At 36.8% G+C, this 72,089-nt stretch overlaps 1 protein-coding gene across 1 annotated transcript; it reads right to left on the bottom strand.

Moving 5' to 3' along the window:
- Window positions 1-37,795: 37,795 nt before the first annotated feature.
- Window positions 37,796-48,885, bottom strand: NMBR (neuromedin B receptor; the record flags this gene model as incomplete). Its single annotated transcript, XM_080700544.1, has 3 exons — window positions 37,796-38,197; window positions 40,771-41,119; window positions 48,461-48,885. The coding sequence occupies 3 exons, from the start codon at window positions 48,883-48,885 to the stop codon at window positions 37,796-37,798; spliced, it is 1,176 nt and encodes a 391-aa protein (XP_080556670.1).
- Between the last annotated feature and the right edge of the window lie 23,204 nt (window positions 48,886-72,089).

Genomic DNA, 72,089 nt, shown 5'->3' on the forward strand with positions numbered 1-72,089 from the left:
CCCTAATTTTTTGATTTGCTTTACTCATTCATCTTTTCCATCTAAAGTTAGGTTTTTTTATGGCCCACTTTAAAAATTCATTTATTTTCATTGGTAGATTAAGTCCATTAATAGATGTTTAAATGCAGATGTTATAAACATTGTACTCCAGACACATGTCTACTGCACTGTTTGGATATGCTCTTAGAGAAAATTTCTTTTAGGATTGAAACATTACTTATTTGCCATCTATTCCTGGCTACCTCTTCAACTCTCCAAGTAATTCTTCCTCAAAAAACTCACATCTTCTTTTCAGTAAGAAGCTCCATAATAGTTTTTTTTTAATTTAGGTAAGCTTCATTAATCACATAACAAAATGAATTTTTGTGTGATTTATGAAACCTTGCTCAATGTTGCCTGGGCCTCTACCTCTCTAGTGCCAGGCTCAAGGATTCAGTCTTACATTTCCATTTTTCTTGGAGATATATTGAATTTTCTGGGTTCCAATAAAAACATCTCTTTAAAAATTTCAACCAAATCGTGATTCTCAAATATGAAGTCTATCTTATTCTCAAAAAATTATCCAATATATCAACAGATTACGTGCCTTTTCTCATTCCATTCCCCTTATTAGAATGCCATCTTCATGAATGAAGAACTTCCTTGTCCTTTAACATCTGCCTCCAACTTGAAACATTTTCTTGCCCTTGATATTTTTCTTATCCTCTACAGAATAAAAATGATCTAGAATGTACCACTGCATTTGCATTAAAATTCTTCCCTGCAATGTGAATTACTTCCATATGTGAGCAAAAAAAATTTCCTCAATTAAAGTGATCTGAGAAAAATTGAAGGGCTTTTGTAATTCTATACATGCACAGTTGTCAGCACCACTCAACTGCAGAGAATAGAACTCATTACGACTGTGTTTATGGTTATTGGTACCTTAGTGTAAAATGCCTATTCAGCTTACTGGCTTTAGAACAGTTAGAACATTAAAAAATGTATTGGAGGAAGAGTAATTTTGAAAGAAATTATAATGGTAAGAATTAGTGAAGAGCCGAAGATTCATATTCACCGGGAAGCAAAGGGAAAGCAGGAGGGAGAGAGGGAGCAAATGAAGAATGACAGGAGAGAGAAAAAAAATTTATAGGGAAACTCTCCCTTTCCAAGGTTAAAACTGTTAACCGCACATGTGTGTGTGTGTGTGTGTGTGTGTGTGTGTGTGTGTGTGTGTGTGTGTGTTACGGGTGAATGAACCCAGGGGCATTCTATCTCTACCTCTGAGCTACAACCCCGGACCTATTTTTTTATTGTCTGTCTTTCTGGTCTGTCTGTCTATGTGTTATCTTCTATCTATCATCTATCTATTCACTTATTTATTTATTATCTTATTCAAAAAGGGTCTCAATAAGTTGCAGAATGCCTCATTATGTTGCTGCTTTATGTTGCTAAGGCTGTTCTCAACCCTGCAACCCTTTTGTTTCAGCCTTCTAAATACTGGGATTAGCTGGGCGTGGTGGCGCATGCTTGTAATCCCTGCACTTGGGAGGCTGAGACAGGAGGATCACACAGGTTCAAAGCCAGCCTCAGGTACTTAGTGAGGCTCTCAGCAACTTAGTGAGACCCTGTTTCCAAATAAAATATAAAAATAGGTCTGGGAGTATAGCCCGGAAGTAGAAAGCCTCTGGGTTCCACCCCTAGTACCACCCAAAATAAATAAATAAATAATAAATAAATAAATAAATAAATAAATACTGGGATTACAGGCATGCACCATAAAGCCTAATACTTGTGAATTTTTAAATGTGCAACAAAGCAAAAAGAATTTCAAATGAAATAGCAACATATCCACTTCCTAAATTCATCTATTAAAATTTGACTTATTTTGAACCACTTCTCTGCTTCTCTATCCATCGATTAATCTTTCTTATTATTTATGCATTTTAAAGTAATTTAGAATCTGTACACATCTGCTTACACTCAAAATACATATTACAAACAAGAGTTCAATTTTTTACAGTTTCTTTTCTTCTGATGTAAAATTTACTGTGTAAGATACCATTATGTCACAGATAACTTGGAATAGCTCTGTGCTTATCTCTGATACCAATATAAGAACAAGAGTGCTAAGAAAAGATTAACAACATGCTACTTAAAGTTCAAATATTAAACTTTATCCATCTTATTTATTGATTACTTATACCTTGTGTGATTGGCTTCACATCCTGTCTTGGCTACATACCTAGTGGAAAATAAAAGACTCCACTAGGAATTTTTTCTCATGATCTCCTGAAAGTAGTATTTCACATGCACATTTTGGTGACTCATAATCCACCACTTCAATTCTGCCAGATATGTGGCATCTGTTTCTTTAGTGGCAGAGGTAGCCTATCCAGTAATTGTTATGTGTCATCATTCTAAACCTCTTCCCCGATCTAAATAACCATCCCTTGCAGCAAATCACTTGCTACCACTAGTCTCGGGAAGCCCCTTGCTGAAGTTTTCATATAGACTCAATGCTTCTGGTGCAATGTGTTGAAGTCAATAAGAACACATTTTCCATTCATGTCTTTCACCCCACCCTCTTCATCTTAATTGATCACTTACCATGCACTGGCTACAACTTTTGGCGTTTGAGGTAAGTGGGCAAAACTAGCAATGAATTTATTCATTCTCCTTCACAATTTAATGAATAGAAGATTCATTTTTATTGTATCTTTATAAAATACAAATAACTTTAGCATACAGCTTTTTTTTAGTATATTGAGAATGTTCACCTTTTAAAGAGAACATTTTACATATTTTCTTTGACATCCCTGAATTGCCAACATCAATGTTCTTGTGATTTAGAAACATTATTAAGTAAAATAAGGTCCACTTGAATATAAACACTGGGATAGAATGACAATCAGTCAGAGTGGGTAGCATATGCAGTATGGATACAAGATTAATGTTCTAGCTGGGATGGACTGGGATAATATGAGCTGTCAGAAGAAAATAAAATTACAATTTATAAAAAGTTATTTATGGAATTTCCCATGTAATGCTTTTGGATCATGGTGGATCATAGATAACTGAAAACACAGAAAGAAAAATTGCGGAAAGCTGTTGGGAGGATATTGTTGATAAGATTGTCCTGCAACAGGACTTTAGTGTGTTATATGGAAACACACAGCATGTGCTTTTATATTTGGTCTCTTAGACTTAGCATTTTGATTTTAGGATCCATTCATGTTCTAAGCATCAGTACAGTGTCTCTTTATATTTCTGAGTAATATTCTAAGCATGTTAATAGGCCACAGATAGCTAGTCCAGTTTATTGATGGATACTATAGCTTTTTCCAGGCTAGAATAATTTAGAAAAGAGCTGACTGAACACAGTTATAAAATTTTATTTGCTTTCATTTCTTTTGTGGTAAATACCAAATATGGAAAGTGCTGAGCTGACAGATAAATATATTCTTAGTTTTATAAGAAATTACCAATACTTTCCCAAAGTGAGTGCTGCATTTATATTCTTGGCAGCAATGTGTGGGAGTACTCATCACTCTGTATTTTTTGCCAAAATGTGATGTCATCAGTATTTCTAATTTTGAGTGGATATTTAATGATATTTTAATAGTTTTAATTCATATTTCCTAAAGACTAGTGGTATCAAGAACTGTAATATATGCTTGAAGGACATATGTAAACTTTCTTTTGCGAAGTATTATTTAAAATATTTTGCTTAATTTTAATTGGAATATTTTTATTTTCATTATTGAGTTATATGGTTCACTATAAATTCTGAATGTCAATTTTCCTGCTGTTACTTTGTTTCTGTTAGGTAATTTGGGGGATTTGTATTTTACTGATATTTTTATTAAGATAATTTTATTAACACACATCCTGTTGTTTCACCATTCATTTGTCCTAAATGTTTAAAAAATTAGTCTTTTGGTGAACACAAGTATTTAAATATAAGAATATTTTATTAATTTAAACTATATAAAAATGAAAAATATTAAAATAGTGATGTTTTATACTATAATATTTTAGGGTGGCTTGATACCCAGTGATAAATAACACATGTTTCTGTAGTCTAAATTTTTTTGGTGTGGTACTGGGGTTCCTGGAAACCCTTCTACCTCCGGACTACACTCCCAGACCTATTTTATATTTTATTTGGAAACAGGGTCTCTTAAGCCAGGCGACTGGCTTCGAACCAGTGCCATCCTCCTGTCTCTGCCTCCCAAGCGCAGGGATTACAAGTGTGCGCCACCACGCCCGGCTAGTCTAAAATTTTTAAAAAGGAGGTTAATCGAAAAGAATTTTGAACTCTGTTACACTCACTCTAAAAGAGTACTGGACTGATATAAAATAGTCAGTCACTAGAATAAATTAAAGTCATGACATTCTTATATCTCCCCCTATTCATATGAACATAAAAGAATGAAAATCCTTCTTAAAACCTTTCAAGATTTGAGCTTCACATTATAATACAATGCTTTTTTAAGTGTTGACTCTTGATAATTTGCTTGACATAGCCGACAACACATCTTCAATGTGAAAAATCAGTTGACTAAAATTATGTGAACCACAAGAATAAACTTGAGGCCAGAGTTATATAATTATGGTTGTCCTGGTTATAAAATAAAACAATCAATTAAAAAGATTTTAAGAGTGTCTTTTCTCATTCACTCCAGGGGATAATACTTAATAATATGATATTCTCTTACTGAAAGTATTAACTAATGTCAATGAGGATTGTGGGTTTTTCCTATGAGAAGACAATTACAAGGTATAAAACTATACATGACTTACTTAAATTTAATACAAAGAGATTAACATAATAAAAAACATTTTGTCAAGAAATTATTATTATTATTTTGTGTCTTAAGGCTCTATGTTTTTGGAAAAAGAGAAAAATCTTTAGAATAGTAATTTATTGAGGAGAATGAAAAAGCATATTCTCCAGAATTATTTTCTCTCTTAATTTCAGAATCACAAAAATTTACAATCTGACGATGAAGTAATATATTATGATAATAATTAAGTAAAGAATTAAAAATATTTTTATTCAGGCTAGACTGGGTCTTTTGACATTTTTTTAATTTTTCATCCTAAAAACATATGCTAGAATCCACATGTATTTATTAGTTAAAGTAAGATGAGAACTGAGAAATGGCCATTGGATTTGTCAACCTGAGCGAAGGTCACTGGTCGCAGGGACCATTTTAATGGTGGTATAGAAGGAATAGATATAAAGATAGGATCAAAGTCATCAAAATACAGACAATTCATTGTTTAGACTGGTGTAAATGTGAACTGAGAAATGGAGAAAATAATTGTAGAAGAAAAACAGGTCAAGAGAATGAATTCTTTTTTTTTTCTTTTATGTGATACTGGTGATTATCAAACCCAGGGACATTCTATCTCTGAGCTACACTTGCAGTCCTATTTTCTCTCCTTCTTCTTCATTTTTTTTTAAACAGGGTGTCACTAAGTTGCAGAGGGCCTTGATAAGTTGATGAGACTGGCAGCGAACCTGTCTCATCCTTCTAAGTATGGAATTACAAACCTGTACCATCCTTACCAGCTAAGAAAATAAAAAAATTTTTTTTCCAGTGGTGATGCCTTTACATGGAATCTTTTTTTTTTTATTAATTTATTTTTTAAATTGGTGCATTGTAGTCATATATCAATCACATTGGAATACAAGACTTGAGAGGATATACAAGCACACATCATCCACTTAGCCCTCCTCCAGCCCCCATCCCATTCTCTCCCCCTCCCTCCATCCCACGCTTCTTTGGTGATTTACTTTGATACATTTGTTTATGTACCTCCTGCGTTTTAAAGAGGCTCCGTCCTCCAGCATTACATACCCTCTGATTGGTCACATTAGTTGCTTCACTATAGGGCCCTTTCTATAGCTCAACCTCTTCCTGTTGCCCTTTTCCTCCTAGTTATTGCTGATTAAGAGAAGCGTCTGATTTATATTTTCTGCGATATTTCTCTGTGCATGCTGCGTTGCAAGTACCAATCCCACTCTTGATGGTCCCAGTAGTGGCCTGGCTACTCAGTGGAATGATCCAGACCTCGCTGGCTCAAGCAGCGGCCTTGCCTCATGGGAGGACCCAGTTCTGGTCTTGCTGGCCCCTGAACCGGTCAAACCCCTAAGCTGGCTTTGGTCCTGACCTTGGAGGCCGCAGGAGTGAACTTGCCTCACGCCAGACTCCGATGCTGGTCATTGGCCCCTGCACCGGTCTAACCCCTTGGCAGGATTCCAATCCCGGCCTCAGAGGCCCCAACACTGGTAATGCCTCACGGCAAGCTCCGATACCGGCCTCGCTGGCCCCAGCACCGGCCTAACCCCTCGGCAGGCTCTTATCCTGGCCTCGAGGCCCCAGTACCGGCCTTGCCTCGCGGCAGGCTCCGATGCCGGCCTCGCTGGCCCCAGCACCGGCCTAACCCCTCGGCAGGCTCTTATCCTGGCCTCGGAGGCCCCAGTACCGGCCTTGCCTCGCGGCAGGCTCCGATGCCGGCCTCGCTGGCCCCAGCACCGGCCTAACCCCTCGGCAGGCTCTTATCCTGGCCTCGGAGGCCCCAGTACCGGCCTTGCCTCACGGCAGGCTCCGATGCCGGCCTCGCTGGCCCCAGCACCGGCCTAACCCCTCGGCAGGCTCCGATCCTGGCCTCGAGGCCCCAGTACCGGCCTTGCCTCGAGGCAGGCTCCGATGCCGGCCTCGCTGGCCCCAGCACCGGCCTAACCCCTCGGCAGGCTCTTATCCTGGCCTCGGAGGCCCCAGCACCGGCCTTGCCTCACGGCAGGCTCCGATGCTGGCCTCACTGCCCCAGCAGCGGCCAAACCCCTCGGCAGGCTCTTATCCTGGCCTCGGAGGCCCCAGTACCGGCCTTGCCTCACGGCAGGCTGCGATGCCGGCCTCACTGGCCCCAGCAGCGGCCTAACCCCTCGGCAGGCTCCGATCCCGGCCTCAGAGGCCCCAGTACCGGCCTTGCCTCAAGGCAGGCTCCGATGCTGGCCTCGCTGGCCCCAGCACCGGCCTAACCCCTCGGCAGGCTCCGATCCCGGCCTCGGAGGCACCAGCACTGGTCATGCCTCAAGGCAGGCTCCGATGCCGGCCTCGCTGGCCCCAGCACCGGCCTAACCCCTCGGCAGGCTCTTATCCTGGCCTCGGAGGCCCCAGCACCGGCCTTGCCTCACGGCAGGCTCCGATGCTGGCCTCACTGCCCCAGCAGCGGCCAAACCCCTCGGCAGGCTCCGAGCCCGGCCTAGGAGGCCCCAGCACTGGTCATGCCTCAAGGCAGGCTCCGATGCCGGCCTCGCTGGCCCCAGCACCGGCCTAACCCCTCGGCAGGCTCTTATCCTGGCCTCGGAGGCCCCAGTACCGGCCTTGCCTCACGGCAGACTCCGATGCCGGCCTCGCTGGCCCCAGCACCGGCCTAACCCCTCGGCAGGCTCCGATCCCGGCCTCGGAGGCCCCAGCACTGGTCATGCCTCACGGCAGGCTCCGCTGCCGGCCTCGTTGGCCCCAGCACCGGCCTAACCCCTCGGCAAGCTCTTATCCTGGCCTTGGAGACCCCAGTACCAGCCTTGCCTCACGGCAGGCTCCGCTGCCGGCCTCGCTGGCCCCAGCACCGGCCTAACCCCTCAGCAGGCTCCGATCCCGGCCTCGGAGGCCCCAGCACTGGTCATGCCTCACGGCAGGCTCCGCTGCCAGCCTCGTTGGCCCCAGCACCGGCCTAACCCCTCGGCAAGCTCTTATCCTGGCCTTGGAGACCCCAGTACCGGCCTTGCCTCACGGCAGGCTCCGCTGCCGGCCTCGCTGGCCCCAGCACCGGCCTAACCCCTCGGCAGGCTCTTATCCTGGCCTCGGAGGCCCCAGTACCGGCCTTGCCTCACGGCAGGCTGCGATGCCGGCCTCACTGGCCCCAGCAGCGGCCTAACCCCTCGGCAGGCTCTGATCCCGGCCTCAGAGGCCCCAGTACCGGCCTTGCCTCAAGGCAGGCTCCGATGCTGGCCTCGCTGGCCCCAGCACCGGCCTAACCCCTCGGCAGGCTCCGATCCCGGCCTCGGAGGCACCAGCACTGGTCATGCCTCAAGGCAGGCTCCGATGCCGGCCTCGCTGGCCCCAGCACCGGCCTAACCCCTCAGCAGGCTCTTATCCTGGCCTCGGAGGCCCCAGTACCGGCCTTGCCTCACGGCAGGCTCCGATGCTGGCCTCGCTGGCCCCAGCACCGGCCTAACCCCTCGGCAGGCTCCGATCCCGGCCTCGGAGGCCCCAGCACTGGTCATGCCTCACGGCAGGCTCCGCTGCCGGCCTCGTTGGCCCCAGCACCGGCCTAACCCCTCGGCAAGCTCTTATCCTGGCCTTGGAGGCCCCAGTACCGGCCTTGCCTCACAGCAGGCTCCGCTGCCGGCCTCGCTGGCCCCAGCACCGGCCTAACCCCTCGGCAGGTTCTTATCCTGGCCTCGAGGCCCCAGTACCGGCTTTGCCTCGAGGCAGGCTCCGATGCCGGCCTCGCTGGCCCCAGCACCGGCCTAACCCCTCGGCAGGCTCTTATCCTGGCCTCGGAGGCCCCAGCACCGGCCTTGTCTCACGGCAGGCTCCGATGCCAGCCTCACTGCCCCAGCAGCGGCCAAACCCCTCGGCAGGCTCCGATCCCGGCCTAGGAGGCCCCAGCACTGGTCATGCCTCAAGGCAGGCTCCGATGCCGGCCTCGCTGGCCCCAGCACCGGCCTAACCCCTCAGCAGGCTCTTATCCTGGCCTCGGAGGCCCCAGTACCGGCCTTGCCTCAAGGCAGGCTCCGATGCCGGCCTTGCTGGCCCCAGCACCGGCCTAACCCCTCGGCAGGCTCTTATCCTGGCCTCGGAGGCCCAAGTACCGGCTTTGCATCATGGCAGGCTCTGATGCCAGCCTCTCTGGCCCCAACACCGGCCTAACCCCTCAGCAGGCTCCGGTCCCGTCCTCGGGGGCCCCAACACTGGCCTTGCCTCACGGCAGGCGCTGATGCAGGCCTCGCTGACCCCAGCACCAGCCTAACCCCTCAGCAAGTTCCGGACCCGACCTCGGAGGCCCTAGCACAAGCCTTGCATCATGGCAGGCTCCAATGCCGGCCTCGCTGGCCCCAGCATCGGTCTAACCCCTCTGCAGGTTCCAATTCCGGCCACGGAGGCCTCAGTAGTGGCCTTGCCTCACAGCAAGCTCCGATGTCGGCCACTGGCCCCGGCGCCCGCCTAACCCCTCAGCAGGTTCCGATCACTGTCTCTGTGGTTATTATTTCAAAGGTTCCAGTTGTAATGTATCAGATCTCTGCCTCCCCCGAATATTGGCCACTGGCATTGCCACTGCCTCCACCGTTTCAAATCCTTCCCAGGCTCTTTTTCCACTCTGAATGTTGTCCAGTGTTCCTAAGCATGCGTGATGGTAGCATTCGACATTTGGTGTAATTTCTCCAAAAAAATAAAGTTGGTAAGATCTGGTTTCTGCTTCTCCTGAATACAAGTCTCCACCACCATCGCGAAGAACTCTTTCAACACCGCATTTCTCCTTGGTCTCCGCTAAACTCTCTCCTTATATGTGATGTCTGAGATTCTTAACAATATAGAGAAATAGCAGTCCTCTTTCACGGCGAATTTTTCCATAAGTTCCAGTGCATTTAGATAAGTTTTGTCTGCATTCCAGTGTCCTGGCATCCATAACGGCTTTCTTACCACCTCTCCGATATTTTTCTTTATCTTTTTCTGTTCTGGGCCCAGTTTCTCCAGGGGTCTGGCGTGCTACTCGCAGTTCGGCCGGGACCCAGAGTCCCGCGATCCGGGCCCCAGCTGGCGTGCCCTGTGCTCGACCCCCGCCCAGAACCCAGCTTCTTAATGGGCCTGGTTTCTCCAGGGGTCTGGCGTGCTATGCGCAGTTCCGCCTGGGGCCCAGAGTCCCGCGACCCGGGCCCCATCTGGCGTGCCCAGCCCGCGACCCCCGCCCAGAACCCAGCGTCTTACTGGGTCTGGTTTCTCCAGGGGTCTGGCATGCTACGCGCAGTTTGGCCGGGGCCCAGAGTCCCGCGACCCGGGCCCCATCTGGCGTGCCCAGCCCGCGACCCCCGCCCAGAACCCAGCGTCTTACTGGGTCTGGTTTCTCCAGGGGTCTGGCGTGCTAAGCGCAGTCCGGCCCGGGGCCCAGGGTCCCGCGACCCGGGCCGGCTTTTGTGCGCCGCGCGCGACCCCTGCCCAGAACCCAGCGTCTTACTGGGCCTGGTTTCTCCAGGGGTCTGGCGTGCTATGCGCAGTTCTGCCTGGGGCCCAGAGTCCCGTGACCCGGGCCCCATCTGGCTTGCCCAGCCCGCGACCCCCGCCCAGAACCCAGCGTCTTACTGGGCCTTAAGAAAATAAATTTTGATGTAAAAAAATAACCACAAGGATGGGTATGGTGGCTCACACTTATAATCCCAATACTTGGGAGGCTCATGCAAGAGGATTGCAAGTTCTTAGCCAGCCTCAGCTTAGTGACACCCTTCGCAACTTAGTGAGATCCTGTTTCAAAATGAAGAATAAAATATAGAACTGGGGGTGTAGCTTGGAAGTAGTATGCCTCTGCATTCAATCCACAGTTCTATGAAAAAAATACCACACATATATAAACAGATGGAAATGGTGCAGGGAACAGAAAGAAAAGGTGACTACCCATCTAAGAACAGACTGATAATAAAAGACACCATGAAATATCTCTTTAAATATACACACATTTGCTTCCCTGCCTCCTTCTTTTCTTCAAGCTACACCATGTTCTTTGTTCTGTAGCCAAACAAAGCAGTGGTTTGTGCAAGCACCGCTGAGACCGTTTGTTGCTCCTGCCTATGGATATCTGGCTCCCCTGTCTGGATATCTGTCCCTCAGCTTGCTCTTCCTTAGCAAATGTGCCCCATTCTTTGTTAGACAATTCTAAAATATTTTCTTTTCACTTCCCAAGTGTGTCCTATACCAAATAGCAAATAGTATATATATATATATATATATATATATATATATATATATATATATGTGTGTGTGTGTGTGTGTGTGTGTGTGTGTGTGTGTGTGTATGTATATATATGATGTATGTATATAGATTACTGCATAGATACATATGATGTACATAGATACATATGTATCTATGCAGTAATGTATATATATATACATCATATGTATCTATGCAGATATATATATATATATATATATACATCATAGTTAGATTCAAAGTGATAAAAACACATATACCAACATGACTTGGTTTATTTCCCTCCATATACACCACTCCCCCTCCCCATACATATTAGTAAAATGGGTAGTGATATCTTCCTGTGTGAACATAACCTTATTTGAATGTTCCCTTCTCAACCTCTGTCAGGATGTTTAGTAAGAGATATTTAATTTAATTCCTAGCAGATAGTTTTACATTACTGGTTAAAAAAATATTGGGTTATAGCCCCACTACATTTAGATCCAAAATAAAGAACATTTATTTAGTTATTAAACTCTGAAACATACTGGGATATCTTGGGAAATATGCACTAGTTTCCCCATTTCTCCTAGATTCAACTTTTCCAGTATGAGATGATCTTCCTTATGAAGGAGGGAACATTCTCTTCTTCTTTCTAGCTTATCATCCTCCACACCCCTCCTTTCCTAACATATTTTTCTCTCACTTCTTTGAAAAGAAGTTCTTTTCTAAGTTATAAAAGAAGAAATCTTCCTGTGAAAAAGAGATACCTAGAAATAAAAAAAGAAATACTTAGAGAAGGAAGAAAATTACTCAAACTTCTATCGCTGTACTTAACATTCTCACTTCTTTGCTTTGTTATTGTGCAGATTATTCTACAACCAAGAAAAACTGCATCAAAGTTTCATTTAAAATGAAACAACTATTATTTTCTAATGGTAATAAAAATCCTACTATTGAAATTAAGTGTGAAACTCATGTTTCACATTCGATCACCATGTAGATAAATTTTAAGCATAGGTAGTTACTTATTTTTCAATATTGTAAACACACATTGTAAATTTTTTCCTATAAATATTTATCTACTCTTAGGCATGTTTTTTGGGGAAGATATACAGAAATAGAATTTCTGGGTAAAAGCATACACACACAGTCTCTAGATGATAGTAATAGTTTCCAATATACTTGGTTTTCAATGTACACATCTATTAGCACTTAGTAGAATATTTGTTGTTTTATATCTTTGATAGTTGCTTAAAATGGTACCACATGTATATGTTTTACCTACTCATTATCAGTAATCTATTTCAGATGTTAATTAACCATTTGCTTGTTTTTGTGACTAGTTTGCATACCTTGCCTAATTATCTGTGGCTTACTTGAGGGTATTTCTCCTCTGCAAAGTTGTTTAATGGCTTTATAAATAATTAAGAATACTAACAATCTGTCACATTTTACTTCAAATATATTTCCATATCTTTCCTTTAATTCAGGTTTTCTAACTTTATTCACTTAAAGTTTACTTACAGTATATATATATATATATATATATATATGTGTGTGTGTGTGTGTGTGTGTGTGTGTGTGTGTGTATGTCACTTTTAGAAATTTCATTCGGATTCATAATGCCTGCCTCCTTTCACATGTTAGAAAAATACCTCCTTAAATTTTCTGCTATTTTTAAATTTCATTTTATATGTTTAGGCTCTTTTATTCTTTTATAACTTTTATTTATATAAAAAGAAGTGAAGGGGAAGCAAAATAATTTCTTAAAACTATCTCATCAATACTTTTAGCAATTCATTTTGAATGATTCATATTTCACATGATTCATCAAGATTTGCTTATCATAGATTACCTCATAGAGGTTTGTTCTGGAAAACTATTTTATACCAATTATCTGCCAGTCTGTTCTTCACCACTACGTATTGTAGCTTAATCATTTAAACTATACATTATATTGTTCTAGCTTTATTTAGTTTTATTATTGTATTCTATGGCTAATCACTACATGCTTTTCTCCCATTTTAACACTTTCCAATTGTTTCACACCTGCTAGTTTTTCAGAAATCAGTGCAGTTTATTTTTGTTTGTTTTGTACAATGACTGAGAATTCTGGCTCTAAACTGGTCTGCGTAGGTACAGAAACCTAGTTCTATCACTTACTAGCTCTGTGACTTTGGGAAAGTTATGTTAATTTCTGAACCTCAGTTTTGCATCTGGAACATGGGTATAATAATAGAAGCTACCTCACAGAGCTGTTAGAGTGATATAACAAATGGTTAAATGTATCTAAAATACTAAGATAATACCTGGAAAAATAATATGCACTATTATATAGAAGCATTTGCTTTTAATAAACTGGTGACAACCAGGTTGCTAAGCGTTTTATGCATCTTAACATTGTATTTCTGTTTGATCTTAGTTCTCCTTTCTGACTTAAATTTAAATATGTCTAAATACTCAAGTTTAAATAATTTCACATTTGTTTGTGAGAAAAGAGTTCAACAGGGGGGAAAGTCTAAAACTTACTTTTTTTCCTTTTTTATGTATTTTCATAGACTTTGGCTCACCTCAAAGCTACTGATTCTCTTGACTTCTCAACCAAAATGATGAGTGGGGGACAAAAGGTAGTATAAGTATGCATGTTAAATTAATTCCTAAATAATTTTTACTGAAACATCGCAGCACTGGGTGCCTTCAGTTGTTATTTTTATTCAATCAATGAGGTAGGAAAATATGAATGACCCTTCATATCATAGTTTATCCAAAGATAAGATATTTACAGATAAAATTTTTTAGTTGGTTCCTTATAATGTAGTATGGGCTTTCAGCTGCTCAGGTATGTGAGATTTGCCAAAAAAGCAGGTTAAAATAAAAAATTTTCATAGATTCTGACTCTTTAGGTCTACACATTTAATAAGCACCTCTTTCCACAGTGATATAATACAAATGGTTCCAAATAACAGATTTTGAGAGTTATGACTCAAAAGAAATATGTAGCATTGCCTATATTTGTGGATGTTGTCTTATAAAAAAATGACAGCTACTTTGATTAATAAAGATGTTTTCAGATTACAGCATGAAGTGGAAAGAGTCCTAGATAAAAAGGAAATATAAACAAGCCCAGAGATGAGCTGGCACCAATCATCTCTGCCTAAAATCAATAGCTGCCTGTCTAGCAGGGTCTGGAGCTCCTTCTCATGTTGTGAAATCCCTGGTCCAGGGGGAAATTCTCCTCCTTTAGCTCCACCTCTGGTCTAGCTCCAGTTCTTCTTATTCACATCAACAAAAACCTTTGAAGACAATGGCCTATCAACAAGACGATATACAACTGAAATCTTCTGTTGCAAGGGAGACTTTCAACTCATTCCTGGCTCGAATCATACCATTCTTTAACAACCACAAAATCCTGGAAAAATCTGGATCATAAATTTGTAGCTTCTATGTCTCCATCTCCTGTGGCTAACTCTTTATACAAGTATGGCCAGTGGAAAAGGAATAAGGGGGAAAATCACTAGATTTTCCTATACTTACATAAAATATGTGGACACTATATTTCAAAATGTCCCCAATATGTATCCAATATCATACAATGATTCTACACTATTTGGGATTTTACCTCTAAAAATGTGACACCTGTGTACTCTTCCAGTTGATCAGCATAGATGTCCTCTTTTGAATGTTTTATCTCCCTCGCCCTGGTCTTTTTTCCTACCATCAGCTTTATACTGCAATGAATTCCATAGTCAGTGAGATACATGTATTTTGAAAACCATCCTAGAGATTAATGTTTCAGAAATTTTACAAAAAGTACAAATTTTGAGTAAGAATTATAATGGAAATGGATTCCCAGAAAAGTATTAATCATGTTTAACTCGTAAAAGTTTAAGTTTTTATAGAGAAAATGAGGTGGGTTTTTTTTTTATGGGGAGTAAGTACCACTTACTGAATGTTCTAATATTTGCTTGCAACTTTACAAACTATTCATTGTGTTCTATTTAAATCTTCATTATTAAGTGGCTTTTAAGGATAGTAGATTTTAACATGGTTATGTGGTCAGTCATAAAATAGTTTGTTATTAACATTTATCATATTCAACTCACTGAAGGTATGTAGCTTTAGTAAATTACTTGTAAGCTGAACTGACCAGCTTGCTTCATTTAATAAGCAACATAAACCTGTAGAAAAAAATCTTCAAAGAAATACAGAATGGTCAGAGCATACTCCATGAGAAGACAAGGAACCAATATTTGAGAAAAAAAAGTAGGAGTCAGTGAACAGTCAAAATTTTTGATGTGATTTAAAAAATCTCATCATTGGCTACTAATAAGAATGGCATAGAAATAGATTCTATCTTTGGTCATTTTCAAGACACTTGGATAATATTATTTATCCATGAAAATAATTTTCAAACAGATCAACTAAACCGTTGGAAACCAAAAATTGGCAACATTTAAGATTACCTGAGTATCATTTAAAAAGCACACTGTGATATTGAAATGGGTGTCTTTCCTTACAGAGGTTGTTGTCTATGAAGTACAGAGTGATACTTGCAGACAACATAAAGTCGAGGAGAGACTTTATTGTAAAGAAAACAAGAAAACTGGGAAGGGGAAAAGAGTCAGATCACCCTTTCAGTCAGTGGGGACCCTGGAATCTAGCAGCTGCCTTATGGACATTACTTGGAAGTAGCCACATGCTATAAATTGCAAACTACTTTCTCCCAAAGTTCACACAGTCCAGAGAAAAGAGGTGCAGGTCAGCCCGAGGGGCTTTGTCCTCCTTGATGTCCAGTGGTTGTTTTCTGTCACTGTCTGGGAGTTGCCTAGGGAGAGTCCCATCAAGTACATAATGCTTTCTTTCAAAACCAACACAACAGACAGAGAAAAACAGAGACAGAGTAAAGGTCTCAAAAGGGAAGAGTTCCCATTTAGGATGGTTTGTCTAGGGATTTATATGCTTCTTTGAGTTTCCTTTTCTAGTTGGGGTCCCAGGGCCAGTTTCCTGGGACTTAGAAAGTGTCCTTTTTGTGTCTCCTTTTCTCATTTGGGATGCTGTTTCTTGGGGTCTCCCGGGATTGCTCATAAGAAGGAATAGCTGGAGCTTTGTAAATATCTGATCATTCTCAGGAGACTTTTGATCTTGTTAGCATTCGATGTTCAGGAGGTCTGGTCCTTTCAGGAGTTTTTGAAGTTATTTAGCATCTGTTGACTCTCAGAAAATTAAGTGTTTTCACCATGGCCCTCAATCCCTATCTACCTCTTTCTTTCTGCCTCTTCAATGTTCACATCTGGAAAATTATTCATATAGGTGGGAACCTTCTTTTCAATGCTTTCTGCAGCCTAGACATTTATATATAAAGATGAAGCATCTCTTATCCAAAATGCTTGGGACTGGAAATGTTTTTGATGTTTTATTTTTTGGGACTGCTATAGTTAGATATAAAATGTCCCCAAAAGAACTCAATTATAATGTTTTTATCTGATGTTATTGAGTCATGAGGGTTATAATCCCAGAAGTGGATAAATCCACTGTAATATATTTATGTAGGTGGTGACCAAAGGCAGTTGGATGTGACTAGAGGTGGGTCCCTGGAGGTACTGCTTTGGAAATTATATAAGTGGTTCCTCCTCCCCCTGTGTGTTCTCTCTTCCTCCTCCTCCTCCTCCTCCTCCTCCTCCTCCTCCTCCTCCTCCTCCTCCTCCTCCTCCTCCTCCTCCTCTTCTTCTTCTTCTTCTTCTTCTTCTTCTTCTTCTCCTCCTCCTCCTTCTCCTCCTTCTCCTTCTCCTCCTCCTCCTCCTCCTCCTCCTCCTCCTCCTCCTCCTCCTCCTCCTCCTCCTCCTCCTCCTCCTTCTTCTTCTTCTTCTTCTTCTTCTTCTTCTTCTTCTTCTTCTTTCTCTCTCTCTCTTTCTCTCTTTCTCTCTCTCTCTCTCTCTCTCTCTCTCTCTCTCTCTCTCTCTCTCTCTCTCTCTCTCTCTCTCCCCCCCCCCTTTCTTCCTTGCTTCTGGCCTCCTTGATGTAATCACATTCATGTGCTCTCCCTGTGCCCATTTCCCACTGTCATGCCCTGAGATCTGCATTCCCTGGCTTCAAATGGGCTGAACCTGAAACCATAAGAAACTAAATCTTCTTCAGTTTTAGTTACATGATCATTTTGTTAGATTATAGCTACAAGAATGCTGATAAATATCAGGAGTGGGATTTTTTTTAATATTTGAATACACATCATGAGATACCTTGGGGATAGGGCCAGTCTAAATATAAAATTCATTTGTGTTTTATATAAGCTTATACATATAGCCTGAAAATTACTCTACATTTTAAATGTACCTGTGTTTTAACTGTGACTCATCACATGAGGTCAGGTGTAAATTCTTCCACTGTGGCATCACTTCAGCACTCAAAAGTTTCAGACTTTGAAGCAGTTTGGATTTCAGATTTCTACACTAGGGTTACCTAATGTATACAATAATCATTGACCCTCAGTTACTATAGGCCTCCGTCACTTCTGACCTCATCCCACAAACTAGTTTAATGCCCAGTGGATGCCATAATATTGTGAGACCACTATACTAGAACCCCAGAGGAACTTTAGATCTGACATAGAAAGTAGTTAGGCATCAACACCATTTGGTGACAATGCCACAGGACAACAGGAATAACCCTGGATTAAATTCAGGCTCTTCTGTTTTCTACATGTGCAATCTTGAACAAATTGCACCAGACTCAAAGCCCCAATTTTCTCATTGTGAAGCAATGATAATAACTCCAAATTCATAGGCTTAAACTGACCCTGTGTTTCAAGTGTGTCTGCTTGACCAACACTATACAGACAATAAGTATGCAGGATTGCAGTTGAACCCATATCTAAAGGTAGAAGATAGTCCAAAACCCTTCACTTAATGTCTACTCCCACTCACACCTGAGTGCTCACATTGCTGCCAAGGCAGACAGCACTGCTTCCCCAAGGCATATGAAGATTCAGTAAATGTCCTATTTGTTACACATCAGGAGTCCACAAAGCTCTGGCACATATCTGATATTCAATCCATTTAGTGTTACCAAAAGTAATTTAATAAATGTTACTGATTTGAATAAAAATAATAGCAAACATGATGTGCCAAATGCTGTTATATTACCTGTATTAATTTATTTAAGTCACACAATAAGCTAATGAAAAAGAGTTTATTTTTCTGTGCCTAAAGGCACAGAGAACAAAGAGACTAGTATCCCCTGTGTCTTAGAAATGCTTCTAAAATAATGAGAAGCCTGATTATGTGCAGCTGTTCTTCTTTGCATCCCCTTAACTCCAGTTTGTTTTAAGAATACAGGAATCATGCCAAATCCATGATGCAGAAGTTCATAGAAATGGTCCAGGTGGCTGCCTGCATACAAGAGGTACATAACAGCTAAAACTATATACTTTCACAGCTAAGGAAGAGGAAAGGTCGACCTAATTCAATAATAATAACATTAATCAAAATAACTTTTTTATAAATGGCTGGGAATTATAAATGACAAAGGAAATTATTTTTAACTTACTTTTTTCAGTTTGCATATACTCCAAGTCAAGAACTTTCTTTTTTTTTTTACATTGATGGCTACTATAGTCTTCTCTTAAATTCTATCAGATGGTTGGAAGTATTAAAGATCTCATTTTAAGATGTCAAAGAAAGACACAGAATAAAGACAGGCTCATGTTGAGAGCATTCAGTGGCATTTGGTGACATTTTCACCTTTGAAGTAGCTGTGATTCTTATTGTTTTCTTTTCCCACTAAACTTGCAGCTGTTATATAGATGTTTGCTGGGATTCAAAATTTGTGCTTTAAGGTATAAAATTTTGAAAATGTTATTGAATCATCTTTAAGCAATAAGCATCAGTTATTATATTTATACATTTTTAACTTGATTAAACAAATACTTCAAAAATAGAGATATGGCCTTGACTAGAATATGCAATGATTATAAAAATTTTTAATTTTGAAGGCTTATACCTATTAAAGTTTTCAGTATGATGAGACATTGGTTTTATATCCTCATAATACCCCTATTTCTTCATATCAAAGTCTTAGGCACATTTTTATCCTATTTTCAAAGGTATAAAGCTTTCTTTAAAAATATTCTTTTTAAATTGTAATACCCTAATACAAGTTATATAATTCTGTGGCTATGCTTTAAATGCTTGCATTTTTACCTAAATTAGATTCTTTTTCATAACATAATTAATTTGTAAGAGGGAATTGTTTCTGTATCTATTAACTTAGCTATTATTGCTAAAGATATTTAATATTCGTATAGTTTTAAGTCATTTTAGTAAGTTATAATTTAAAAGTTAAGAATGATTTTTTTGTGTGGCACTGATGATTGAACCCAGAGGCATTCTGCCTCTGAGCTAAATCCCTAGCCTGATTTTATTTCTTATTTGGAAACAGGGTCTCATTAAGTTGTCGAAGCTGACTTCGAACCTGCAATCCTTCTGCCTCAGCCTTCCAAGTACTGGGATTACAAGTGTGTGCCACCACACCAGCAAGAATAATTTTTCCTTTTTATTTTTATTGGTGCACTGTAATTATACATCATAGTGAAACTCAAAGTGATACAAACATACATACACAATTTGTATTTTTCTTTATAAATAATTATTTTAATTGCTTGGATTATTCTGTATCAATGTGATATATAAGTCTATAGTTAAAACTGAAAATAGGTCATAGCCCATCTTGTAATATTTGAACATGGCATTTTGTTTAAGATTATAAATTGCAAAAAGGATTAAACATTACTCTGATTAAATAAAAAAGAGAACATTAAAGATTAAAGGAAAAAATGTTTAAGTAGGGGAAGATAAAAAGGGAGATAGAGACCAGGCCCTTGATGTGCACAGAGAGTCACTGACAATAGAGCTTAGCAAAAGAAAAGAAGCCCAATTACAGAAACTAAAAGTATTTCTATATTACAAAAGCAAAAAGTTCAAGTTGGAGGGATATAAATAAACATTAAGATAGAGGTAAACAAAAGAATGAGTTTGGACATTCCATAACCATTCAAGGTCTTTGAACTTCATATTAAACCAATGGTTCTCAAATTTAAGTATGCTTTGGAAACAACTAAAGGGTTTATGAAAACAGATTGCTGGACCCATCTTCAGAGCTTTTGGTATACATTAGTCCTCAAGAAGGGACTAAGAGTTTTCATGTCTAGCAGACTCCCTAGAATTTCTGATGCTGATTTCAGTGATTATATTTGAAGAACCTCTTCCTTAAGGTGAATGCTGAAAAAATTTCAACAAGGGAGACACTTTTCTTTATTTAAAAAAAAGCTAATATTTGTTATAGAGTGGGAGATGAAGTTGAGGATCTCGGTAAGTAGTTGCTATAGTACAGGCAGGGCAGCAGAAAAGGGAAAGGCAGAATAGAGAGCTTTGGACAATCTTTCATTGTTCTCAGGGCCTGACCAGAGCATCTGTGTGGATAGTTGTGATATTTTCTGCAGTAGGCCTGGGGAAGGGTCCATGCTCAGGGGAGAAGAGTGTGGGACATGTGGAAGTTGATAGGTAACAGTGTTTTGGTAAGTCCAGGTGAGAAGGGGGCTATTAGTAGTGTTCACTACTTTACCTGTCCAATTTTGAACTACTGATGTACTGATGTAATGTCACAGAAGAGGGAAGAGATGTGCAGTAACCCCATGATGTAACTATAATGGTTTGGATTTAGAATGTCCCCATATTCCTCATAAAAACAAGGTAGCAATGTTAAAATCAGGACTTGGTTGCTATGGAAGGGTCTCTGTGGGATGTAGCCTTGGTATTATATCATGTCTTTCAACACCATCACCCCTCCCTTTCTCTCTGCTTCCTGCTGCAACAATATGAGAGTAGAACTTAGCACTCTTCCTCCTCTACTTTCACTACTATGGCCTGAGTTCCTCAGACCCGGCCTGGCATGGACAGAACCCCAAATCTCTCAAAACTATGAGCAAATAAATGTCTTTCTTTAAATTATATGGTCAGTTGTTTTGGATTAAAGCAGCAAGAATGTGGATGGAAGCAGTAGTATTTCCACCATACAGATTGTAAAAATTTCTGGAGCTCTGTGTGCTGCACAAGAATTATGGATAGAACTTAGGAACAGGTTATATTTCAGGTATCACTAAAGAATTCAGTTAGAGAAGCAATTCACAGGCAACAGTCCATTTCTGACAGCAGGTAACAGTCTAGGCAAGTCCTAGGCAACTAGTACAGTAAGAGTATGCCTTTCAAGAAATGTGGACGGGGTCAGTCCTGGAAAACCAGGCAGAGTACAGACGGGTAGAGCAGAGTTGTGTCATCTTATAGCAGATTCCTAGCAACTCAGCTGTGGTTCAAGGCTGGGGTTCTTGTTTCTCCAGAAAGCAATAGCTAGAAAAAAGCAGTGGCTTAGTATCACAAAATGAATATGTTAGATTGCCTAAAACAAGGGTTCCAATTGAGGCAAGAGTCCAAGTAGTTTAATAGAGCCACTTGATAGGGGAAAGTTTCCAGGAAAGTAAAATCCTATTTATGCAGACTGGTGTCCAAGGTCAGAAAAACACCGCCAGAAAGGGCAAAAATGTTGAGCTATATAAATACAGAGATAAACAAGGCTTTGAATCATAATGGACCCTTAGGCCTAAGACACTTATGAGAGGGTTATACATCCCAGATAAAGCGAAAGGGGGGTTTTAGAGTCTGGAAACACAGCAGGGTGTAATCATCACACAGCTCTCATTTGCACCAGTCCTACAGAGCATCGCCTCATGAATCATCACTGTTCACAGACAAATGATCTTTACTTCTAGACAGAAAAGAAAGGCACTTTCTTAAAATGCAGTTTTATATGTATCCTTTACATTCACTGGTTAATAGATTTCACATAAAATTAAAATGTAGTGAAATATATAAGCTTCATCAACTCCTAAATACAAAAGGAAAGCTTTAGTGCCCTAAGGTTAATGTGCTTTTTGAACCTATTGACTAGGGTGGTCAAAATGATCTATCTGCTTTGTAAATCACATAGCAGCTAATTCAACCAAAGCATTTGCAAAATTATCTGAATTCATATGATTTTGATAAAGAAAAAACAGGATTTTTTTCTAAATCTAGTAATGTTTTATATTATTTCTAAACTAAAATCTATTTGACGCCACTAAAACACATGAAAAATATTCTAGTCTATTTATTGTACTTAAATTATTTTAGCTCCCTATTTATACATTATTTGAACTTACAACAATGCAAATTAACAACTTACTTTAAAGCAATAGATTTAGAAGGTCAACTTAAATATATTTTTAAAAAAATAATAATAAATCTATCTGAAGATACTCATAAAGCCCAAAGGATTTTAGAATATCACAAGAAGAAAAAAATCTATTTTTCTTATCATTTTTCCTAGCATTCTTTGTTATGTTTACCTATGTTAGAGACTGTTTCTTTAAAGAGAGACAAAAAAATTCAGTCACTCCATTTGGTTTCCATAGCAACAAAAACTAATTTCTGGGTTTCTTCATGAGCTATGATCATGTTGTAACCAAAGAGGACTCATGGGTCTTGCAAAATTCATAACGTCCTGATCAAATAGGACTGCCATCTTCTGGCATTTGTTTGAAACGACAGATAATTGTAACAATTTTCCATTCCAACCACATACTTCCCCCTCATATTTCCACCTGCCCTGCTTTTCTGACTAATACAGTGTAATGACATGGCTCATGCTCAGACAGTTCTTGGGTGACCTCATCAAGTTGCAAATAAGCTATTTGTTCCCAAGGGAACAGGAAGAAGGGAGGATATCATCAAACAATTGTTTGTTCTAGAAAGTTAGAAGACAAATACACTGGGTGCTAAAATCGTTCTGTTCTTTCAAGAGGTTATTTAATCGCTTGTAATCAAAACAATTCAAAGTATAAAGCATGTGCTTCAAGAAGAAATTTCACCCATGATTAGTATGACAGAGTATTTTTTCTCTCCTAGGAAAGCAAATAAAACAAACTAATAGAAGGGAGCATAGAGGATCTGGAGACTTCCTCCCACCCTCGCAGCTGACAGTGAGTTATGAGGTATTGCAGAGTAAAACAGAGTTACCGTAAGGGCTGTCCAAATAACTTATGGCACTGAATCACAACACCATCTTCAGGAGATAATTCATGTCACCATCAAATGTTCAGTAGTATGGATTTCCTCCAAAATACCATATTTAGCAGCAATCCCATTGAAAGGTGAATTTAATGGCAAAGTGAATAATTTAATAGAATTGAACTGTACTCCAACATGAAAGAAGAGCTGATTAAAATGTATGCATAGATGATAAAGTCATTTAAATTAAATATTGGATGTGAGTGGCAAATAATAATCAGTACAAAAAGTTAAGATTCCTGCCAAATCAAAAGAGACTGAAGATAATATTATTGGAAAATGAATATATTTCAATACTTTCTTTTTATCATTACAGACATAAAAGTAAATTAAGTTTTAAGTGTAAAAGGTACATATTTATTCTATCAGAGTAATTTATTGTTGCAATATCTATTCATTACAAAGTGAGGCACATAATTACTTGAATAAATGAAAGGTTATGTGAAACCTTTAATTTATGTATTAAAACACACACATTAGGATGTCCTCAAATGTGAGATGGAATCTGCTCGTCAATGATTGATTAAGAAAATTACAGAACATTATAATATACAATAATAGCAGTAAATATAATTATTGATTCTATTTGAATATTACCACTATTTGCCTTATATCTCAGAAGGACATTAAAGGGCTGTAATCCCAGCATCATGCCTCTATAGGAAGAATTGAAATATTCTTGGCTGTGTCATCTGTGTGACATACTGTTCTATTATGAACCCCCAACTTTGATCCATTGCTAAGCGCATCTAGTCAGTTACTTTGCATGACTGTAGATATTTCTCTGAAATGGATAATGCTAGCATATTTCTCAGAATTCTGTTGACTTCAAATTTCTCCCTGTGAAATTTTGGAATCAGTCAGAGTGCCCTTGCTCTCATTCCGGATCAAGTAATTTTCCACCCCATAGATTCTCTCAATAAACTGGCTACTTGTAGCAGCCAGAAGTTGTATATACAGGCAAGCATTAAAGACTAAATAGCTAGTACAATTCTGTCTATGCTATCGAGTACTCTCTGAGCCCGATTTATGTCTGAATTATCTTTTGCAATGACCATCTTTCAATTTCCACTCTAACACCCTCATTCAAATCCTCACAGCTTTTTGTCTGCACTGATACAGTCAATAATCTTCAACTTGATTTTCTAACCGCCTCTCCCCTCTAAAAGACACCCTGCATGATATTTTCTTGTTTGTCACCTGAAGGAAAGCTCTGATTAAGTCATACCTTTGCTTAAAGTCAACAACTTGCAACACAAAATCCCGTCCTTGCATGCCTTTCAAACTGTGCAATCTGATACTAACTAGCCTTCCTAACTCTTGCTTCTGCCATTCTGTTTGAGAAATCCAAGCTTTAGCCTAGATAGAACCATTACCAATCCTGAAATTTGCCTACCTTTTGTGTATTTTTTGCACATATATCACCACATCCCAAGTTCCTGCTAAAGTGCTGACAGCTTTTCATGCCTCTTCTGATTACCCAGCATCAAGAAATCTTCAATTGTTTGTATGTTTTTATGGTTTCTAACACATTTCTGAAAATATTGTGATTTTTTTTTAGTTTGAATTTACTCAAATCAGCTACCAAATTAATTTCATTTTAATCCTTTTGATTCACAAGCTCAAACAAACATTTGTTGAATACCTTCTAAACCCCAGTTTCCATAACAGGCGATAGGGGTGGAGCTATTCACATGACCAAAAAGGTTCTGGCCCTCTCGGTATTCTCATTTTAGGGGAAAGCAAACCACGGGACTAGTGGTGTAGCTTTGTGGTGAAGCACAAGCTTAGTATGCATGAGTTCCTGAGTTTGATCATCAGCACCATGAACAAACAAGGTGATGATAGAGAAGGTAATAGATCAATAAGGAGACCAGATACCAAGCCCAAATTCTTTAAGGAACATAAGTAAGGAACATAAGTATGGGCTTTAAAAATGAGATGCCACAATTCTATTACTAGTAGTTTAGGTGTCATCCTACACCCAGACAAATCTTTGACAGACTGTAATTCTATTGAACTATGGTCGGTATTGAACTAATGCAATGAATCTGTAAAGAAACCAACAGACTCAAAATGGCTCATAAAATTTAGTTTAAATTACATTTACCATACAAGATTTGGGCATAACAAAAGAATGAAAACCTCCATTAGGCCTGCAAAGAATGGTTCTTGTAAATCCTGATGTGTTCTATGTCACCTTTATCCCAAGATTAACTATTTTGCCCCTTATTTTTTTTTTACCAATATCTATATCAGTCTCTTAAATTATATGTGTGCCTGATCTGGAAGAATATATGTTTACTCTGTATCACAGTGCAGAAGACAAACACAAGGTATAAGATAATGGTAAATACTTCAGAGTTGCATCAATTACAGTCTAATTCCTTTTCAGAAGTGTTTTCATTTATGTCATGTGAAAAAGAGGAGTATAAGATAATCCCTTGAGACATTGCAGAGTGAGTCCCTCCTTTATTTCTAGGTACTCTCTTTATCTCCAAATTCAGTACCATTAAATTATTTATTTATTCGGTCTGCAATTACTTAGTCAACACCAACTACACTAAACTATGTTTTATGAACTGTCTGAAGCCCTAGGATACAGTATATGTCAACACAAACAAGTCCCTGCTTTTATAGGATTTATATTCAAGATGAAGAAAGAAGACCATGCAAGTAAGACAATGAAGAAACAAGATAGGCACTATAAGAACATAACTCAGCCCTAAATGATATTAAAGAATAATGGAATGACACAGACATCCTCTCTAGCAAGAAGGAAGCAGCCGTGTCACTATTTAAGCAAGTTCTAGACACAAATCATAAAAGCTTTCATTTGGGAACCTGTTCATGTGTTAAAAGTACACAGAAGGTAGCTAATGAGGCTGAGTTGCCTTGAGTGAGAAAGAAAATGTGTTTGAGAAGGCAGTCAGGGGCTAGATTATTTTGTAAAATAAGCAAATAACTTTATTATCTTCCAAATATATTGAAAAGTAAGGATGTAGCAAAATCTAACTTAGATTCATCATGATTTTCACTTGCAGTGTTGAGCATGGATTTTGTTTGGGACTAGAATCAAAATGGGGATTGTTTTAAGAGTTTATTGCATTGATCTAAGCAAAAGAGAATGGTCACTTAGAGTATGTCATCATAGTTGAATGGAGAATGAGATATATCTGGCAAGTAGAGTCAACAAACTTGCTGATAGAATCGATAATAAGAAACAGAGAAAGATGAATTAAGGATGGCACAAATTTCCCTTCAGTGAAGACTGGAAGGTTCAACAATTAGCAATGCGTAGAAGAAAAGGGATCACACTTGAGACAAGAAGGTACTACAAACAAATCTTCATGATGACTGTGAAGTATCCAGCGTAGATATCCACAAAGCCAGGGAATTTGCAAGGCTGGACCAAAATTGCTTCCCTCTTCAAAGCTCTGCCCAGCAACCATGATCTTTCCTTCTTGTGAAACCAGCCTCAAAGCTAAAACTTGAAAATGATTGTTACTATAACTCAACAACTTCACCTCTCCCATCACCACCATCTTTCCCCCTCTTTTATTTTCTCCACCATTCATGCAAATCTTTTTTATTCACTCCCAAAGAATTAAACTTGTTTTTCCCAGAACATGAAAGCATATTTCAGCATGATTTCAGAACTCCACTTGATTTTATATTTGTCCCTAAACACACAAAATCGAGCAAAAGAGTTTATTCCTACTTTTGCTGTCTTAGCAATGACTGAACTCCCTTTCATCAGACTTCTTTCACTTATAAATCAACTTGGACAGCCACTTACAAACCAAACCCATATTATCCCATCTCTAGTTTAGTTGGCTGGTTCTACTAAAGTCTTGAGTTTCTCTTCAAAAGCTTTACCACAAATGAAAATAATAAGCAATGTTCCTTGATATGTTTCATAAGTTGCGGGGCATCTTATGAAATAATTTATTCATTGTAATGATAAAGATCAGTTTCTAAAATTTTCTATAACTTTTGTTAAAGAATGAATTAAAGATGGCTGTTTGTTCACAATAAAACAAGAGAATATTCCTGAAATATATCAGAGTTACCATCTATAACTCTTTGGACTATATTTCCCTGAGAAAAATATTAAGGATAACAAACTCTTATTAATTATAATTCTATCTGTCTTATTCCAGAAATAAGACAAATAAGGGAGTTTTATAAGGAAGCAATGCATCTTCTATACCTATTGTTTCGCCTTTTCTTATCTTCTTATAAGAATATTCAAAAAACTTTCACTGATTATTATTTGTAATGATTATTATTATTATTATCCTAAATGCTAAGAACAGAATTCCTATCATGTACTTATTATTTGTCTTTAATGATTAATAAGTAGACAGGAATATTAAGGGAAAATGTTGATTTCAAATACTTTAAGATAACTCATTCAATCTAAGAAAAGCAAAATAAGTTTGAACTACTTAAATAATTTATTCACAATTAACCTAAGTAAGAGAATTTAACTGATAAAAATACTAAAATATTGAGGTAAAATGAAAGTTCACATAATCATGCAAATATTTTGTCTAAATATCAAAGAGTAAGAATCAGATAATGGCATGAATGTTTTATTTTCAATCTAAAAATTTGATTTTCTGCCAAAATACTATTATTTTCTAAGTCTCTAAAGGACATGACTGCCACCCTACCATAATATAGGTGTGAAAAAAGAAATAAAAGATATCCTTTTTAAGACCAATGAAATGGGGCAATTTTTGCTACAGAATTTCAAATTCATCTTTTACTTTTCCAGGCACTATCTTATGAAAAATTTAACTTAAAATGCTTTCACTTTTCATCACTTTTGTAATCTTAACACACCATTAGAAGAGATTGAGAACTGATATTAATATACATTAAATCTTAAAACAGTCCTGGAAAAGATGCATCATTAAATATCTTCTCTAACAATAATCATTACAGAAGACAGTTACAGCAAAATAAAATCATGCAAGTAATTTGTATATTCAACAAACATCACAATAAGTCATCCAAATAATTTGTGAAGGTTGAAGATATTTCTTACATATTAAACACTGAAACAAAATATCTCACATAAAAATATTATATTGAGAGGGCAAGATTTTCTATTTTCCTACAATATGCAGTTGAAATCAAACCTGAGGGAATTATAGTCAAAATATTTATGTCTGGAAAGAGCAACTTCATCATTATTTAATTTTTTCTAATCCTTAAAGATCTCAAGTTTCTGAAATAGAACATTTGTAAACAACTACAAACTTTGTACATTATGTTTTGCTTTTCTTTGCTAATAATTCCAAAATATAGATTTACATCATGACAAGAAAAACATAATACACAATGTACTAAGAATTTTTATTTATTAAATTAAATAATATAAAAGTAATCACACATACTTTAAATGTATATAATAATTGAAGGCAGTAAGCACTAATCAATGAAAAACACAATATTAAAAAATCAATAATATTTTTCAATAGATTCTGAGACAAAAAGAAAAACAAAACATTTTAGAACTAATTCTAATTTTGTTTGAATTAAATTAATTATTCCTTTAAAATAAGAGGATATAGTTATACTAATATATCAAATAGAATTATTAATTCTGCCATTCTGCACATTCCAGTAATTCATGATAATTGGCAAATTATTGTTCAGAGATTTAAGAAAAATTATCATATAATTTCTTACTCATTACATCTAATTCTTTAAGGCTTCACATAATGGAATTAATATTAACTTGAACAGAAAACAGTTTTTCATAAGGGTAGCTTTAAAACTGTAACATTAAAACATGGGCATGGTTACTATTTATGGCATTTTTACTAATAAATGCATCAAATTGAGATTCATCTACAGACACACAGAAAAATGTTTCAGAACATAAGATCTTTCATTGGCTTCATAGATAAATTGTTCAAATATGAACCTTAGAAATCCAATCGGCAATTGGCAGAATCTGATTGCAACAATCGTATAGATGCCAAGACTAATTGAAATATACACAATTTTACAAGCTTCAAAAGTTCTATTTATTTCTAATAAAAGAAAAGTATTTTTATATTTCAAGCTAAGAGAGCAGTGAGCTTGAGCGGTAGTGAAATTAGATCGCTCGTATTTTAAATCACTGCAGAGAGGAAATAAAATATTCATCACAAGTGGTTAGCAGGATTCCAGTTTCAACTTAAAATACTATAAAATTACCTTATCTGGCAATTCTCTTTATAGTGATATTTAGATTTTAAATGATCTAAGGAAATATTAGCAAAATAGAGATGACAATTTCAATAAAAGTGTCTCCACTTAACACCACAATAATGTACTAAGATTTTTGAAATGCCTTCATAATTTTGTGCATTTTGTCTTCAAGTAGGTAATGCTTCCACCCTGACTTATTTATTGAATAAAATAAATAAATATGATATTCTAAAACTGAGGTCAATATGAAACAAATAACTAAAGGTATGTGAATATTTCTTAGTTTTTTTTTTCTATTTTTTGTGATAGTGGGGTTGGAACCCAGGGGCATTCTACATCAGAGCTATAACCCAGCCCTATTTTTTATTCTTTATTTTGAAACAGTCTCACTGAGTTGCATAGGGCCTCATTAAGTAGCTGAGGCTGTCTGCAAACCAATATCCTCCTGTCTCAGCCTCCCGAATGCTGGGATTACAAGCGTGCACCACCACTCCCAGCTGGTTTTTATTTCTTGAGTTTGTTCTCTAAAAACAAATTCTCCTGAAATAAAATGTATACTTCTGCTCTGTGCAATGAGATATGCCACACTATTTTATTCAAACATTGCTTCATTCGATGAATACATTTCTTGGCAAACTGCCAGAGACGAGAAACAATTCAGATATTTAAATACTCTAGATAATTACAATTTAGACTGAAATATAAAAGTAAATCAGGCAGATCAAGCACTCCTAAACTTCAGCACAAACATATATATATTCCTTGTTAATTCCAAGATACGTGTTTGATTAAACACAGAAGCAGAAATTACACTGCTTTTGGTAATTTGTTACTGTGATAAATTTGTGTTTTTAAAATGAGTTAGAAGGGCACACACACTAAATTCAATGTGTGATTGGATTCCATTAAGTATCTCCAAGATATTTCATAGTTATTCAACCAAGCTCTTTCTGCCTTGCCATGGAGAAACTTGATCCATCAAAAATCATGAGCTTATGAGGATGAGTCAGTCTAGTGAACACAATAGGGATAGATTACAAGGATTTGTGGGAACTCCTACTTCTTCCCTCTCATAGGAGCACGTCCTGAGGAAGAAAAAAGGCAATTTCTTTCTTTTGTGCATACATATGAATAAACATATGCAAAAGAGTAAGAGATGACTAATACTGTTGAGAAATTGCTTATACTTTTTAACTAGAGGGACACAGCAGAATACTGTAAACAAGTGGTAAATAAATTCCTAACATTCAGCAGAAAATTAAAAGGTTTTAGAATAGACCCATATTCCCCAGTAAAAAAAAAAAAATTCAGTAGATGAAAGAAAAAAGTTTATATTCAAAACATGTTTTTCAGATTTATCTCCAACGCCAAGATACCTCAAATGGTTATAGGTTTCCAATTACAAATAGTTTTCTTGAGTATCATGAAATACTTTATAAAATACTTTTACGGTTCCTAAGTGGGTTAAATTTATATTATTCTTCCACTATGAGGAATAATGGGTAATTATTATCTGTTTATTGCCCAAAAGGAGAACTAGTTCCTAGAAATAAAATCTTGGTTAATTTTTGCTATGGACCACTTAAAAAACAAATTGCCCATTGCAGATTAAGACTTGACTGTGTATATAAGAAAATTTTCTATTCAAAATTGTGGTGAGATGCAACATATGGGAAAAATAGAATACTTGGAATAAGTTGGCACAATAACTTGGAGAGTGAAATGGTGTAAAATGTGGTAACCACAACATATAAGTAATGTTTCCTCTAGTGATCATTAAAAATGGAGTTACAACCAGATTTTAATTAGCTCTCTTCTTTTTATTTCTTGTAGTTTTACAAACATGGTTTTTTGTTTTTGGGTTTTTTTGTGGGGTTTTTTGCAGGTCTGGGGATGGAACCCAGGGGCATTTGACTTCCGAGTTACACCCCCTGCCCTATTTTTTATTCTTTATTTTGAAACAGGGTCTCACTACGTTGCAGAGGGGCTAAGTAGCTGAGGCTGTCCACGAACCTCAATCTTCCTGTCTCAGCCTCCCAAATGCTGGGATTACAAAAATGTGCCACCACACCCAGGTTTACAAACATGTTTTTTTGCACAAAATTTGACCATATTTTTTCATGTCTTTCCCTTTACTGTTTGGGAAAAGTCTAAGGAAAATGTACAAATATGCTAATTCATCTGAAGTTTATATATATATATATATATATATATATATATACTATTTCATGTCTTAGAAGTTTAGTAGAAATATTTCAGGACTGAACAATGAAGACAGTAATAAAACACTAGTAAATAAATTATACTTGTTCAAAATATATTAACTAGTTAATAGTTTTATATAGTATTATATAAACATTTAAGACATGTGCTAGCAAACAGGTGAAGTGTATGTTTTGGTGACCAAAACTTCCATTAATTTTTATTCCTTCATCCTTTTTATATAGCTTACACAAAATTGAGAAAGAAACTCAAAGTTATGATCCCACATTCTCATATATCGAACTTATTACTGTAAAACTATTCACAGGGGTTACCCAGAATATATATTTTTACTCTAGAAATGACAAAGGTAAACTCAGAAAACAATTATTTGTGTCCTCTAGTAACCCCTGCATTTAAGAGAGGAGATTGTTTTTGGACATACCTACATCTCTCAATGAATCATCTGAATTCTAGATTCCTGGAAGTCTTGAATAGAAAAAATTACATTCATGCGTGGCTTAACAACAGCAATGTAGTGATATATTCCAAGAAATGAGTTTGGTAAATTTATCATTGCATTACTATCTGAGAGTACACATCTATGATCTAAGGTAGAAGCGGCATTGCTAGGTGATATCATCTATTCATCACTATCATATATATAGTTCATCATTGATCAAAATGTCATTATACAGTGAATGACTATATATGATTTTAAATAAAATTAAGAGGTCAACACTATGCTCTCCCTTATGTGTCTTACCTGCTTATTAACTCTTAGTTTCCGTACCCATAAAATGAGAATTAGAATCATTCCTGCCTTATGAACTGGTATGATTCCTCTAAAGAATATAGTACTGGATCTGGCACATAGTAAAGTTTTAATAAATTTAATCATTATTTTATTACACAAGAAAGGTCAGCATTAAACTGTAATGATAGGATATTCACTAAAAACATTTACTATTATCTGAAGCACTGCATTAGTATTTTACATGTATGCCATAATTTAACCCTTACAATGCTGTTAACTCATTATACAAATGAGACAATTGAAATCAAATAGTGTGTGGTCCCAAGCATTCAAAAGATCCTATCTTTTTGTATTTCTTTTGAACAACTTCTCGTTCTAAGAAGACATTCAATAAAAGGACACATTCAATATCCACAGTAAAAATAAGAATGTGATAAATTTTATTTCAATTATGGCAGATATTACCACATTAGACATGTTTCAGAAATAGTTCCTTAAATTATGATACTAAGAGATGAAATTACATAAATCAGCAACTGATTGATGCTTTATGTTTGTTTCAATGTATGTATTGAATTTATGTCTTATTTAACAAATTTAGAGTTTGGAATTGTTCTACTTCTGACTAATGTGCACAATTTCACTTGGTTTACTTCTATAATGTGGCTTTCATAGATACATTTAGGGTTAATTTGCCATCACTTCTTGGTGTGGAACCAGTCAGAACATGGTGTTAGTTATGCTTCCTCAGCTTCCCCTGCTAAATGCCACTGGTACATGAAACAACATAACTGTGTTCTTGAAGACTCCATCTATGTTGGCCATCATGGTACCTCCATTTTTTAAGTCTAGGCTGCTGCACAGCACTACTTTTGTCAATTCTGCATGTCAACACCTTTGTTAACCTTGTACTCAGGTACAATATCACTTTTGTTCTGCTTTGGTATATAAACTGGACATGGACTGTACATTGTGGGAAAGCTTTTTGCAGAAGTCTCTTACGAAGTACTATTGTACTTAGCTTCCTATCCCTAGGTACTAGAGGCCTAGGCCTCCTGCTACAACTTATTGTAGCTGGAATAAAGGCATGTGTCATCCCTCCTCAGCACCTGGCTTCTTTTGACTGACTGTGTTGAACCTGCATCTTCCAAGTCTTGGTTGGTTATATAACACTTGGTAATAAGATCTGCCTTAGTCTGCTCTCTGCTGCTATGACAAATACCACAGACTGAGTGAATAAGCAATCAAAGTTATTTGCCTCACAATCCTGGAGGTTGAGAAGTTCAAGGTCAAGGAGTTATATTTGGCAAGAGCCTTTTCACTACATCTTACTATGGTAGAAGGTATCACAAAACTAGAGAGAAGGAAGCCAAATTCATCCTTTATATTGATGCAGTTCTTATGACAATGAATCTACTTCCATGATTGTGTCATTAATCGTATTTTGAGAGTAGAATCCTCAAGTCCAAATCATGTTCTAAGGTCCAATCTTGCAACATGACTGCACTGAATATCAAGTTTCAAACACATGAATTTTAAGGAACACATTTAAACCATGGCAAAGAAAATAAAATCTCCAAATACCCAGGAACAAGCATAGATGTTTCTCAATCTACAAAGGGGTTATATTCCAATAATCCCATTGATCAATCCACCAGAAGCTGAAAATATCAGAAGTCAAAAATGTATTTAATATACCTAACCCACCACTTCACCTTACCTATCTTACTAAACATGCTTAGAACACTTCCCATTAACTCAAAGTTGGGCAAAACTATTTAATGCAAGAACTATTTTGTAATAAAGTATTGACTATCTTATAAAATTTATTCAGTATCATACACCACACAGTATCTGCTGTTTAACTTTGTGATCACACAGTTGACTGGTAGCTGTGACTCACTGCTGTTTTCCAGCAACAAGAGAGTATTGCATGATATATTAACAGCTCAAGAAAAGATCAAGATTCAAAATTTAAAGAACAATCTTCTACTGAATGCATATCACTTATAACAATTTTGAAATGGAAGAAATCAGATATTCAACCACCATAAGTCAGGGACCAATTATATAAATATTTCTAAAACTAAACTTGCAAAGGAAGTGAATATTAATTAAGTGCATGTTAAATCCAACCTATGTCAAAATTTAATCCCTAATTTTAATATGAATCCAATTTCATATGTGTGTAAAACATGAACTTTTCTTTGATTTGTAAAGTGTATAAAAAGTGCAATTATTAAATACTTGGTTTCATCATACTATGTAATATGATCATACATCTTAAAATATACACCAACATAGTAACTCTCAGCTATTTCAAAGAGAGGAAAATGGTACAAATCACAGAAGTTCTTGAAAAAAAAAGTATCCTAACAGCTAGCCAGTGGTTTTGTATTATAATCCAGCAGTAGAGTGCATAGATTTTTTAAAAAAAATTGTTTGAAAAGACAATCTTTAACAAGCTTAGTTTGTAAACAGAGTTTTGAGAGTATCAACTGAGTCTCTAAAAATCAAGGGTTAACATTAAGATAAATTCTGACTTCCAAAATTGGCATAAAACAATCAGAAGAAAAATTTAAATGCTACCAAATTTTTGATAATACTATATGCTCAGACATGTGACTATTGTTAAAATTTCTTTGAAAAGAAAAATAGAAATTTATAGTGTCATTAACACTCAGTTGTCATGACAAAAAATTAACAAAATATGTAACAATTTTCTAAACTATTTTATAAATGAATGTTTTCCCTTCCTGTAAGACAAATCTGATCTAAGTTATATGACAGCATAATTATCTTAACCTATAAAATATCAGAAACTTAGAGTTAATTTGAGCACATATTACTTTATTTTCACATATAAACATAGTTTCATACACATATATATTTATGTATTGTAATGTCCTATCTATTTGTAAGACATATACATAGATATATGAAACTAAAGTAATTGTGCAAGATATTAGTGGGTATATTTTATAGTTTTTCACATATATCTACCATCATCTTCATACCATTGCCAGCCTATTTACCAGCAGTGCTCCTGAAGACATGATGAAAAAATGCCCCAGTCTCAAAGAGGTGAGAGGGGAAGGCAAGAGAGACAGACTCTGAGCGCAACTCGGCTCTTCCTTTTATTAGAGGCTTGCGGAGTTAAGATTGGTCATTAAATCATTGACTGTCTCTTGCTGGGAAGTAACACTTTGTGTTAGGAATGTTATAGAAGATAAGTTGTTATCTGGCAGTTTTTGCAGGTGTGACAAAGCTTGCTGTCTTCAGCTTCCTCCTTAGGACAGTCTTCTACCCTTAAGCAAAGCAAGCAAAAGATGTAGTAAAATAAAAAGATGTAGCTTAGATAGTGAAGGAGCACTGAGGTCACCGTCTTCGAGTCCCTTGGGAAAGGCTGTTTTCTGCCAAAGCAAGCAAGAAGCTGTTAATCCTTAAGCCAATATTTTTTAGACTTAGAATAATTTCCCACAACTACCAAAGAAAAACATTCTGTATTGACCAAGGAGTCTTACACTGAGTCTATGGTTTCTTAGAGTTTGATAGATAGGACTTAAAAGATTTATAAAATCTTCAAAATCAATATAAAATGATTGCACATTGCATGATTTTATGATGAGGAGTTTCTACAGCTTGTTCAATGATTAAGGAAACTGTTAAGGCCAAACATGAAGAAGGGCAGGGGCCATTAAGGGGCTTACTCCTTGCTGTGGAATCCAGCTTTGTATCCCATTCTTCCACAAGACTGCATGATCTTTTTGACTTATTGGATATCTCTGAGCTTCAATTTCCTAAACTATAAAATAATGATATAACAAGACTCACCTCCGAGGTGAATTTAATAGGAAGTTAATGAAGCCTAATTTCAGGGTCCTGCCAATGTGTCCATATGACAGTATATTTTCCTTTAATTTACAAATTTGCACAATTTTTTAAAGACACCTCCAAATTGAATAATTCCACACCCTGCTAAAATTGGATCCTTTTTTGGTCACCTCAGTGGTTCTACTGAGGATTGTGCTAAATAAAAACATACACAGCTTTAGGACTGAGCCCATGACATGGAAAACAATTAGTGCTCATTGCCCTTATTATCAAATATTATAGACAATTTTCTTGTGTTTACTTTTACAGCATCTAGATACATATAGATATTTCATATTTTTGTGGTAAGGATTAGGGCTATTTAAGAAAGAGTTTAATATCCTGAAAAAAGGCAAATTTAAGGCATATATGCTAGAGTTGGCGCTAGCATCAGCCTAAATCCTGAAGCAGTATTGATTTACACACAAATTAAATTGCTTTTCGAATCACTTTTAATGTGAGGTGTATGTGTAGCATATGCATATGTATAATGGTGTTTAAAATTCTTTCCGGAGGAAAAATCTTTTGCCTTTTGGAGTCTTATCATGAAATCATCTAATGAATTAGCTGAGCAAGTTTGGAAAGAGATAGTATGAAATACATTGATTATAATATTAGACTCATTGATACATGCTTAAGGAAGACGATTTTAAGATGTAATCAAGACCATGCTTGCATTTTGTGAAAAAAAAGTTAAGATATTTATTCAGAGAAAACTGTGATATCATGCAGAGAAAATTTGCCTGTAAGTAAGACCCCACACAGTTGTCAGCTGGCTATTGCAAAGAGAGAATGAAAACAAACCAAAATTACACAATCTTATCACATCTATGTGAACTCATCAGAACTGTCAAGGATTTACAAATGTATACAAAGACGGACATGCACATTTCTGAGACAGAGTTTTTCAATTTGAGACATATACTTGTTTTACATTTTAAGGTAAATCACAATGATATGAAACCTATTTACTATTCATAATACAAATGTCATCATAGTTTTTAACCACAAACTAAGAAATTACAGGCATGAACTGTTTCTGTAAGTTATGATTTATCACACAAAGAATCACAATAAACATTGACTTGTGATTAAGTTTCAATTTTTAAATTTTCTATAATTTTCTTCAAGTGAAAATTTGTGTGTGTGTCTGTGTGTGTCTGTGTGTGTTGGTTGTGAATAGAATGCACTCAGGTGCTCAACAGGAAAATATGATTTGTATTTCAAGTAATAAAAATTTGACTATTACCCCTCATTGAATCGAGTCAATTTGTTGAATCATTGAGTCAATATAGTAATTTATTTCATGCTTCAAGGAAAAATGGCAAATTTAAGGTAAATATGCCAGAGTTGGCTCCAGCAACAGCCTAAATCCTGAAGCAATATTGATTTACACGCAAATTAAATTGCTTTTGAATCACTTTTATGTGAAGTGTATGTGTAGCATATGCATGTGTATAATGTAGTTCAAAATTCTGTCCAGAGGAAAATGTCTTGCCTTTTGGAGTCTTATCATGAAGTCATCTAATGAATTATCTGAACAACAGTGAGAGTGGAGAAATTTCTTAGTTCTGCTCTGCCCGTCAGATAGAAAATTTCGTCAATTCTTTTGAAATCATAAGTTGAATGGCCACGATCACAGTGCCATTTCCTGTTTCATGCTGTGCCCGTTAAGTAAAACAGAATTGGTCACCATGTTCTTAGCATTGCTTTTCAGAGATGTCATCCGCACTGCTGAAGAGCTGAGTAGGTAGCTAGTAGACCTCTCTCGGTAGGACTTCCTCCCACAACAGAGCAGGCTGTTGAAATGCTTCCTAAAGCTTTCACTGAGCAGATAAAGAGCAAAGGGATTGAGGCAGGAATTGCAAAAACTCAGAACCCGGGCAACCAAGGTCATAATCATGTGACCCAGAGATGGGTCAATCTCTTTATAATTGAAAGATCGATACATGTAGAGGATGTGATTTGGAAACCAGCAGAAAACAAAACAGCCAACAAAGACCAGGACAATTTTTGCCAGGCGTTTCCGAGTTTCCATCTGTAAGCACAAGGAAATAGTCCCATTGGTTAAAATGAAAATGGAGTCAGCCTCACCCCAAACTTATCATGTAAAAAAAAAAACTTATCATAGCATGACAATACAGCCAAAACACATACATTGTTTATTTTCCTCATCAAAGTGATTAACAGTTTGGGTACATTCTATTTTGGTTACTACACTATTCTTATTTAAAATATTTAACAGCTTATATAAGACTTGGATGGCAAATTTTTACCTAATGGCTATATCTTTATGTTAAAACTATTATCTTAAAAGTTGTCTTATTTTTAAACATTTTTTTTCTTAAGGTTTCAATGTGTTATATTGTTAAGTGTGTGTATAATTTCTGTTTGTGTTAAATACACTAAGTTAATGAACTACAGAATATATGCAAATTTAGATATTTTTCAAAAATCAGGGTTTTTAAATCAGAAAAAAAATTGACCTATTGAAGCAGAGTTTAACTTTAACACTTACTCGACAGAAAAAGAAAAAAAGGAACTTGAGATTGAAACTCCTAACTCACATAAATCAAGAGCATCGGATATAACTGTGAATTCTGCATATATTACTGTCAGGTCACATTTACAAATAAAAATGCATTTTTATAAAGTTTATATACTGTGCTTACCATTTTACAAGATCTTTAGAAATGTGATAGACAAAATTCAAACACTGAGTATTAACATTTTTAATCTAAGAATAACTTTCTAACATATAAAGACCAAGATTCAGCTCATATTACCCAACTAGCCTAAATATTTGAATAAGGTAGCCCAAAAGTAAAAACAAATTTTATCAAAAGACTAATGTCATCATGATATTTTTGAGGCAAAAGTATTGGTCATCAATTAGAATATTCCAGAGAAGACTAGAAAGGTTTGGGATTGGCAGAGAGCTGACCTTGAAGAAAAGAATGTGATAATCCAGGTATATCTCAATAGCACAAGGTAGACAACCCAGGAATATTATGAAGATCAACTGTGAAATTTATGTTACCCAGCAGTGTATTCCCTAGCAGGTAAAGTAAGAGTGTAAGAATTCCATAGCAATCTATACCTGAAGACTAAGTGCACAGACCAACTGGTGGCTTTGAGGTGACTTCTTAGCAGATGTCAGGACCCCAGTTACCCAGCCAGGGCTAATAGAACTCAGTAGGAAAATTCACAAAACAAGGCAGAGCCAAAGCCATAGGAAGAAGGAAAAAAAGGTGTTGGAGGAGGTGGAGCTCATGAGAAGAACTCACCTTTTTTTTGTTTTTGGCCCTAATTTGTTTTTAGTCTTCTTATTTGTTGAAACAGGGTCTCACTGAGTTGTGAAGGGCCTTGCTAAGTAGCTGAGGCTGTTCACAAACCTTGGTCCGCTGGTCTCTGCCTCCCAGATGCTGGGATTACAAGTGAGCACCACCATGCCCAGTCAAAATCCAACTTTTAAAACCAAAAGCCAAAACTAGAATATCCAAATTGATATCCAAATTGGATTATAGCACTCTGAATAAAAGAACTGGTCATGAGAGTAAAAAGAGCAATCAGCCTATGATCTGGACATTTAGCTTCAGTGACACCAGATATGGAGATAATAAATATTAATTTACCTAATTATGCCTTTAGAGACTGGTTGACTTTTTAAAGTTTTTATAATGGATGTGGATCTTTTTTATTGATGGCCATTAATCAGTGGAGGGTTACCTTCCAGGTTTTGCTGTTGTTAAGGGGCCCAGACCTCCAGTATATATCATTCTACCTGTAATTTTAGTAATCTCAGATTCTATACATTTGCCTTCAAGTTTAAAAGATCCATAATCTCCCTGTACTTACAGAATCCTTCAGAGGAAGTTGTTTATTAGAATTACATAAATGTACAACTAGAAACTATCTCACAAGAACAGCATTTCTGTCTCTTTGTGGATTTGCACAATTAATTTTACCTGAAGTTACTACATGTCATTTTATGGAAGAAAAGTATATAAGGTACATTCTGTAATTTTTTAAATTAGTATATAATCTTTTAGGAAAAGTTGTACATTTGCAATTGACCAGTGTTTTCAGCATCAGCTCATATTCAGTCCTTTTCTGTTTTTACTGCTCTCAGAGCCTCACCTTCTGGCATTTCCCCCCAGACCCCCATCCAAGCCCCATCTCCAGATCCCAGGAAACATCCTATAGTCTTTTCTTATGCATCCTTCTTACATACTTTCTATCATCTTTAGTGGGCTAATAGAAGAAGAGACAATTACTATATACATTCATATTTAATATGTGAAAATTTCTGCTTTTTGATGTCTATCTTTGCAAAAAATATCTGCATGTAAAGAAAGACCTTCAAAGACATCAATTTGTAATGGTAGAATTCTAGGTCTTGTCTCAGGCCCAGATGGCAGATAAACTGTATCCAAGTAGACCCTTGCAGGGCCACATACTAGAGATCTCCCAACAGTCCTTCTTGTTAAGGTTAGTGCAGACCCAATTCTGTTCTCATCATTCATGAATGGAGAACCTATGAAATGCAACTCAAAGCAGCAGTCCCTTGTTCTGACAAGCACACTGCCAACGTACACGTAAGGAGCTCACCTGCTTTTTGGTATGTTCATTATACTCTCCAGGAAGATTATGTGCACTTTTAATTAAAGTCTTTGCAATGTGATAATAATAAATGCTAATAATAGCAAGCGGTATGAGGAAATAAACTAAAAAAATGAGCACTGAGTGAATCTTTGGGTGTAATTCATCTGTTTGAGGGTAAGGAATACACGCTGTGAAGCTGATATTATCCAAGCTACCAATGCGTGCCACTTCCGAAAACACAGCTTCAGGAACTGCCAACAGCATGGAGACCACCCAGATGCCCACGGCCTTCATGCAGGTCCACAGCACAGCCCCTGAGGTCTGTACGTCCATGGGGTTTACGATGGCTCTGTACCTGGAAAAACAACACATCTCAAGTTAGTCTCTCAGAAAACAAAAATAAAGAAATCCACCTTGGTAAGTAAAGAACCAACACTTCCTTATTTCCTGGCTGTTTGGTAGCCTATGGAAAACCTAAGACCTCTGGTATCTCTCTATCTCCAAGTCATTCGACTGCTTATGAGGACATAAAAAAAGGAATATAAAGTATTTTAAGTTGTCATTTCCCAAAGCATGGTCATTTGCTTAATTTTTTCATAATTGTTTTTCTAAATCTACACTTACTACATGTATCATGTTTCATTAAACATCATTTCTTGAATTTGCTTATTTAAATACTTTTACCTGCAAAGACTTTATTATTATTGGAGTTGCTAGAAGTAGGCAATATTCATAAAATACTAAGTTTCCTCAAGGTGGTATGATTAAATTCTACATTGATATTCTTCTATAGCTTTTGGGCCAGAGACCTCCTACTTAGTTTCTAAAACTATTAATAAATCTTAGATACTAATCCAGATTTTAATTTTCTCCATAATTACATCACTTGAAAACAGAGCAGTATGCTGCCTTTGCAGGTCAAATTTATTTCATGTCAAGATCCACAAAAGTTAAGTAACACACACCTATAACCTCAGTACTTGGGAGAATGAGACAGGAAAATCACAGCCTCAGCAAATTAGAAGACTCTCAGCAACCTAGCAAGACCTGTTTTAAAATAGAGAATAAAATAGAGCTGAGAGTATAGCTCAGAGGTAGAATGAGCCTGGGTTCAACTCACAGTACCACACACACAAAATATGAACCCATAAAAGCCCTTCTCCTCCCACCTTCTATGTGTGTGGTAATATTACTAGTGATAACTAGTGGTCAACCATTCACCATTCACACTCGAGGACACAGTGATTTGACTCAAAACTTTCTACCACAAGTTCAGTCACACACATTAAGTAAAATAATGACAATTCAATTCAAACCAAAATTGGTTGTAAGCCACAAAATACTTGAATATTCATATTCAAAGGCACTTGAGCTTACAATATACCTAGCAGAAAAACGATGTGGTAAAGAGTGGTTTGGGTCAGAAAAAAAAAAAAAGACTGAATCTAAATCTAAACCTGAATTATCATCTCATCTCTGTTATCCTTTGGAAAAAAATCACTTAGGTCCTCTGGTTTTTTTTTTGTTTGTTTGTTTGTTTGTTTGGTTGGTTGGGTTTTTTTGCATTTTTTTTCATTTGTAAGGTGGGAATAATGCAATTACAAGTACTTGGGAGGCTGAGACAGGAGGATCACAGGCCAGCCTCAGCTATTTAGTGAGGGTCCTCTGAAATTTAGTGAGACTCTGTTTCAAAATAATGAATAAGAAATACGGCTGTGGGTGTAGCTTGGAGGTAAAATGCTCCTGGGTTCCATCCCCAATACAAAAATAATTTGTAGTTAGAGAAATAAGGATTTTTAAACCACCAATTATGAGACCTGACTAATAGTAGATCCTATGTCAAGACCCTGTGCTCTCTCCTTGTTTACCATTTAATTTATCTGGTGGTCTAAAAGTCATGAGTATTTCAAGTCATATAACAACTAGTGAGGTCTCCTTCTGAGACTCTTCTAAAGGGCTTCCTTTTCCCCACCAGAGATAATAAACAGCTCACAGCCTAGGCTCCTCCCCAGGCAGCCTCTCTCCCAGACAGTTCATGTGTCATCTAGACCCTACATAAGTAAGGGTAGTTCCGTTTTAATCGAAAGGGATTTTTCTTGTGAAACAGGTACTACAAAGATAATAAGGAAAAGCAACAGCAAAAATCCTCCATGCTGAATTAAATAAAGTACACTCACAGTGCGCTTCAACTCATTTCCCACGTGGTAGATCTCGGTAGACAAGGTTCCCTTCCCCTATTCTGGTTAATTAGATATTTTTCATGAAGCAAAAGAAGACTTCAAACTAATAACTATAATAATATATTTTATCTGATTTTCTTAAATCAGATTAATAGATTAATACATTAATTTTTTTTCTTGAGGGTCTGCGGATGGAACCCAGGGGCATTTGACCTCCGAGCTACACTCCTCTGCCCTATTTTTTATTCTTTCTTTTGAAACAGGGTCTCACTAAGTTGAGGAGGGCCTCACTAAATAGCTGAGGCTGGTTGCGAACCGAGATCCTCCGGTCTCAGCCTCTCAAATGCTGGGATAACAAGCATGCACCACCACGCCTGGCCTAAAAGGTTTTTTTTTTTGTTTTTTTTTTTTTTTTTTTTATCAGAGAGCATGTAGAGCCCTGTAAATAAAAAATAGAAACCTGTTTCATCTCATATCCTGCACATGAAATAAAACAAACTTCATTATCATTATCTCCATATTTCTATGAAATGTACTTCTACCCCTATTTCTTGGAGTAAATAGAAATATTATCTCTTGACATTCTGTTACCGTAGTTTAACATTTTTCTCTTTTGTGTTACCTCTATTCCCCCATCCCCAATATAGTTGATACTTATCATGACTATAGCGTTCTTTACTTCACAGTTAAGTAGTATATTACGATGACGTATGATGATGTGTTCTTTCTTATAAACATTTCTGATTTTCCTAAAGCCAATACTTGTTTGCTTTTTCATCTTAATTTTCTATGTTCCAAATTTTATTTTTTCCCTGAACTGTCCCTTTACCACTTTCTTGAACAATTGGAATCCCAGTTCTTGAACGTCAATGCTTCTGCCTTCTTAGTTTCCCGTTGATGAAGCACATCTCTACCTTCATCTTCGTTTTGGTGTCTAAGATTTTCTATTAGTTTTAGCTTTCACCTATTTTTCTAAAGTTTTTATTTCTACGATAATGTTTGTGTTTTATAGAAATTATTTCTTGTTTTCCAATCATTCACTTTTATAATATCCTATTCATATGTTACATGTTTATTCTTGGCCTACTATTTATGAAAATAAATCAGAAAAAAATTAGATTTAAAATTTTCATCATAGTTCCAGGTTTTATTTGTCTGGTCTCTTAAGCTGGGCTCTCTCCCCAAAAGGTAGATAACTACTGACTGATAATCCATATTTAAGAGCAAATTACCAAACAATGATTATAATTTTTTTTGTATGTGGAATAAAGTGAAGAAAGGGAAGACAGGAGATCATTATGAATAGCTTAAGCCTTTTTTAAGATTATCAAAAAACATAAAGGGTAGAACAGTTCTGCAAAGTGGGACGTCCACAATCAAGGAAGAAATTGGCAGATTCATTGTCCAGTGACAGCTGGCTTTCTGGTACATAGATGGTGCCTTCTTTCTGTTTCTTCACATGTGAAGAGGGCAAGGAACTTTCTGGGGCTGCCTTCATTAGGGTACTAATATGAGGGACAGGATGCCCTCTCGTGTCTTAATCGCCTCCCAATCTACCCACACCTAATATTGTCACCTTGGAGGTTAGAATTTCAACTTATGAATTTGAGAGGAAAACAAATATTCAGACTATAACAGGCACTGTAACCATAAAGGATTTGGGGAAACAAGAATTAAAATGTTAAGTCTTTCGCTCTGATAAAATTGGTGGCAACAGATACAGAATTCTTGGATTAGGAGAGGCAAGGAGCCTATCAAGAGAGAAGGGTAGAGAAGATCTGACAAGGAGGATTTTAAGCCACTTTCCAGGAGAAAGGATGCCTAGACCCCAGGTCATCTCTACAAGATAAACATTTGAACAAAAAGGTAGTAGTGCAACTTCTACAAAAATAGAAATATATCTGAAATAACAGACTACAAAAGTGTCATTATTATCCCTGATATATAGTTTGTGATTGTCAGAGAATATGTTATACAACCACCAATGTTGTTTGTGCACTTTGGGAAGGATATAAAGAATAAAGCCATCTAGTGCTTATTAAGATGGGCATATTTTATTATGCTTCCTTAAAGCCTTTGTATAAAATGTGAGAAAATTTCTCTCAATATTAAACTGTTTTACTGAACTGTAGCACAATGGTTGTATGTGAAAAGTTACACTGTTCCTTAAAAACAGTCTCAGAATAATATTCCTATTTAAAAACTGAATATATCAGAAAATAATCAATAAAAAGATAGATGGAGAGGAGCATAACCTCTATCTATGTGTTAAGTATTGATAGATAAGTTTCTTCAATTCCTATTTCAAATCTTGCTTATCTGTGTACAGTCTAATTTTACTATGTGAGAATAATTAAATTTAATTATAATACAAAGTGAAATAGAAAATTAGATGATTTTTAGCTATTACAAATCACCACATCACAAAAATCTCTGTCTTCATATTTCCACAAGCAGTTTTAGTTACACTGTCCATAATTTTGCCCTCCTTATCAAACTTTATCAGAGAAAAAGCCTTCCCCAAAAAAAGAGACAAAGTGCAAACTGTATGAAATAGAAGGAGAGGTCTGCCCACTGCCATCTCTCTAGTACATAGAATAATTCCTGGCCCACAGTGGGTTCTCAATAAAGGGAAAACATGGCCTGCATAACTAACAAGGAGACTACCCATCGAGATTAACTTTGGGAGAGGGGTAGGGATTCGATCGTTAGGTGTTGAGTTGAAGTGGAGACAGGCCAGTGAGGCTCAGGATGCATCACTATTCATAATCACCTAGACAACAGGAAGAAGAAGAATGATATTAGGCTTCTCCTCCGATTTAATGATGCAGTCTCTAACATGCGAAGTGCGAGATTTTGCATTGACTAAGGTTTTTACATGTTTCTGAAGGCAGGTTTGGAGACAGTTTTCCAAGAGGGCTGAGTGCAGCAGTGGGCATCTTTGCCACTTGTTCAGCAGCAGCGTGGAGTATTTGTAACCCAGCAGGAGCTCAGTATTTGAAGGATCAGATGCCTGCCGTTGTGACAGGGCACATCATGTTAAAGTTGTTACTCTTATTCGGCAAATTAGGGAAATACTGCCTTTATGAGCATGTGGTTTGTGCTGTCTTATCATCTTTCTCCAGGTAAAAGATTTAGATATGATACTTGCAAAACTAGAACCTAGGTGTCATAGCTCTAGATGAAACCATTCCCTCCTTTCAAGTCAAGGTAGATGAATAATCTCTGGAAACTATAAAGCACTATCTGAAGTATGACAATATTATAAATATTAAGAATTATGCAACATCTCTCCAAGTCAAAACATTATGCTCCCCCCAAAAAGTGACATAGGCTAGATGTGATCGAGACCAATGAGTGAAGGATGTTTAATGTATTGAATCAAATATAACAAACTTTACTTAATAATAAAGCAACACATTAAGTGTAAAAATTACAACTCATCCTGTTTCTATGGTTATATCAAAACAACAACAGAGCACTTGTTATGAAAAGCAAATTTTTCTTTTGAACTGGCAACTAGAAAGCTCCCAGAAAAAGTATTGTTCACATTTTGTGAAAGTATGGGTGATCTTCTATTTTCAGCTTTTATTTCTGCTACCTCTGTTTTTCTCCCTTTTTTAAAATTTTTTGTTAGATACTGTTTGTATCTTTATTTTTAACTTGCCTTAAGTTCCTTTGAACTGAGTCGAAAATAGGCAAAGATAACCTGTGTTCTAAGTAGATGACAAGCCACCTCTCTCTATCATTATGATTAAAGTGTCCAGGTCTTCACCAAGTACATGAAACACATATGAAACAAACAGAGTCATACACATATGAAGCTACCACTTTTTTTCTGATTTGGCCTGGGCAAATGTACCTGTTTGTCTCCATGACAATAGAATGAGAAAACTGGTGTGAAATAAAATTAAGCCCTGGGTCTTGCTACTGTCATGTTTTAGAAATGAAAGTGTAATAATGGTAATTTCAACTATTGTAACAGCTAATTACTAGGTTTTATTCTGATAATTAAGTAGATTTTTTAAATGTTCTAATTAAAATGGGTCCCATCAATCTGGGCAGCTAAACTAAAAAAGTTACATTTTAGTTTTTGAATTCAAAGAAAACTTAAAAAAGATAACAAAAATGGTGTCATATAAACAAAATAAGGGGCATAATTTACACAAAGGTCTCCCAGTTTTCCAGAATGTGACTTTAGAGAGTATATTAAACAAAAGTAAGTGAATAGTTTCCAGTCTTAGAAAAGTATAACTTTCCACTGAATATTGTCCGTCCTTCAATAAAGATGAACTATTTGATGCCAACCAAATAGTTGGTTGTTAGAGCAAACACTGGGATATTCAGATTCAGACTCATTTTTTATTAATAACTTAGTGTGTAAATTAAAGGGGAGAGTGAACACCACTTTAATTAACCATGTCAAGTTGTTCATTTAAGTAGCTGAACTCAGCCTCCCATTCCCAGGGTATTAGACCACAATTCCATGTGATAATGCCTAAGAAACACTTTCTCCCTCCTCTTCCTCAGACATCTCCTCCTGCTAAAGTGCCCAAAGGCATGGTCTGGACAGACAGGAATAGAGTGGCCAGACCTGGAGCGGGACCTGACTCCCTCCAGCACTTCCAGGAGGACTTCCCTGAGTTTCACTATCCAAATAGGGAAAAGTCAGTGCTGAACCAGTTGATCTGCCAAGAAAAACAACGATATCTCACACCCATACAAATGTGTGAAAAGCAGATTTTTATATCAAAGATAACTACTTTTTATAGCATTCTTTTTAAGATACAAAAAATGTAGGTTCTTCTGTGAAAAAACTAATATCACTTGACTTCAGATCTCAAATAAGAATGTGACATCTGCCTGAAGAACATTTATTATGCAAATTGTTTTCACTTAAGCAAATAGCATTTAGTTATTATATGTGAATTGTGCTTCCTCTTATCTGAAAAAAAACTTATTAAACATCACCCTAATATTAGACATGCTTCCTTATCACAGCACTATTTTACTGAATGAGTAAAATACACTTTGAAGGTTTTAGGTACACACGAAATGATCTCACCGAATAGTGCCACGTTTGCACGTTCATTCCATAGCTGTTCTATGAAACAGATGTTAAAGATTTCTCCAACTGTACATGGGAATGCAGAGACAAAGATTAACTATATTTTTAATTGGGCGCATTGCAATTTATATCATATTGGGATGCAGAGTATTAGAAAGAATACATGCAAAAAGTCTTGTTGTCCCCCATAAACCCGCAAGTCTTGGAGACTGGAACTGGCAGTTTTGTATACGTATTTCTATTATCGCATTCTTTTGCTATTTTAAAGCCAATGCAATTTTACTTCCTTATAAAGAACTTTTTGTGTATTTATTTTTTCAAGTTTCCCAATTCCATCGCCGTTAAGCTCCATTTACTCGGCTTCCCACAGGCTCTGGCCCTTTCCCAGGAGGGTGCACCCTTTCTCTCTCCCCACGGGACACTTCCCCAAGGCCTCCTACAGTCTTACCTGTCTGCGCTGAGGGCGGTCAGGGTGAACACAGAGACCCCCACTGAAGTGAGCTGGATGGCGGGGATCAGTTTGCAGCCCACCTTGCCGAACACCCACTCGTCGAAGAAGTAGCGCGAGGCGTCCACGGGGACGCAGGTCAGCAGCAGCAGCAGGTCCCCCGCCGCCAGGTTAGAGATGAAGATGTTGGGTACGCTCCTCATGGCGCTGTTGGTGACGAAGATCTTCACCAGCATGATGTTGCCCAGCAAGCCCACCGTGATGAGGAACAGGTAGAGGGACGGGATCACACAGCGGATCACCAGCTCCGCGGTGACCCCGTGAGAGCCCGGGAGGAAATCCTCTTCCGACACCGCGGGAGCAGCGAACCCGCTCTGATTCGCCCCGGGGCTCCGCGAGAGGTTGAAAAGAGACGTAGGAGGCATGGTCTTCTTTCTGGGAGAGTCCGCGGGAGTTTTCAAGCGCGCAGGTATCCTGCAAAGTGCAAGGCGCGGGACTTGAGGCTAATCGATTTCCCCCGTGCCTCGCCGCCGGGACAAGTTTGCTGCTGGCGGGGAACCTGTCTACACCGCCGCTGGGGAGAAGTGTGTCCGCAGGCTCCCGGGCTCGGGCGCCGCACTCTGGGAGGGGTTACACTGCCTGCTGTTAGGTCTCAATTAAAAATATGTATTTTTTAAAAAGCCAAGCAGTTCCGTCTGTGTGTCCGTCTCCGATGGTAGGCACTTACTTCTAGTAAGCGGAGAAGATCCCCTTGGAGAACACAGATCCGCCCCTCTGGGATTAGCAGAAGTACCTGCTGGACTGTGGGACCCGGGAGCGAAGGTCAACCTGGCTCTGTCCAGCCAGCCGCGGCCGAAACCCCGGGAACCAGCCTGGGACGGCTGGTTCTCAGGCTTAGCTGCGGTCTCTGCAGGTCCCCGGGTATTTTGTGGAGTGGAAGGGGAGCTGAGACCTCTCTCCTAAGCCTTCCCGAAAGGCGTCCATCCTTACCCGCCCCCAGCGGGAGGAGCCCCAGGCAAGAAGTTTGTGGATCTCTGAGGATTTGGGAACTGAGCTGTTAAGAGTCCCAGGTGCTGAAATAATGAATTTAGGAAGCCAACCAGTGACAGGGCGTGGAGAAAACAAATGAAATCCTCCCTCCGCTCTTCTATCACCCCCTTTCCTTACTCACATATAGAAACTGTATCCTACAATTGATATATTGTTTTGAAACATTTTGTTGAAATTAAATATGCATAAAGTACACTGTGGTGTGTGTGTGTGTGTGTGTGTGTGCAAAGAATCAAACCCAGGGCCTTGTGCATACTAGGCAAGCACTCTATTGCTGAGCTATACCTGCCACCTAACACATTTCTTAAATGTATTGCTCATTCCACTTATAAAAAAAAACCCTATATATACATATGTATATTTAAAATTATTAATACCAATCTCATGTACTATGAGGGGGAGAGAGTGGGGTGTGGAAAATGAAATAAATCAAGTGCTATGGGCATGTATGTTTCTATCACTCTGAGCCTCATATTATGATGTATAATTTTCAATGAACCAATAAAATATATTAAATAAAATAACAAATAAAATCTCTACCATCTTCTTGAAAAAATGTATTGGGCAATATTTTTTTTTCAGGGCTGGGGCTGGAACCCAGGGGCATTTGACCTCCAAGCTACACCCCCTGCCCTATTTTTTTTTAATTCTTTATTTGGAAACAGGGTCTCACTGAGTTGCAGAGGGCCTCACTAAGTAGCTGAGGCTGTCTGTGAACCGCGATCCTCAGGTCTCAGCCTGAGGATTACAAGCGTGCGCCCCCACGCCCGTGTATTGTTCAATCTTATCACCCTTCAGAAGGAGCAATCTAACACCAGCCCCCAGAGTAACTGCTGTACTTCCTGTTTCCATATTAAATTACTTTAACTGTACTTGAATATCATATCAACAAAAACACTCAACATTATATCCACTCAAAATTATATCTATGAGACCAGACCATGCTTCATGTATAGCTTTCTTCATTGCTGTATAGCAGTTCCATCCTGTAAAAATACCACTGTTTATATATTCTAATATTGATTGGCATTTGGGTATCCCACAATTTTTCAGTTTAAGTACTGTTTCTATGAGCATTCATGTGCATGCCTTCTGGCACACATTTGAATAAATCCCAGGTATTAAACTGCTAGTCACAGTGCTAGTGCCCGGCTGGAAATGCCAAACTTATTTCAACTGCCAGTTTCCAAAATGAACTACTTTATTTATTTTGCCTTTTGAAATTCATTTGACAGTATCTATTAAGGCTGAACATATGTATGCCTGTGACTGAGTAATGCCTGTTTTCCTAGGTAGATATTCAATAGAACTCCAATACAATATTTTTTAGACAGATTCTCATAAGTTGCCCAGGCTGACTCCTTGCTCAAATGATCCTCCTTGCCTTAGCTTCCTGAGTAGCTGGAATTACATTATTTTGAGTAAGATGCCCCCAAGAGTAAAATAATATCCGAAATCACCAACATCTGAGTTTAAAATAAACTTTTCAGACATGGTGACTCAGTTCTGGAGTTAGCTAAATAATGTTTTTCATTAGGAAAAAAATTTGACTGGATTTTGCTTATTAAATGAAAAAAATTATACAATAAAAAGAAAATTAGTCAATTACCATCTACAAGGAATGATCTAGCCATAATCTAATAAAATGTATTCATGTGCAAAGCCATTTTTAAATCCAGCAACTTCTCCAGACATTGCCCATTAAAACAGTATTTCATTATTATAGTTGAATTAGACAAAATAAACATTTGTCTTATAATTTTTGTGTATTTTAATTCATTTGCAAATACCTATTATGCTCTTTTCTTTTATTTCATGACTTAAAACAATCAATTATAAAGTTAAGATTGGCTAAACCTGTCATGGTGATATATAGCTGTAATCCCCGCACTTGAGAGGCTGAGTCAGGAGGATCTCAGAGTCTAAACCAACCTCAGAAACTTAGTGAGACCCTGTTTTCCATTTCAAAATAAAAATGCCTGGGGGTGTAGCTCAGAGGTAGAGTGTCCCTAAGTACAATCTTCAAAAGTTAAGATTGGGTAAAAAGAACTTTTTATGTACATTTATTTGATTATATGAATACCCTATATGTCTTAACTATAGCAAGATGCTTAATATTACTTATAAGTTGGAAAATGTCACTAGAATTTTTATTTTCAAGATTAAGTTTTCTCTTAATGCTAAATCTAATTATTCAAAGTAAATGTCTCAAGCAGTCTTCTAAATTATAAAAGATTTCAAACTTCCAATCTGAAATGGTTCGATTTTCCATTTTAATGTATTTTATAGGAGTATATATTAAAATCTAAACTACTGTATAACTTTCTATATTCTCCTTTGATTGTGTCTATATGCTCTTAACCATCTAGGTGAGATCATGTTTAGTCTAAACTCTATATTAACAAGTATCCAATTAGCTGTCATTGCAGAAATAAGCAATCTATATTAAATTTTTTTCCATTTTGAGCAAATTCATAGATATTTACTCAGAGGTTATGATTCAAGGCAGTGGAGTACAGTGAATACTTTGATAATAGCGATCTTATTTCTACTTCATGAAATATGTTATGAAGTTATAAATTTGTAATTATTATTTAGATGCATCAAAAATTACATCTAAAACATGAATATTGTCTCATTTTTCAATACACAGAAACAATTCATCCATTTTATTTTATTTTATCTTTTATAGTGTGTCATATGCCATTTTAGGTTCCTATCTTATTTAATGCTGATAAATATTCTTTTAGGTAGCTATTTAAGTATGAATTTTATACATGACACTCACAGAGACATGATAATTTTCTTTAATTTCAAAATACCTCAGTAATATACATATATATATTATATATATATATATATATATATATATATATATATATATATATATATTGTGTGTGTGTGTGTGGCAGTACTGGGAGTGGAACCCAAAGCCTTTCTACCTCTGGGGTATACTCCCAGACCTATTTTTTTATATTTTATTTGGAAACAGGGTCTCACTAAGTTGTTGAGAGCCTCACTAAGTAGCTGAGGCTGGCTTTGAACCTGTGCTATCCTCCTGTCTCAGCCTCCCAAGTGCAGGGATCACAAGCTTGCGTCACCACACCCAGTAGTAAAATTATATTTTGAAGCTTACTTTATTTTAGTCCAATTGAGTCTGTTGTATCTTATTGCTCCTAAGAAAAAAAATGCATGATAAATATGATTTTTATATAATTTAAGGATAAACTCTTAACCCTGAAGTAACCATTATTTAAAAATAGTTGTTACTCTTTTTATAATAAAATACAAAAGCTGTGCAGAACTATATTCGTGCTATTTTAAATGTGTTGATATGAGTGCAGCTATTGTAAAAGTGAATGGGAACAATTTGAAATTTAAACTGATTCTCACCTGCCCTGGTGAGTCTCCTTTAAGGTATTATAAAGGGGAAGTCAAGTATTATAAAGATATTCTGGCCGGGTGTGGTGGTGCACACTTGTAATCCCAGCATTCGGGAGGCTGAGACAGGAAGATCATGGTTCATGGCCAGCCTCAGCTACTTAAGCCCTTGGCAACTCAATGAGATCCTGTTTCAAAATAAAGAGTAAAAAGAGGGCTGGGGATGTAGCTTGGAGGTAGAACTGCCCCTTAGTTCCATATCCAGTACCACAAAAATAAAGGAAGGAAGGAAGGAAGGAAGGAAGGAAGGAAGGAAGGAAGGAAGGAAGGAAGGAAGGAAGGAAGGAAGGGAAGATATTCTGTAGTTTACTTTTAAGATCATGAATAAGACGTGGATAGCTCCTATTTTTATTGTCATTTAACACCATAGAGGGTACTCCAACCAGTGCTGTAACAACAGAAAAGTATATTAGAAGACTAAAGTTTAAAAGAAAGGTGGTACTAATACAAACAATAATATAAAAACCATGATGGAGTTGGCACAATAAAAGAAAATCGATAAAAGAAAGATATAAAGTTCACAGACAGTTGCATATTTTATAAGAAAACATAATATTAAAAACTGTGTTGCAACAACACAGAAGAAATATGTATTACTAAGCAGGAAATGCTGGGAAAACCAATTCACATTACAAAAAATAAAATTGTATTTGTGTAAAATTACATACAGTGTTAGAATCACAGTACATTAAAGGTCACAGTGTAAAAGCACTCTGGGAAAGATAATTTGAAACTAAAGTGATAAATAGTGATTTTTACTTTAAATCACAATGAAATAAAACATTAAACAAATAAAAAACAAAATATATGAAACAATGCTTTTAGGACTTTGAACGGCAGGCAGCACAACACAGTGATCCCTGACATGGGATAAATAAATGTGAGCTCTGCAATTGTTCCAACACTTACCTGCCTAGAGAAAGCTATTCCAGGCTATGGATAAGAATAGGAACCCTAGACTGAGTTTGCAAGTCCTTCTAACTTCCAGAGATAGAGTTAGGATTTCAGAGAGGCAAGATACCTAGAATTTGCCTGGAAGAGTATTAGAAACACGAGAACTGAGCTGGGCATGGTGGCTCATGCTTGTAATTCCAGTACTTGAAAGGCAGGGACAGGAGGATCATAGGTTCGAGGCCAGCCTCAGCTACTTAGTGAGGCCCTCTGCCACTTAGTGAAACCCTGTTTCAAAATAAAGAATAAAATATAGGGCTGAGGATGTAACTCAAAGGTAGAATGCCCCCGGGTCCAATCTCTAGTTCCTCAAAAAAAAAAAAAAAAAAAAAAAAAGGAAAACTGCTCATAGAGAGAACTCTAGAGATTTACAACTGGTTCTATATTGAGTTTTCAGCTAAATAAGTTAATCATAAATGCATGTGAAAGAATTAACCTAGTCACATGAAAAGTCCATTCTCCCAAAAAGGACAGGAAAGCAGGTTATATAAGCAAATCAGTGCTTTTAACAAGTGATATTTCTACCAGCCAGAGTGTGTACACCCTTTAATACACAGGTCATTAGGTAGATTACACAAAAAAGTATTGTGTCCATAGTTGGAAAAAATTAGTGACAAACTAGAGGCTTCTCTAATTTTGCCTTCCAACAGAAAATTACAATACTAAGGACAAAAATCAGCTAATCAAATTAAAAATAATAAAAGAATGATATAAGTAGAAGAGGGCATGAAAAATGCTAGTAGAACTCTATTCAAGGTATTTAAGAAAAAAGAAAAGAACATTACATTTTTTTTTTTTGTACTGGGGATAGAACCCAGGAGAGTTCTACCTCTGAGTCACAATCTTAGCTCTATTTTTTATTTTTAATTTTGAAACAGGGTCTTAATTAAGTTACTGAAAGTCTCACTACATTATTGTTACATTGTCAAGACTATTCTCAAATCTGCAATCCTCCTGTCTTATACTCCCAAGTACTGAAATTACAAGGGTGCACCATAACACCTGGCTAACCACTAGATTTTAAGAAGTAATATATAACATACAAAAAGCCATGCTAAACTTTTTTTTAATGCATGGAACTGGAGATTGAACCCAAGGACACTATATTTCCAAGCCCTAGACCTTTATGAATTTTTTCTTTTGAAATAGGGTCTCACAAGATTGCTAAGAGTCTATGTTGATAAAGCCGTCCTTGAACCTATGATCCTCCTGTCTCAAACTCTAAAGAACTGGAATTACAGGTGTGTGACACCATATCTGACTCCATTCTTGGAATTTCTACAAAGGAAAAATAAATAAGTGTCTGTGATTAAAAAATAATCCTCATAGAATTGATGGAAGATAAAATATTGCAGAAAAAACAAATCAGTAAATTTCAGTGCAGTAATAGAAATGATTCAAAGTTAAATATAGAGAAGAAATTCTAAAATTTTTAAAGTATCAGTGTACTATGGGAAATTTTAAGTAGCCGAGTATAGCTATAATTGGGTTCCTGAAAGACAAGAGAAAAAGAAACAGAAGAAAGTAATATTTGAAGAGATAACAGCCCCCAATTTTCCATATCTACTAAAAGCTAAAAACTCTCATATCCAGAAATCTCAACAAGTCCAAGGTAGAAGAAACACAGAAATAATTTTACCAAATGTGACACTAGAAGCTTTCTCATTAAGATCAGAAACAAGGAAGGATATCTTGCACTGATTCTTTTCAACATTGTACTAGGAGTCCTAGAAAATGCAACAATACAGTAAAAGAAAATAAATTAAACTGGTTGGAAAAGAAAAAAACGTCTTTATTTGCAGATGACATTATTTCTTACTTAAAAACTCTAAAAAGTAATCAACAATAGAAAAAGGTGATCACTTTTAGAAGTTGATTTTGATGATATTTATTCTGCCTGTCCATGAACATAGAAGATATTTCCATCTTCTTTTTTTAATTTTTATGTGAATCATATTGGAAAAGGCAAACTTTCACACAGTTCTTGGTACCCTCCCCACCCCACTTCCCCTTCCCCCTCCCAACAATGAGTGTCCAGGTTGACCATACTACATTCACACTTAAGCACATATTCAAATGTAGCTCCTCCATTAATCAAGATCAGCCTTCTTTCTCTTCTACCCTTCCTTTCTAGCTATGCTGAGGTTTCCCCTCCATTATCTGGAGTCCCTCTTATATCCCTAATACACACTAGTTTGGGCATATTAGAGAAAATATATGTCCCTTCTCTTTCTATGCTTGGCTGATTTCACACTAACATAATGTTCTCCGGGTCTTTCCATTTTCTTGCGATGATGTGATTTTGTTCTTCCTTATTGCTGCTGAGTACAATTCCATTGTGTGTATTTTCCATAATTTTGAAATCCATTAATCTGTTGATGGAAAACTAGGTTGGTTCCATATTTTGGCTATTATGAATTGTGCTGCTATGAACATGGGTATGCATATGTTACTGTTAATTCTCTGTTTTCAACCCCTTTGAAAAGATACCCAGGAGTGGTATAGCCAGATCATGTGGTGGATCCATCCCCACCATATGAATCTCCAAACTAATCTCCATAATGGCTGAACTAGTTTGCATCCCACCAATAGTGTAAAAGAATTCCTTTTTCCAAATATCCTCATCAACATTTATTGTTATTTGACTTCTTTATGCTTGCCACCCTGATTGGGGTTAGATGGCACAGGTAGTAACTTTCTCAACAAGACCTCCAAAGCATAGGAAATTAAAGCAAGAATTAACACATGGGATGGCATCAAACTAAAAAGTTCTTCTTATCAAAGGAAACCATCAAGAACTTAAAGAGAAAGCCTACAGAATGGGAGAAGATCTTTACCAGCCACCATTCTGATAGAGGGCTAATATCCAGAATATACCAAGAATTCAAAAGACTCTACACTAGCAAAACAGATAACCCAATCAAGAAATGAGCAACTAAATTGAATACACACTTTACAAAAGAAGATATACAAATGGCCAATAGATATATGAAAAGATGTTCAACATCATTAGCCATTAGGGAGATACAAATCAAAACTATGCTGAGATTCCATCTAACCCCAACCAAAGTAAAAAGCATAAAGAAGTCAGATCTTTCCATCTTCTAAGATCTTTTTCAATTCTTATTTTCAATATTTTATAATTTTCTTCTTAGAGGTCTTTACCTCCTTGGTTAAATTTATTCCTAAGTATTTATTTTTTGTGGGACATGCTGAGTGAAAGTGTTTTCTGGATATCTTTTTCAGTGGATTTGTGGTTGGTGTACAGAAAAGCTTCTGATTTTTTTAAGATTGATTTTGTATCCAGACACTTTGCTGCATTTGCTGATCAGTTCTATGTATCTTTTAGTTGAATTTTTTGGGTCTTCTAAGTACAGTATCTTGTCATCTCCAAATAGTCAAAGTTTACATTCTTCTTTTCCTATTAGTATTCCTTTGATTTCCCTTTCTTGCCTTATTACTCTGGCTAGAGTTTCAAGTACTATATTGAAAAGAAGTGATGATAATGGACATACTTGTCTTGTTCCTGTTTTTAGGAGAAATATCCAAGTTTTTCCCTATTTAATCTGATGTTGGCTGTAGGCCTATTATAGATTGCCTTTATGATGTTGAAATATGTTCCTTCTATTCTAATTCTTTGCAGTACTTTTATCATAAATGGATGTTGGATTTTGTCAAATGCTTTTTCAGCATCTACTGAAATGATTATGTGATTTTGTCTTTGGTTCTGTTCATATGATGAATTTCATGGATTGATTTTCATATGTTGAATGAGCCTTGCATCCCTGGGATAAACCCTACCTGGTCATGGTGTATGATTTTTTTATGTGGTTTTGACTGCGTATTGCTAGTATTTTGTATAGCAGTTTTGCATCCAAGTTCATCAAAGATATAGGCCTGTAGTTTTCCTTCCTTGAGCTGTCTTTATTTGGTTTGGGGATTAATGTGATATTGGCTTCATAGAATGTATTTGGGAGAATCTTTTTTTTTTTTTTTTTTTTTTTTGGTGCTACTTAGGGTGGAACCCAGGGGCTTTCGACCTCCAGGACATACTCCCAGATCTATTTTAAATTTTATTTGGAAACAGGGTCTCACTAAATTGCTGAGAGCCTCACTAAGTAGCTGAGACTGGCTTCAAAACTGTGCAATCCTCCTGTCTCAGGCTCCCAAGCGTGAGGATTACAAGCGTGCGCTACCTTGTCGAGAGAGCCCCATTTTTTTTTTATATTTCACAAAATAGAATGAGTATCTTAACTCTTCTATAAAAGTTTTGTAAAATTCACTTGGGAAACCTTCTGGTCTTGGGGTTTTCTTGATGGTAAGCGCTTTATTGCTGTTTCCATCTCTTTGGTTGCTATTGGTAGGTTTAAATTTTTTATATCTTTTTGACTCAGTTGATAATGGATGACGTCATTCATGTATAAATCATGGCATATGCAAAACACTCTGTCATTCTCTGAATTTTACTTTGCCAAAACAGTATCATGTATCTTAGTCCATTTGGTATGCTATAACAAAATGATATAGACTGGATAATTTATAAACAATAGGAATTTATTTCTCACAGTTCTGGAAACTAGAAAGTATAAGATCAAGGTGCTGGCAAATTTGGTACCTAGTGAATGCTCATTCCTCATAGACTTTGAGTTGTCTCTGCATCCTAACATCAAGCTCCCTGGGGTCTCTTTTATAATGGAAATAATCCCTCTGCCCTCACCACCTTATTATCCTACTTTTTCATGTTATCACATTGGGAATTAGGATTTGGAGGTTAACACATATTATCAGACCATAACTCTTTAAAAAAAAAGGAATATAATATGGAGCTAAATAAAGCAGACAGATACACAGGGATCATTACTGGGCTCAAATACTGGAAATCACAACACCTAGAATCCAGATGACCAATAAGAAATCTTGCTGTACCCTAGATAAATTGTATATTTAAGGATAACTACCATCATATTACTTTGTTTTGGAAAACACAACATTTTGTATGTGTAAATACATTTTTAATTGCACCAGAATGTTATCAGACAATAGATACAATATATATGGTAGATAAAATAAAACTGTATTACAGATTAAAGATAACCTTTGGGGGTATAAGAACAGACAGAGGAAAATTAGAACAACCAGAATTTGCCTTTAATGCAAAGATACATTCAGAGAAAAGACACTTCTTGCAAGAATATTATGCCCCATGATTATACTATTTTAGAAAGAAGGCACATGATAGCAAACTTATTGGTCTGATAAAGGTATTTTCCAAATGAAATAAATGTTAACACAACGTTATTTAGCAATACAGTGGGAGCTTGGACCTTACTCAAGCAAATTCTTCTGATATACTATTACAAATAGAAGCCAAAGTAGCCAAGAATGGAACAGTGGTATAAAAAGTTCCACAGAGACTCCCCAATGAAGCAACCATTCTGACCAATATGTGTGTGTGTGTGTGTGTGTGTGTGTGTGTGTGTGTGTGTGTTACCATTTAGGATGCCAAAACAGCAATGAAGAAACAGTAAAGAATTTTTACTAAATCTCAGTAAAACCAAAGAAAGTCTATGACATTTGAGTCTCAACCCATTTCTTATATCCCCTAAATTCCCAGATCAGTGTGACAGATTCTTTCCTCCACTGATTTGCCACCAAGAACACATCTGTGTGCTACCCTTTCCCCCCAAATGGAGTAGGCTACCACCAGTTCTTATCCTTCTCAGATCCAGGTTCTATTCCAGGCAAGAGTAGCTGAGTGGCCCAGAGCTAGCTTACTACTTGCAACCCCCAACAGTAGGTCAGAAATTTTACCCATATGCAGGATGCTACAAATACTGGGGCGCTGCTGAGTCTTGATGACCCTGGGTCCTTTGCAGTGGGAAGATTCCATGCTGGGAAAGGCAAGCTGAGGAAACTGAGTTACTACACTTGCCCCTGGTATAAAGCAGAGGTGTCATTCAGGGGGAAAAAAAATAGTCATTGAGCTTGCCTTCTGAGCTGCATCAGAGGTTTTGCTAGGGGTGGTGCTGGTGGAGAGTCAGACTGTAAAAGCAGAGAGCCCCAAAGCCCTCTCTGATATAGCTGGCTTCATTTGCAACAGACTTTGGGGAAGTTCAAGCTGAAAGACACTCTGGAAAGCAATGAGGAGCAATCAAGAAACTAAGAGGATGCTCCTAGCTCCCCAAGAAGAAGCAGCTAAATTGTAAAATAGTCACAAGGTTACCAGAGAGAAGGAGAGAAAAATATAGCTAAAAAGAGCCATCCTGAGGGTGGAACAAACCTTAAAGACTGGCCTCAAAGCCTACCCTTGCAAAGGGGACTGAATTTAATTTCATCATACTGTGAAGCAATTAATGCCTACAAGGTATTATTTAAAACAATAGAGCAACCAGCCAGCACTTAGTGCTGGCTAACAGCTGGATGTGATACTCTTAGAGGCAGACAGATTAATAAAGAGATCAGGAAAGGAGAGAATAAAAAAGAATACTACTAAAGCTGTTTCCTATCAGGGTGTCTGTGCACAAACCCAAAGCTCTGAAACTGAGGAGTGACCTCAGAGGCTGTGAAATCTGGGGGAAATTAGACATCACTGAAAGAGATCAACCTCATTATCAAACAAACAAGGGGCCAACAGGGTGACGACAACATTTTATCTAAAATATACAGTTTTCAACAAAATACTAGGAGACATACAAACAAGAAAATTATGATCCATATACAGGAAAAAACAGAAAACAACAAAACCTGCATTTGAGAGGCTCCAAATGTCAAATGTAGCAGAAAAAGATTTCAAAGCAACTATTAAAAGTATATCCAAACAACTAAAGGGTACCATAGTTTAAAAAGTGAAAGAAGGTATGATAGCAATGTCTCATCAAATGTAGAATATCAATAAAGAGATAACAATTATTTTAAAAGAACCCAATGGAAATTATGAAATTGAAAAGTGCATTAATTAGAAACATTCACAGCAGCATTCTATACCAGATTTAAACTGTCAGAAATGTCAGCAAAATTCGAGATAGGTTGAAGAAGATTGTGTAATATGAAGAATAGAGAAGAAACTTTTTAGAAAAATGAACAGAAATTCAGAAAAATGGGACATAATCAAACATATCAAAATATGCATAATTGGAATACCAGCAGTACAGGAGAAACAGGAAGAGTATAAAAAATTCATAGAAATAATGGCTGAAATTTCCCCAAATTGGATGAAAAACATTCAAGATATATTAAGAAATGTGTGAATTCCCAATAGTATAAATACAAAAGGATCTACACTCAGATAATTCAACGTAAAACTGTTCAAAGACCAAAAAAAATGGTAAATTATTTAAATCGGCCAAAGAAAATAACTTGTCATATACTCGGAAGCCTCAGATGGTTAACAACTAACATCATCAGTAATGATGAAAGCTCATTTCTCCAATGAAATTATATATTCAAATCAATGAATAAAAATGTTATTCAAGTTACTTACATCAAGCAAAACCATCCTTCAATGATGAAGACAAAAGATATTCTCAAATAAAAATTGAAAGAATTTATTCTAAGTGACTCACCTTAAGAGAAATACTAATGGAAGTTCTTTAGGTAGAAAGCAAGTGGAAGTAATTCAAATTCACATGCAAAATCAAAGAGCACTGATAAGTACAATTATATTATAATAAAAATATAAATGAAAATTTCTTCTTTTCTCTCTTCTGTTTAAAAACAATTTTATAAACTATATACATATAAATTATTTTATTTGGGGCCTATGAGATGTAGAAATATGATACTATTTGACAATAAATATAAAAAGTTACTAGATGGGAGCAAAGCTTTATGAAAGTAAAGACACCATGTAAATACACAGAACAAATAAAAAATCCACAAGAACACAAGCAAAAATGAAGAATACTAGCAAGAACTGAGGGAGAAAGCCAGAAATAGTAAATAGAAAAGTTACTATAATAAACTCTATAACTAAATGTGTGTGTGTGTGTGTGTGTGTGTGTGTGTGTGTGGCTTGTAAAACTTATAAACATGATGTATATTGGAGTAAAGCTTTTAGTGAGATATCACTAAAATTTTAGTATGACTCTGAAGTTCATTCTGATAAGTTAGGATGTATATGGTAAGTCCTAGAGTGACCACCAAGAAAATAAAACAAAAAATATAAAAATAATGTATTAGAGGAATTTAAGATGCGAAATTAGAAAATAGACCAGTGGTTGTCCGGGACTAGTGAGTTAAAGAGAAATTGGAGGAAATGGGGGAAGTGCTAATGGTGTAGTGTTTCTCTGAAGGGTTACTAAATATTTTTAAAATGATTATTGTGATGTTTTTACAACTCCATAAATATACTGTGGCATAACATGTGAATTATATACCAGTAAAAGTGTTTTCAAAAAGATGTAAGAAGAGAATCTCCTCAAACTATTGAGCATATCATGTCTACTACCAAATCCATGTATAAAAAATCTAGTAGAGCTCCCTTAAATTATGGAAGTTTCTAAGTGGGGAATATAATTTGCCTCAGTCTCCTTGACAAGTCTGGCTTCATGGATAGATCAAAATAAGACATACCAAAGTATGAAGCTTGTGGAGAAAAAAAACACATAACATTGTTCTCAGATAACCCCATGGAAAAATTGATAGGCTATCTTAGAAAACTCCTTCCAGCCAGGCATGGTGGTGCACACTCGTAATCCCAGCATTTGAGAGGCTGAGACAAGAAGATCGTGGTTCATGGACAGCTTCAGCTATTTAGTGAGGCCTTCTGCAACTTAGTGAGACCTTGTTTCAAAATAAAGAATAAAAAAATAGGGCTGGGTGTGTATAGCTCGGAGGTAGAATGCCTCTGAGTTCCATCCCCAATACAGCAAAAAAGAAAGAAGGGAAGGAAGGAAGGAAGGAAGGAAGGAAGGGGAAAATGAAAGAAAAGAAAATTCTTTCCATTGGTAAACCATTTCAGATTAATCCTATAAAATGATAAAATATTTGGACTTTTGTACACAAAACATTTGTGCCTTGAGCTCACTGTCTTGTTACTTCTGTACAACCGAAACATGTTACTTGAGAAGAGATCATTTATGTTAAGAAAAGGCAATGAATTTAATTGTTGATTTCAATTTGTTGATAAAAATCAAGCAAAATTAAATTATTTTCTTAATGAGAAGTTACATTAATTATGTAATAATGTGACTTCTTTTCAATTATTAATGTTATTTCTGAAAAAAACTAACTATACTGACAAGTATTTAGTCATATTAGAAGGAATCTCTAAAACTATCTACCCACTTGTTTCAAATAGTGTCATAAAAATGTGAAACAGATTCATTCAAATTACGGCATAGAATTGGATAAGATTGAATTTTGTTGGCAGAAAATTAATAAGTAAAAAAGTTAGGCTATGGTAGATGGCAATAACAATTTAACCCATGTAGAATTGTAACTTCAGAGAACATACATTATTCTGTTCTTAGTAAACATCTTTTAATTCCTATTTAAAATTCAATTCTCTTTTTTATCAGGAGATGGTTCTCCACCTGACCTGGAGCCAGAAGGTACCTTCTAACATGCAGGTGAATGTTGATTTGTAGTTTAATTCTTAAACTGATATGGTAAGTAAATACTTCAATCCTGCCTAATTAAGTAGTATTTGCTTATTCTAATGAGTCCACTTAATTGCCTTGATACATCCAATTTTCATTCTGAATGTTTAATTGAGTTGAAAAAAGTCATTTTCCAACTTGGAACACTCAGCTTAAATAGGAAACTGGTAAATATCCAGCAATTTATGTCTCAAAGATGAGCAGGCCTGGCTTGGTGGCACATGCTTATAATCCCAGCATTTGGGAGGTTGAGACAAGAGGTTTGTGGTTCATGGCCAATCTCAGCTACTTAGTGAAGTCCTTTGCAACTCATTGAGACCCTGTTTCAAAAGAAAAGAATAAAAATAGAGCTAGGGTTGTAACTTGGAGGTAGAATGCCTCTGCATTCCATCCCCAGTACAAAAAAAAAAAAAAAAAAAATGATGACCAGGCTTGTAATTTCTTAGTAGTTAGTATCTCCCAAATATCTCATTTTACTTCATATTTTGCTTAATGGAGTCACCTAATGAGGTCAGTTTTCCTCTTCTTACAGCATATGACTAAAATACATTTTATATGGACAAAACCATATGCTTAGTTTTCAGCAGAAGATGCTTAATTTATTTTTCAAACACGAAATGGACAAGAACGAATAAATATCATCTTAAAATTTCATATAAGTCATAGATTGAGTGAATCTCTAAAGTTATTTGACGTGACATAAACACTCCCCAAATAAGGGCCAGTACAATCAGTCTATCCTTACTCTCAACATTCTAATACTACACTTTATAATAACGTCTCTGGCTCTAGAAGTGACAGTTCACTATTGTATGTCTCATTAGCGCCACCTACTGAGTTCTAGCCTCACTTAGTAAACCTGCGTCACACGTTAACAGCAGTAAACACAGAAGGAACCACATCTAAGTAACAAGAGGATGGCAAAAGGATGATCAAAACTTGGGCGTTTTATTCTCATCATTCATTCTTCTTAACTATAAGCACAGTAACCTGAACAGGGTATCTCAGATCAGAAAAGCAGTTTTAAATTTCATTTATATAAACGATACTCAATTTGATTAAAAGAGACTTTACCTTGACAAAAGCAAATACTTTTAAGCCACACCTGCCTTACTCATCTCTTAGGCTAGGAAAAAATGATAAAATAATTCATTGTGAAATTTTTTTTACAATTCATAAAATATTAAATGCATTTAAACCATTTACATTACTTAACCCATATTTCAATAGCATTTTTAGGTTTCTTTTTCCCCCCAAAATTTAAGTGCCATATGTAAACTTATGACCCAAGCTAACTGCCACTTCTAGGCTCAAGTGAGATTAGAATTTGGAAAAGCTGACATATGTAATTTATTGGAAATATACAATCCATATCACATGGTTAGGTATGTCTTTTATATTATGGTCTCATTTTGATAAACAAAAGTGGGGGGGTAATTTAGAACCCAAAATCATGTTTTTCAGTTTTGAAAATGGATTGAATCATTCGCATTGTACATGGCATATGAAGACTTCATTACTGAAAATAGAGTTGGTGATTCAAACTTCTGATTTTATTGAAACCACTAAAAGATTCACGAAGCTCCTGCAGAGTGTAATGTGGCTGAGTATCAAGTTCATTGACAGTTGATAGCTAGTGAGATTAAACAGAAATGTTCCATATAAGAAAAGTTTTTAAACTTTTGTTCTTTCACAATTTTTTCTATAGGCTTTATTTGAAAAAAATAAAACAATAATTAATGCAACCGTGTAAAATAATACATTATAAAATAAAATTAAATACTTTCATACATCTGATTAAATAAATTCATTGTACTCATTGTTCCCTAGTATATATGTAATAAAAATAGAATTACCGGGTTTTTGGGTTGTTTGCTTGTCAGTGCTGGGCACTGAACTCAGGACATCACTCATGCTAGGCAAACATTCTACCACTGAACTACATCCGGGGACAGGGCATCGGTTTTAAGGAATCAAACAATACTCAGGACAATTGAAATGGCACACATCTGTAATCCCAGTACTCAAGAGACTGACATTGGAGGATCAAAGGTTTGAGACCATGGTAACTTAGTGAGACAGTGAGACTCTGTTTCAAAATAATATATAAAAAGGACTAGGAGTTTACCTCATTGGTAGAATGCTCCTATATTCAATCCCTAGTAACACACACACACACACACACACACACACACACACACACGCACGGTCACACTGAATTTTTTTTATTTATGGTATCCAAATATGACAAGTAGACTTACTAAATTTGGAAGCATCTAAATATACATAAACATTTTAATGTTTATCAGAAGCATAAAAAATAACTACCTGGAATATTACCCTTTCACATGGAGGCTTTAGTATTTTGTAAACATAAACATACCCCCAAAATTGAAGTCAATTTCATTCTCTGCATGAAAATATGTTATCTTTTTAATGAAAACATCTTCTAGTACAATTTCCCCTATATTCTCATGCTTATGGCGTCCCTCCTGATCCCCCCGTAGATTCTCATCATGAAGAGACCAATTAGGAAATAGGAAAATCTTCACTCAAAGCCAATACATGCAGTTACAAAGTGTTCTGCAGAGGTTAAATGACTGATAGGAATTTGGTCCGCTGAATATAACCTGCCGTGATATTGCGAGAGAAGACAAGAATTTGAATGAGCCTAGGTTGGAAAACAAATAACTTTGTCGCCTTGAAGGCAATTTCAGTGGGTCAAGGCTAAGGCCCTTTTCTTTGGTATTGTGTAGAGAATCATGTCTCACTTTTTTTATTTTTTTCCTCAGGTAACAGGGTGGTTTTGCCATTTTTGTGGTTTAATATAATATGTTTCACAAATGGTCTTTTAGAAAGTGGAAACTGTTCTCAGTGAATAGGAATGATAGATCATGCTAACAATGTCTTTCTCAAAAACCCCCATAACTTTAAATCAAATTTGGGTCACTAATAAAACTACTACCTGCCAAGACATCCTGCTGCCTCGGCATCTATGTGTTGAAGACCCCACTCCACATAGTAAAACTCTGGCAAAAAGCCCCGAGAAAGAGGTATCGTCTCTGGCAAAAAATATCCCCCACTTTAGATATCCTTCATAACTATTATTCTCTTGGTATTCTTTTAACTCTCTACACGAATTGCTCTGATGATGTGAGATCAGAAATTGAGTCCGTGGAAATAAACGTCCTTGGCTTTGCTCAATAGTAAGGAAAAAACTGGCCAGAACTCAGATGCTGTGATAAGCATTCCAGCTGCAGCAATCACAAAGGGTCTCCGATCCTCACTCCTATCACTAGGTTAAGCTATTAACTCCGGTAACCGGTAGCTCAGTTTAAGGAAACTTTGTTTACCCTTGAGACCCTGCCTAGAAACTTTGGGTGTGACTTCAAAGCAATTTGACTGAAGGACAGCTTAATTGCCAAAATACAATAGAGCCAAGGAGAAAGATTGTTGACCTTCACGCCCAGTGTGAGCGTTCCCCAAAACAGGGAGAATGCCGCATGGCTAGAAATGAAAATGACAAAATAAAGGACAGATATTCTAAATATATATGTATGAAGGAAAGGAAATACCGTAAGAGTAAGAAAGCACTTTTTCATGAAGAAGAGCTTATCATAAGAACGTCCCGACTGGGAAAGAAAGGAATTAGAAAGTTAGAAGCAGGTTGCAGAGGGTTTGTGATAAGGAAATGGATTATTAGAGACCAATAGGCCTTTAATAGGCTTTTGTCTAAAAAAGAGTGTTCAGCAGTCAAGGAAATACATCTGACAACTAAATCCAAGAACTTCACAGTGTTATTTGTGGTGTCTTATTTGCCAAGCTGTGTTGTGAGTTTTTGTAAGCTTTCAGACTTCAGAAGGCAAGGCGGATGAGATCTGAGAGACGTCCATCGCATCTCCCTGGACGCCACATCTCCCCATGCTTGTCATTTGGATATAGATGGAAACTTCAAAAAAGAAAGCAAAAGAAGATTCCATGAGAAGGCGTATTCTCCAAGCCCTGGGCCTTGGGCGTGCCTGTATTGCCTTTGGAATTTACCTTTGGACCTGCCCTGCTGCGATATCGGAGGAGTTAATCTCCTAAATGCTGGACTAGTTATTTACTTTGTTTATATGTAATTTACTATTGTTTTGCTGTGATTGCCCCCCTTCCCTTTCCTTTTTCTCCTATTATTAATCTCACTGGTGAAGGGTATAAATTTCTCTGGGTTCCTGTAATAAATTGTCATTGGCTCAAGAAGCCTTTGTCCACCTCAAATTCTTTCCCAAGCGCCGTACCTAAAAACTTAGGGAATTCATAGAGGGGAAAGAATTGCTGCAGATAGCCTTCTGCAGAACTCCACCTGCCTTTTGCCCCATCTTTCTGAGGATTTGACCGGGAGCTGACAATAACGACCCAACTGAGATTAGTCGGCAACAAGTGGCCCCCAACGTGGATTCTCGCGGATTTTAAGGTCTCACCCAGAAAGGTAAGCTATCTCTCCTCTTTATTTCTTTAAAAATTTCAGGCAAAAGGATAGGTCCTCGTCAGAGTGGTGCAGACTCGCCGATAAAGGACATCGGTTAAGTACGAGTAGAAAAAGACTAGAAAGTTAGAAAGAAAATTATGGGGCATTCACAAAAACATGAGACATTCATAAAAAATGTCTCACCAGCAGTCATTCAGGAAATGACATATGCTGTAGTCATGAAGGGTCGAACATTTAATTCATGTATAAAAGCTAATAGGAGTAGTGCTAAGAAAGCAACAGTAAACAGTATGGGAAATCAAGTGAGTAAGAATCCTTTTACAAAATTAGTGTATCATCTTTTAAAGCAATATAAGATAAAGATGTCATCAAAAGAACTACAAAATTGCTATAAAGTATCAATAATATGCATTCTCTGGATTCCAGAGGAAGGAACTCTAAAGAAAGAAATATGGAACATACATATCTATTATGAAAGCCTGTTGGCAAGAGGGGAAACACCTCCCCCTAGTAGTGGGTCATTTAGTCTTTAATTAGAATTACCATTCAACAAATTGACGGCACGAATTTTGATATAGGAAAGTGAAACCGAAAAATTGCTTCATGTATATAAATTGTCAGGAAAATCTAGATCATGCTAAAAATCAGAAAGCTATATTTGCATCAAAAAGCCCAGGAAATGAAATTGGGATGAGTGCCGTGGCGCCAGCGCTCACTTCCAATTTTTGCCCCTGTGGCAGAAAGAAAAAATATAAAAAATAACCATACAACCTTTTGAACAAAGAGTGGATCCAGTCCTGCCAAAACTTTGGTCTTTTCTAAATCTTGGGACTAGCTTTCACCTTTCCTATTGCTTTTAACCCTGATCTGCTGCAGCAAACTCATTGGAGAGGGTCTAACTTTCACACTATTTCTTCTTTCAAAAAAGACATGCATGCTTCATGGGCTTATTTCTAATTACTGCACTGAATTCTTACACTCTTGAGCAGAGAAATGGATCCTTTGTGATTTCTGTACAGCAACAGGTCCTTACAGGACAACAATATTTGCAATGGCAAATGTGCCTCAGTAAGAAGGCAAAATAAATTATTTTACTGAAATTGGAGTCTAATTAAACATAGAGACTCAGGTCAGAAATGTACAACTGCAGCAGCCGTATTGGATTCGAGAAGCTGCTGTTATGAATTGGCAAAATAACTGAGATAGAAACAGGAAAGCCGTCTACAAAAATTTTACAGAGACCCACTGAAGAATATAGTTCTTTTAATTAGAAACTGCAAGATTCTATTATAAATAAAAAATAAATAAAAAGAGCAAAACAAAATAAAAAACTAAAAAAGAATGCAAAATTGTCAGAAATGTTAGACAACTAGTTTTCAATAACATTAATAAATATTGTCAAGTGACTATTCAGCTTATTAATAAAAGCAGAAATTTAAGTTATATGAAAGTATGAAACAACATAGAAGTAGTAAGACATAATGCCCAGACAGGCGTGATTAAAATAAGAAAGGTATGCAAAACTATTCGCATGAATAAACAAAAGTGTTCTAATTATGGTATAAACAAAAGTGTTCTAATTATGGGAAGCTAAGATATATAAAATATGTATAGTTCAATAAAAGAAATGCAAATAAAATAAGATGGACAGAAGGGAGAAAAAACAGCCACTCCCTAGAATAAGCCCTAGTCATAAATTGGGGAAATATTTGAATAAATATATGAATAAAAAATAAATGTGATCTAAATTTGGTAAGGACGAAAGCAAATTACAAAAATCAGAAAAACTAATAGGCGAGTGTTCTCTCAGCCATAAGTAAGATGAGAGATAATTTTCTAAAACAGGAGTTTAAAGAAATATAGTCCTCTCCTGCAACTTTGTCAGACAAACTGACACTCACTGTGTCCAGGCAAGGGAGTGCTGCTATAGATTTACCAGCTCCTCATTCTCAACAATTATCAGTTATTAATAATCCTAAAAATGTGGGCCTTATTCCAAAAAATACTGTAGGGTTAAACTCTGGTTGTAGCAGCAACAAAAAGTAATTTCTGTCATGATATGTTTCCAATAGTATAAAGATAAAGAAAAATATCACTTAATTGCTAATCTTTCCCACCAAAAATAACAAAAACCCATAAAAATAGTGAAATATAAAAACAAATTAATGTCTTATAGACCCTGGAGAAAAGATTTTAAAGCAAAATACAGAAATTTAAAGCATTTCTTTCTTTAATTTTATAACCTTACTGAGAAATAGCTCAGAATATCAGTTTTGTTCCAAGTAATAAAATTAATAACATAATTTGGATTATAAAATTCTTGCTTTAATAAAAATTCCTTAAACAGTAAATAAATAAATAATAGAAAATGTTAATTAATCTAAGAAATGTTACTAAGATTTTAGACTCATGAAGGCATTATACTCCAAGATTAGAAAATTTTTATAATTGATCTTAAAAAATTGTATCTCCTCAAAGTTTGTCAAAGATTTGTTTTTATTCTTCCCTCTTTTAAATAATGTTTAGCCTATGAAATAATTTCAGTGAAATGTTCTGCCACGAGAAATGTAAAATTCTCCGACCTTGTGCAAAAGATTTGTAGAAATTAACTCCAGAAATGTTACAGGCATTGGCCTTGATAGAAGAGAGGTTGCAGGAAGCTAAAGTCAAGCAAATAAATTATGAAAAGCAATGGGATTTTTTGATATTCCCTACCACTTATACTCCTACGGGGTGTTTGTGGCAGGAAGGTGTGCTAGAATGGACAAGTAAGAATGGTGGCTTCTTATGTTTTGTTGTGTAGTCAATTAATTATTAAAGCCAGAAATAGATCAAGAGAAATGTTTGGAAGAGAAATGCATTTATTTTTCCAAACACTATATCTGTGGAACCTTTAAGTGAGGCTGTTACTGTATTTACTGATGGATCTTCAAATGGAAGGTCTGTGGTCTATACACCAGACTACCCACCCATAATTCATTATAGTGCAGAGTTTTCTGCTCAGCAAGCAGAAATTTATGCTGTAATATTAGCTTTAACACATTGGAAACAAAAGATTATGTGGTTTCAATATTTCCTGCTATAGAAACAGCTTTATTATTACCTTATTGGAACAATTACAAAAAATCATTCAAGGGCGTAAAAATAAAATTTTTATATCGCATATTGCTGGACATTCCAATTTACCTGGGCCATTAGCTCATGGAAACGCTATGGCTGATTTGCTTACCAGGGAAATCTCAATAAATAATGTCATAGAGCAGGCACAACGAAGCCATGCATTGCATCATCAAAATGCTTTAGCTCTAAAAAGAATGTTCCGTATTACCAGAGAACAGGCTAGACAAATTGTTAAAGTCTGTGAACAATGTCCACTTACTCATAAGGTGCAGAAAATGGGAGTCAACCCAAGGGGCTTAAAGCCTCGAATGGTTTGACAGATGGATGTAACCCATGTACCTGATTTTGGAAGACTGGCATATTATCAAAATCACACTCCCATGCAGAGACATTGGGAGGAAATGTCTTTGGCTAAACAGCCACAAGTGCTTTAAAAGACCTCCATGGGGCCTGGAAAAGGCCTGATAACCTCGGGGAGAAGGATGTGCGTATGTTTTTTCCACAGAATGCAGAATCACCCATCTGGATTCCAGACTGGCTCACGAAGCCTTTCCAGATGAGAGCGACAGCGAGAGAAGGAGACAGCAAAGGAGGATGATGCTGACATTCAAAGAGTTCAAACTTTCCCCTACACAGGCAAGAGCTACAAAGGAGGCACATCCCCCCCACCTGGGGTCAACTTCAGACTCTCACTAAGAGAGCAGAAGAAGCCGTAATTTCGGCAGGAAAGGTTGTTACAGTGGAAAATATGTTTTTAGCAATGTTAACAATAATTTATCTGCAGGTACCTAATGTGGAAGGAGTCAGCTACTGGACATATGTACCCGATCCCCCTATCCTACATCCTGTGGGATGGGGAGACAGTGATATTATAAAGGTTACAACTAATAATAGTTATATCTTAGGAGGTATAGAGGATAATTCTATCCCACTGGTATCAGAAACAATAAATTATGAAGGAATGTCTGATACTACTCCAATTTGTGTCACCATGTCA

This window comes from Muscardinus avellanarius (assembly GCF_963383645.1).
Source record: "Muscardinus avellanarius genome assembly, chromosome: 8".
Lineage (NCBI taxonomy): Eukaryota > Metazoa > Chordata > Mammalia > Rodentia > Gliridae > Muscardinus > Muscardinus avellanarius.